Below are 72,089 nucleotides of genomic sequence, written 5' to 3'. Positions count from 1 at the left end.
ATTGATGTTGATTGGGAAGGTGATGTGGATGATAGAAAAAGCACAAGTGGTGGTGCTTTATTTCTTGGAGAAAGTCTAGTCTCATGGTTAAGCAAGAAGCAAGATTCCATTTCCTTATCTACAGCTGAAGAAAAATATATTGTAGCAGTTTCTTGTTGTACTCAACATTTTTGGATGAGGAAAACTTTACAAGATGTACAAGTGTTCTATGATCAACCTATTCCCATTATTTATGACAAGAAAAGTGCTATCATCCTATCAAAGAATCCAGTATTTCACTCCAAAATAAAACATATCCCCATCAAGTATCATTTCTTGAGAGAGAAAATTGCAACTCAAATTTTGATGCTAGAGTATGTTCCTACCAAAGAACAAGTTGTTGATATCTTCACCAAGCCACTTCCTAGAGAACAGTTTGATTATTTGAGGAAAAGATTGGGAGTTGAGCCTCTTTCCTCCCTCCATTAGCTCTTCCTATAAGAAGAAGAAAGGCAGTTGTGTATTTTTTTAGCATATATTCGTGAATTTTCTAGGTCCACAAGGATCAACATGACAAAGAAGGACTTTAGATAGGAGAAGAATAGTGACAGGGTGAGCATGATGGTGTCTTTTCCACTGATGTCAAAGGGGGAGAGATATCTAGTAATCAAACAAAAATACAAAGAAAGGGAGATCTAGAGTGATCAAACTAAGGATAAAAGGAGAAATAATGGTTGTCAAGAACAAAAAAATAACAAAAACAGTACTACAACAACAGAAATATCAGTGGGAGCAACACTCAAAGGAGACAATCTATGTTGACATGTTTCTACAAGAGAAAAAGGGTGTTTTGTTTGATTTTGGTGTTGCCATCAATGCCAAAGGGGGAGATTGTTGAAATATGTTGTCATTGATGGAAACAAGGTGATGGAAACAAAGTGTTAACTACAGTTAATTATTGGCACAAGTGCAAAGAAGGTCTCATGGAACATACTTAAGGAGCAACATGGCAGCAAAATGGTGTAGAGCATTTGGAGCCATTTTTTATGTAGTAGATCATCTTATATGTAGGTGAAACCCACTCAGGTGGAGAGAGCTTTGAAAAATATTTCCAATGGTATGCAGAAGTTCGAAAATGGCCTCTTGGTTTGAAAGATAGAGAAAGTCAAAGATATATGACCCCAAGTAAAGTTTGCAGAGTTAAAAATTGTATGGGTGAGCCTTTCACGCATAGCCAAAATTGGATTAATTCCAAACTCAGTGACAAGGATGGTAGAGCCTTTACGTGAAGCTTTGGGTAGACATGGCAATAGTGGGAACGTATTTTATTGGCCACAAGTGGATCCCACCCAATAGTGGTAGGCCACCTGATTCACCTCATCGCAACCCTTTTGGAGCATAAAGGGAAGATCTGAGAGATGGGCATAGGGACATAGCAACAATGAGCCAACCAATAGGAAAAGGGCAGATGACCCCACTCTGACAGCGCAGCCCGCTGAGGGATTTCCTGGAATATTATGTAGGGCGCAAATGGCTAAGTATTAGAACGAAATCGTCAGGCCACGTAGCAGCTTTCTGACAGCATAAATAGAGGTCTTGGTGATCAGGGGAAGCAGTTTCCCACACCACTGATCGCATAGACCAACAACGAAGAACCACCCTGGGGTCACTCCTCCTGAAACCAAAAACCACTCAAGAGTGGTGTCGAGGAAAAACAAAGGAAAAAGGCTTGAACCTAGTGGTTTTAGAAAGACAAATAACAAAAGAAATGGTCGCAAAACCAAGGCCTTGGGACCGTTTCTCTCTCCTTTAATAGAGAATATGTGGTAGTAGACGATTGGCCCAAACAGTAGAGAATGGTGACATCAACAAAATCCAATGGGAGTGTGACATGTGGCAGGTATATTTGGTGTTTTTAGGCACCCTAATGGCCCATTTTTTGGTGAAACGTGTCACCAAACATAGGTTGACACATGGAATAGGTGACATCATTATGATGTCATCCCATTGGACATAGACCAAAAGGTTCACTATGTTGCACATAGCAAGTTGGTCGGGAAACAAGTGTTGGGACACATCGACGATGACAGTTCACAATAGAAACCAATCAGAGAAGTGTCGGGTGATTCCCATGGGACATGTCAACCCAGAGGTATGACCCCGATGGGTGAGTAAAGGGGCACATAAATGAAAGTGTCAAGATGTTGGGGCTACAGGATAAGAACCTGCACTGGGACCTATTCCATAGGTAGGAATCGGGAGCATGGAGGATATAAGGAGTTGGAAAGGCTCTTGGAGTGGCTAAGTGCTAACTCCTTGGTCACTTTGCGTAGAAAAGTGACCAACGATTCATATCCATTTATACAATGAATTGGTCTGTGTGGGGCTCAAAAGCGCTTAGCACCCAAAATATTAAGTTGTGGTCACAAAGATAGATCTATGGAAGAAAAATACATAAGGGAACTGAGCGAAAGGGGCTTAAAGGAAAAAAGGTGAAACAACCAGTTTTTCCAACAATTTTGGGAGTTAAGCCAAATTTAAGGCACTCTGTTAAATCTTGTAAAAGCTCCAGATCAACTAAAATAAGAAAAAAACAACATATTGACTTGGAGATGAAGCCCAAAAAAACAAATGAACATGAAACATAGTCATAGGACTAATCTGAACATGACAAAGCAAAAAATAGTGATGCATGCAGAAATCCAAGAAGCCAAAATTAGCAAAAGAAAAACTATAAAAAAAAGTCTTGTAGATTCATGTTCCGGATTATCCACAGTTTCCAGTTCAGTCTGTCGACGTTTCAAACCCCAACGGGGGTCCATCATCAGGACAATTCTGAAAGAAAGAAATGAATGAAAGATGATGAGAGAAGGAGCTAGGCACCTGGATATAAATACACAACGGAACCCTAAAATGATAGCCGACACATGATTTTACATTTTTATTATTATTTCTTGTTATTTATTTATAATTGTTATTATTATAATTAATTATTAATTTTTATATTTAATTTTTAATTTATTTAATTATTTTTTAGCCCTAATTTATATTTATTTTTAATGTTAAATTGTTTTTAAAGTGTTCTAAATTAATTTTTTAATTTTTTTTTTTTTTTTTTTTTTTTTTTTAATTAATTATATTAATTAATTGATTTATTAATTAATTAATCTAAATGTTAATTTATGGTTGATTTATTAGGGCTAAAAATAATTAAATAAATTAAAAATTAAATATAAAAATTAGGGCTAAAAAATAATTAAATAAATTAGGGCTAAAAAAAAAAAAAATTTAAAAACATTAAAAATAAATATAAATTAGGGCTAAAAAATAATTAAATAAATTAAAAATTAAATATAAAAATTAATAATTAATTATAATAATAACAATTATAAATAAATAACAAGAAATAATAATAAAAATGTAAAATCATGTGTCGGCTATCATTTTAGGGTTCCGCTGTGTATTTATATCCAGGTGCCTAGCTCCTTCTCTCATCATCTTTCATTCATTTCTTTCTTTCAGAATTGTCCTGATGATGGACCCCCGTTGGGGTTTGAAACGTCGACAGACTGAACTGGAAACTGTGGATAATCCGGAACATGAATCTACAAAAAACTTCCACAGAGGCTTGAAAACCAACAAAAAAGTCTTGATCAAGCAGAATCAAGAGACAGTGTTTTTTGGAGACAAAGCTTCTAGGAGTATCATTTATGAAAGTTACTTGTTCTTGTGTGTCCTGAAGTATTTAATAATGTACACAAAGTAAAAGGAAGTTTTAATTTGGTAAAATTCCTACACTATTAATTCATCCCCACTCTCAGTAGTGTCTTGGTTTCCAACATATAGATTAAACGTTAAACAAAATTTTAATTGATCCAACCATTTGTTAACAAATGGTCTGCCAAATAAAAGTGCACGTTGATAGTTAGACTATCACCATGTGAAAATTGTCAGTCCGTCGATTAAGTTGGTAAATCACCATTCTATTTTTAATACACCGTTGTTAAAATAAATCGCCACTGCTTTGCCACCCACTTGTTGAACCTGTTACCAAACTTTGGTTGTTTAGCCTAATTTGGCCACCAAGTGCATGCCATGTGGCACCATTTGGTTGGGTCATGTGGCCCCATCTCTTTAGGCCACTTCATGCCTAGTCATTTCCGCCAACTTTAGCATTCGATGTTAGATTTGGCAGTGCCACTAGCTTTAGTGGTACTACTACTTTTATCTGGCAGTCCACTAATTTGAGCCAAAATCCAATAAATTTGGCCAGACTGCCAAAGTTTTCAAAGCTCCAAATTTAACTAGCATTCTGCTAAATTTATCCCTTTGGCCAAGTTTGAACAAAACTTTGACTGAGCATAACTCCCTCATACGAACTCAGAATAAGGCATTGTTTGTGTCGTTGGAGAGCCTGTGACAAGCTAATCGATATGATTGTAGATTTATTGTGATCCAAGGACTTTTATTTTTGGGCTATTAAAAATCCACCTAGATCATTTCTCACCACTTAAAGGCTTTTTGTCCTCTAAAAGTATAAACAATACTGCAATCTAGATCTGCACAAGAAATATCTCTAGAAGGCCATACTTTCTTCTCCTTCATGTATGTAGTTTGAAGCTAGAAGTGATGAAACCAGCACCTATATCCATTTGCAAATATGTAGTTACCAATATATGTACAACTTGCAATATTCCAAACAAGACCATACCTACAAAGAATTTATAACATACTCATGGTCAAGTTTTACAATAGAAACCATAGCCATGCTATCACACTAAATGCCAAAATATCACTACCTGGCATTGATAAATGATGTTATACACTTCATCGCTTTTACAAACATTTTTGCAACATGTGATTTACAATGGTGGTCATTCCAAACTGCTTAGAAAAGCTACCCCTTTCTTACCTAACCAAGCTAATGGGCTTTCTATATATAGTTGGATACCTTTTTGAACTGCTTCAAGGGATAGTTCCTTTGTAGGTGCTTTCATATGCTCCTTGTACTTCTTTGGGTGTAACTCTGGATGGAGCTTCCAACATGTGGCTCTCTGATGTCCACCCTTGTTGCAATGGTTGCAATGGTTTTTCTTCCTCCAAAATTTCTTAACCTTCTTCCCTGGATATTTTTATTTGGTGCATATTTGGTGAGGAGAGCTTTCCTTAGCTCTTCCTTTGGAATTCTCACTATCACTGGAAATTTGTGATGTTCTCCCATCATCCTACACTGTCTCAGACTTGCCACCTGAAGACTCTCCTATCTTTGTTGTCTTGGAGTGTCTTCCATCGATGATCTTGGAGAATGTCCCATATTCCTTTCCAACATAAACTAACCCTACATATCGAAGTAATTCCACCACTTGGATGGGATTCACAATGCCTTGGCCATTAAATCATAATCCATTTCCTTGATACTTTGTCTTTTTCATTAGATTCAAACCAATGCCTATAGTGTTATTTTAAAAATCACCAAAATCATCATCATAATGTGAATGTGAAACTGAATTATTACTGACACAGTTTACCTCATTTTCTGATTCTGAAGTGAGTGATGATGGTGTTGCACAAAAATTGTCACCATGACATTCTGCGATCTGTTTGAGTCCATTATCACTCATACTTTCCTCCTTTGCAAGTCTTAAGCCTCAGTTCTTCATATCAAGCCTTGAATATAAGAGCCCTCAAAAGTCTCTAAAACTCTAGTTCCGCACTTTCTACCTGCGGTCCCACACCTAATGGTCATGTCCCCTGCGTACCTGACCACTTTGTCTCTGTGTTATGGGTGCGGACTCCTGTAAAAGTCAAAAAGGCGCAAGTATATTCTTAAAAACTCACTTTGAGTCATTTCTAGAAGCTTCTGGAAGGAAGCTTTAGGTGGCAAGTTCACTCCTTTAAGGTTCATGCATCCCATACCTTAAGGAGCTAACCCGTTGATTTGAGGAGCTTATCCCTTTGAAGGAGGACTCTATCCCTTCATAGGTGGACCTGTAACCTCCTTCCTTTGCACTATAAAATGAAGCATTGGGCTGGTTACTGGAGAGGTTGAAAGCTGAATATTTTTGAGGTGAAATGCTGCTGGAACTTAGTCTTCCTAATTGAACTTTTGTGAGGAAAGATTACATAACTCTTTGATCTCATTTAGAAGAGTGTGAGGCTTGTCAAAGTAGAGGAGATTCCTGTTTCAGGCCCTGGGAAGAGCTTTTACAACATCAAGGCACCAAAGGTTGTAAAGTTCTTCTATTTCAAAGTTAATACAAATAAGTTTATTTTTCTCAATAAGCTATGTTTTATGGTTTATTTTATGGATTCCTTGATCACCATAATGAACATGGTTTATGATATTAGATATGCAAGTGTTATTTTATGTGTGCTTGTTTGTGATTGCACGTTCTCAAAAGGAAACTCTTTCGGACGGTTGAAGGATGGTTGCTGCAAACTAGCGTTGGACTTAAGGTAGGGTCTAAACACCTCTATAGTTTTTATTAATGAATCGCAATATGTTTAGAGAAAGGTAGATTTGCTTGTCCTGTTTGTTGGTAGATATATTTTGATACTAGGGAGATCAGCCTTGTCTGCATGATCGATTTATCTGGCCACCAAATTGGTGACTCCACTGGGGATCTGAATTTGGTTTTTGGTTTTCCTTTTTCTTTGACTTGAGAAACTTGTTCTTGTTTCTGGTTTTTGCTTGATGTGTGTGGGATTGGGTAGCTTTTAGGATCTGGATTGTTTTTTGTTTTTTCGAAGTTTTCAGAGGACCGCACTTTCTTTTTACAGACAGTGTGGGCATCTCTGCATTTTTCCTTTAGTACACAGAGTGGTACCGCATCTGGTTCTTCTGGAAGCTTTCAGACCCTGTCAAAATTTTTGAAAAGCTTAAAATGTTTTCTTCCAGTTAAGTTTAGGTTTTCTTTACAGCTTTTAGTGTCTACCTAGATCTGCATGTGTTCTGTCAAAAGTCTCTTGCAAGTAAGTTACATTGGTATTTTTGTTTTAGATGATTTTCTAGAAGTTTTGCATGCCTGGAATGGTTTTCACTTGGTCTATGTAGTGACTCAAAGATTAGAAGCCTAAGAAACCTTAGATTACCCTAGTGTCTTTTTGTCTTCTTGATGAATCTGACTAGTTTTTGAAATCTGTCCTTGGTGAGAAGTAGTTTTACTTTTCTCTTTGCAAATCTTTGAACGAACTTGCTTATAAGTTTTGAATTTCATTTTTATAAAAGAAAATACATTTGGATGTTTTTTGATTAATTTGTTTTTCTGAACGAATGAATCCTTAGTTTCCTGAATAACTAAGTAAAACGTCCTAAAAAATAATTGAAGCTTTTATACATTAGGTTTTTTCAAGCTTTTAGATCTCAAAATTAGTTTTTGTAGTTTTGAGTGTTTTCTAGAACTTGTAGAATCTCTTTTGAAGAAAATTGTTTTTTGTAGTTTCAAATTTTGAAAAAGAAAAGGGATTTTTTTTGTGAGCTTTAATTAGTAGTCCCATTTTGAGTTCTTATTGAAAAAGACAAAAGTATTTTCTTTTTATTTACATGTTGAAAGAAAGATTTGTTTTTCAAAGAATTGCATTCTCAAACTCTTTCTTTTAGCTAGAAATTCATTGAAAGAAAAACGAATTGTTTATCATTTTAGGTGCATTTTTAGTGTATTTGGAGTCAAGTTTTCACACCATCAAAGTTTCATTTCCATGCCTATTGACTTAAGAAACAACCCATAAAAGTAACGCTTAATTAAAATTGATCTAGCAATATTTTTTATTTCTAGGGCTCTCATCACCAATATAACTTAGGCTAGTATCTTGGAGTAGGGAGTAATTAACTCTCCAAGATAGTTAAAGCAAACAAGTAGATATATCTTGCGGTAGGAAATAAATCCAATTGTAATTGATATAATCTGGGAAGCTCCTCTTAAAGGAGTCAATCACGAGATCATGTATGAACCTTTGAGGCAATCAAATCTGTCTCATTGGGAAAGATAGAAGATTTGCGCATATTAAAAATGGTAAACCTCGGATTAACCATTGTCGAGGAGCCTGGGGTCACTTGTTGGTACACCTCGGATTGATCATGTCGAGGAGCCTTCAAGGGGATTGAGTTTGGTTACTCTGCCCTTGCGCGTAGATCGGATCGTAGACTGTTCCCCCAGTTGTATTTGTTGTTGTTGGTAACCTTAGTGTCCATATACTTAAGATTATTTCCTAAGGTGACAGTGAAGGATGGGTCTCACTGTACCTGGAGTAGACGTTGACTAGACTCACTTGGACTCTCTGGGGGGTTCTCTTCACTCGAGATGGTTATGTGAAGAAACTTGTGCCATTTTGTTTCATTAAGCAAGCTGTCGGGGTAACTGTTCCAACCGCCCTTTCTGTATTGAATTCTACGACGTTGGATTTCATCAACAACTAGTGTTTTTGGTACGGAAAGTTACTGTTTGTGTGTGGTTTGAACTCTTAGATTTTTTTTAGGCGTGTGATTTAGTTGTTTGTTTCTTTAGAGACTTTAGGTGCTTTTATTGAAATTTTCCTTGTTTACGTGTGATTATTTTCATCCTACACCTAGAGATTATTATTCTTGATCAATCATGTTGAGACAATCACCTATGTTTTCCCAATCACCGGAAACATTTTTATATGGCGATCCTACTATTCCTTTGGGGTACCAGTCACTTTCTGGTACTTTTTCAGGATCAACTCCTCGACCGACTGAACATCAGTTATCACTTGGTAATAATGGAACTAAAACGTTGAACATAGAATAGATCTTTATGATGTCTGGTAGTATTCCAAATCCTCAACCTCAAGGTAGTCAGTTACCGCTTGGGGGGCAACCTCAAGGTAGTCAGTTATCACCTAGGGGGCAACCCCAAGGTAGTCAGTTTCCGCTTGGAGGGCTACCTCAAGGTTTTCAACCTTCAGGATAGTACATACCCCAAGGTCAACCCCATATTCCTCAGGATGCTTTTCAATCCCAGATTCAGTATGTGCCTGAGGGTTATCAACCTCAAGGTCAGTACCCAACTCAAGGTTTCCAACCGCCTTCTGGTCAGTCATTTTTACAAGGAGCTGGAAATGTACCTCCTAATTATCAGCCCTACGTTCAACCAGGTTATGGTCCTCCATATGTACAACCTTTTATGGGTCCCGGAATGAATATGGTGTGGGATCCATCTCAAACTCAACAAACTTTGCAACCTAATGTGCAGTTATCTAATCAAGCTAGACAGCCTTTGGTTTCTGGTCCAACCCAGCAACTTGTCCAACCTACGATTCAAACCTTTGCACCTGGTTTAGTTCAGCAGCCTGAGCCTAGCTCACCTCAGACTCCGCCTCGAATTGCTGCTGCAACTACTGCATTTTCTATTCAATCTACCACACCTGTTTCTGGAGTATCTGTAGCTCCAGTTTCTACTATCCTTGCATCAATGCAAACTCCTCAAGTCTCTGTGCCCCAATCAGGACCTACGGTTCAGACTTCGGTCTAGATGCCTGTAGGAAAATTTGGTCCAAGTACAATTGCCATAAGTCAACCGTACCAAGGACAGTATCAATCTGGTCCTACTATACAAAATCCAGTTTATCAGAATCAACCGTACCCTGGCTATACTTATCAATAGCCTCAACAACCCCAGTTTGGTCCGGTTAATCCTGGTTTTCTAGGAGGTTATAACATTCCTAATGAAAATCCAATTCTAGGTTATCTTGGATATCCTCCTCCTGGAGTTGGTCTCATTACACAAGGTTTTCGCGAACCTAACCTTCAGTTACCATTTACTGCAACTTTGGATTTACCTGATTTGTCGTGCTTTACGAACGATCCCGTTTACTATCTTCTGTACTGGCCTCCAATGCCTAATAAGTTGCCCAATGATATCCCGAAATTCAAGGGTAAGTCAGGTGAGGATCCGTCAAATCATGTGATGACTTATCACCTTTGGTGTGCATCTAATTCCATTATTGATGATTCAATTCGCTTACATCTTTTTCAATGAACTATGATTGGTCTTGCTGCCAAATGGTACATTGAGTTACCACGAGGCTCTTTTTATAATTTCAATCAGTTAGACACTTCTTTCTTAACTCATTTTTAGTTTCCTGTCAGATACGACAATGGCACTGAATTGTTAACTTCACTAAAGCAATCCACATCCACATATATTTCTGATCATATTCATGAATGGCGATGTAGAAGGAATTTAGTGAAAGTTTTCATTCCAGATCAAATTTTAGCAGAATGGTTCGTTAAATCATTGTTACCTAAAATCACTGAAGATGCAGCTAAGGCAAGAGTTGTCACTGAAGAGCAAGTCATTGCTCAGGCTCTGTACCTTGACCTCGTCTATACGCAGTCAGGTACTTTACACGAAAAAATCTCTAATCCTCCGAAAACTACAGCTCCTTCAGGGTCTCATTCCGCTAATGGTATCATTGGTTCAGTTAGTATTAAAAGCAAGAAGAAATCTTCAAAGAATTCTTCTCCTACAATAACTTTACCTGATTCCCCGAAAGGAGATTCTTCCGCTGAAGTTTCTGCCGATGTCCATTTCGTAGATTCATCTACGACCAAATCCGGTAGTAAAGAGAAGGGGAAGAAAAAAAACAATCAAAATTCAAAAGATAAAACAAATAAAAATGAATCTATTGACAACAAACAAAAACCTCGCTATCCTTGTTTCATCTGCAACAAGGATAATTTTACTAAAGAATGCCCCTATCGAGCAGAGTTTTTGAAATTTGTTGAAGATTCTCAAATGCCTACTATCTTGAAGGACCCTTCTCCTACTCAAGATAGTAAAGTGGTTGCTTCTTCCTCAAACACCTCATAAGAACCCATTATGATGATTTCCCATGTCAAGATTGCAACGTGATTGCAAGATTATGGTAGTAAAAATCCTGTTGGTGGTAAGGAAGCAGAATATTCTAATTCAAACACATCAACAACACCTCCTCCTGGGTATGCTCCACTACAGATTGAGAAACCCAACCCAGAATTAGTAACCAAACCGCCTGCTAAAGGTATATTTCGCAAATTAGCTTTCAATTCATATGCGAAACCTGCTCAGAATTATAACATCGTTGAAGACTTAGCTATTGCCCCTTCAGCAATGTCGGCTTTGGAAGTGCTGCAATCATTCCCAACACAGCGTAAATTACTATTGTCTGCTATAGGAGCTATTGATATTGAGGATTCGAACCTAATAATATTTGATTTAGAGAATAGCACACCCCGCCTTCCTCATCAAATGGCTTTCCAAATTCCAGTGTTAGTCAAAAACAGACCTTGCTTTTGGATTGTGATTGATGAAGGAGCTTCTACGTGTATTATGTCGATCCAGTGTTGGAAATCTCTTGGTTCTCCTATACTCAATAAGTCTCCGACAATTCTAAAGGCTTTTGATGGCTGAGGGTTCCATCCTTTTGGTATTTTGGAAGATTTACCTATAGGGGTCGAAGGAAAAACTGTAAATCTAGATGTGGAAGTGGTTGATGCCCCTCTATATTACAACCTTCTCCTGGGTCGCAGTTGGTCTTATGTTATGACTACTATTGTTTCATCGGTCTTTCGGCTTATTAAGTTTCCTCATAATGGACAGATCATTACAATAGACCAGCTGAGTTATTTCTCATCCGACCCGGCCTCTACTGATAGTGTTCAACATGTCGGTAAAACAACTATCCCTTACAAGGATGTTGGAGTAGGTTTGATTAAAGATTCTGGTTTACTAGGCACTTTTTCCTTCCCTCCTCCTAATGTATCACCTTCTATTACCAATATTCATATGATTTCATCGAACACTATTGCTTTCGATGATCCTCGAATCATACCTTTCGATTCTGAGGTGGATTCATTTCATGGCATGATGCCTTTGAGTCCCTTTGAAATTGCATATCAGGCTGTACAGTTGTTTTCTGATTTCTGACCTATCGTGAGGATAGTTTGTTCCCGTCTCAACCTCGTTAGAAAATGAAACCGGATGTTGCGAGGATGGTTTGTTCCTGTCTCAACCTCGTTAAAAAATGAAACCGGATGTTGCACGGATAGTTTCTTCCTGTCTCAGCCTTGTTAAAAAATGAAACTGGATGTCTCGAGCATAGTTCATGGTCTTGTGTCAAGCTCGTTTAAAAAATGAAACAAGGAGTCATGAGCATAGTTCCTTGTCTTGTGTCAAGCTCGTTAAAAAATGAATCAAGGATTTTAGAGCATAGTTCCTTGTCTTGTGTCAATCTCGTTTAAAAAATGAAACAATGGTTCTGAGGATAGTTCTTTTCCCGTGTCAACCTCATTAAAAAATGAATCAACTCCTTTCCAAGTTGAGTCTTTCCAAGATCTCGAAAATGAACCTTCATTCCATCTACCTGGTTGAATGCAATGAAGCTTGGGGGGCATGTACCTCATTTTGAGTCATTATGCTGGGGGCATGCGAACTTATAACAAGCATAGTTTTTCGTTTCAATCTTGTGTAAACATGAAACCAAATCCAAGCAGAGTTCTTTATGGTTCAAGCTTGTGTAAAAATGAACCCATACCCGATTTACATCTCGTGATTGTTGTTTTTATCCACTAAATTCTATTAGATGAGCCTTGGTTGTTTTCATTCCATCACCACCATCTCTTTGGTCGATCATATGCTTTCACTTGGTTGTTTTACCCTTCCTGAGGGACCACATCTATGAGTGGTTTTATTAGCCAACCTCTTAACCATTACATGTTTTGAGTAGTTCCTCCATTGTCGGAACCAGTTGCTACCCTTCATACCACTCATTCCTCCAGGACGAGTCCTCTTTAAGCTCTTTTTTGACTTGTAAAATATGAAAAGATTGTCGAGTTTTTTCCTTTTTAATTCGTTAAACAGAATTAAAAGGTGGTCCACTTACAACTCTTTTCTGACCATATAAACATGAAAATATCGCAGGACTTTTGTCATTTCAAGTTCGATATTAGTTATAAAACGACGTGTCTTTGATCACTTTTTTACTTTTTCAGATCAGGGCCACTAATTATGAAAAGTACTCCTTGATCGTAATGGTCAAGCGGTTCTCTCAAGTATTATTTTATACTTTTTTTGGGCTTGGGAGACACAAATTTACGAAAAAGGACACCCATGGAGTTTCCTTAAATTTTTCTTCTGACTCCCTAAAACTGAAAAACATCGAGTTTTTCCTATACTGGACTCGTTAAAATTTAACAGTGAAGGACCTCTTCAATTTTAAATAGGAATGAACCACTCCTTCTTAGGGTTCGAATTTTAAACTAAGTTGGACTCATCTGAAGGATGAGCTTATAAACAAGCAAATGCTATCCTCCTCAAGCTTATCAAAAATAAAGAGGTGCTTGCCAGAAATGGTGGGGGAAAAGAGAGAAAAATGAACCTGTTTGTTATACTTTGTGTTTTAGAAAAACAGTTAACCACTCTTGAACACGACACTTTTTGTTTACCTGGGTTGGGAAATCCTTTGCCTAACAGTTAATCAAACCATATTGAAAGTCTTCAGCCAGTTTTTGGGTATTAGCTTTGGGTCAATTGTCACCAAACCATTTGCAGTGTCGTTATGTGTTCAAGAGGTTAGTTCAAATAAACCATTCATCTGCAAAATATTTGTCATCCATTTTGACCATCCCTAAGTTAGTCCTTGCCAAATATATTTATTCAAAACTTGATCTATGATTTCGTATTGTGGGCTTGCCTATGACAGATCACTTTCTATCGACTTCAGCTCATTATCTAGAAATATGATCTAGAAATCATCGGTACCTTGGAATCTGCATGCCCTAATGGTAGGTTTCTCGCCTTCGATGATAGGTTGCATCATTGACTTTCGATCAAAGGATTCTATGACATGTTCGACATCAGCTCATTTATTCACATTTCATGGATTGTATTGAGTACTTTGAGAGCCATTGACATTACTGGTGGTTTCTCTCACACTTTTTAACAATTCACATCATTGACTGGTAATCAAGTGGTTTCTACCGTGTTCGACTTCGACACATTCATTCGCATGGATAGAATTGTACTAGTTCGGGAAGTAGAAATCAAGATCTTGGATCTAGTTTCCACCATCCAGGCTGCAAGGAATTTTGTTATTCATTATAAGTGGACTATTCATAAATAGATGGCTGCACCCATACTGTGTCTACATATGTCTATACTCGTGATGTATTACAAAATCATTCCTATATCAGAGCAGTTTAGTTAGTTTTCTAGTCAGTTTTGATCTGAGTATGGAAATGCCTACCTCAGCGATGATATGTTCACATATATATATTTTTCATTGAATGTTTTTACAGGTTCCGATTGGGGTGTCCACAAGATTATCCTTGAAATGATAAAGCACTTCACTCTTCATACATGAAAGACTTCATCTTCATCTATTACAGACTTCGCACTTTAGGGGGTAATCTGTTGCACAAAAATTGTCACTATGACATTCTGCAATCTGTTTGAGTCCATTATCACTCATACTTTCCTCCTTTGCAAGTCTTAAGCCTCAGTTCTTCATATCAAGCCTTCAAAATAAGAGAAAGCCCTCAAAAGTCTCTAAAACTCTAGTTCCACCACTTGGATGGGATTCACAATGCCTTGGCCATTAAATCATAATCCCTTTCCTTGATACTTTGTCTTTTTCATTAGATTCAAACCAATGCCTATAGTGTTATTTTAAAAATCACCAAAATCATCATCATAATGTGAATGTGAAACTGAATAATTACTGACACAGTTTACCTCAGTTTTTGATTCTGAAGTGAGTGATGATGGTGTTGCACAAAAATTGTCACCATGACATTCTGCAATCTGTTTGAGTCCATTATCACTCATACTTTCCTCCTTTGCAAGTCTTAAGCCTCAGTTCTTCATATCAAGCCTTGAATATAAGAGCCCTCAAAAGTCTCTAAAACTCTAGTTCCGCACTTTCTACCTGCAGTCCCGCACCTAATGGTCATGTCCCCTGCGTACCTGTCCGCTCTGTCTCTGTGTTATGGGTGTGGACCCCTGTAAAAGTCAAAAAGGTGCAAGTATATTCTTAAAAACTCACTTTGAGTCATTTCTAGAAGCTTCTGGAAGGAATCTTGAGGTGGCAAGTTTTTTCCTTTAAGGTTCATGCATCCCATACCTTAAGGAGCTAACCCCTTGATGTGAGGAGCTTATCCCTTTGAAGGAGGACTCTATCCCTTCATAGGTGGACCTATAACCTCCTTCCTTTGCACTATAAAATGAAGCATTGGGCTGGTTACTGGAGAGGTTGAAAGCTGAATATTTTTGAGGTGAAATGCTGTTGGAACTTAGTCTTCCTAATTGAGCTTTTGCGAGGAAAGATTACATACCTCTTTGATCTCATTTGGAAGAGTGTGAGGCTTTTCAAAGTAGAGGAGATTCCTAATTCGGACCTTGGGAAGAGCTTGTACAACATCAAGGCACCAAAGGTTGTAAAGTTATTCTATTTCAAAGTTAATACAAATAAGTTTATTTTTCTCAATAAGCTGTGTTTTATGGTTTATTTTATGGATTCCTTGATCACCATAATGAACATGATTTATGATATTAGCTATGCAGGTGTTATTTGATGTGTGCTTGTTTGTGATTACAGGTTCTCAAAAGGAAACTCTTTCGGACGGTTGAAGGATGGCTGCTGCAGACTAGCGTTGGACTTAAGGTAGGGTCTAAACACCTCTATAGTTTTTATTAATGAATCGCAATATGTTTAGAGAAAGGTAGATTTGCTTGTCCTATTTGTTGGTAGATATATTTTGATACTAGGGAGATCGGCCTTGTCCGCAAGATCGATTTATCCGGCCAACAAATGGCTTCGCTAAGCCTTCTCTGTGCTTCTACTTTTCTAAGTCCTCCTCTGTAGCTTGTATCTGAAGCTGAAATCCATTCTTCTCCTCTTCTGCTTCTCATAGAAGTCTTCTCATTTCAACATTCTCTTATTGAATGCTTTGGTACATCTTCTCAAGTTCTTAGAGCCATGGAGTCTTTGGTGTTGTTCTCATATTTGGTACAACACTTGTTTCAATATTCATTTCATTGCATGAATCATAACCCAAGTTAATTGGTCCATCGCCTGCAATATAAGCAACTTTGATCTTCATCTCATCTCCTGAATTAGAACCTAGGTCAATTAGTCCAACACCCGCAAACCTAGCAGTTGTGACCTTCACCTCATCGTATGAATGAGAATCTAGGTCGTGTTGCACTATATAAATAGTTTTATACTTCCCTTTTCCACCATTCCTCTTTGGCTTCAATTCTAGATGCAGTTTCCATAAATTCTCCTCATCATGCGATTCTTTCTCACAATGGGTGCACGAGGTATTTGCTTCATTTTCCCTTGTTGTCATTTCCTTCTTTTCATGGTTGTATTTTTCATACTTCCCCCTACTTTCAAGGTGAATGGCTTTCACACTAGCCACATCAAGAGTAGTGGGTTCAAACAACAACAATGAATGTCGAAGGTAATTATGTAAAGAACCAATATATTTCATCAAAGTATCATGTGAATCTAAAGGAATGCCCAATGCCAAATATTGTTTCCTAAATTCTTTTGTGAAAATTTAAATATCTTGAATCTTTCCTTGATTCAAAATTTTCCATTCTATTATGGCTTTCTGCCAGTATCCCAATGGATAAAATTTTCCTTTTAAAGAAGAAAAAAATTTAGACCAAGAAGAAAGGAGTTTACCCATGCGTTTGCTACCTTTTTGAATTTTTATCGCCCACCATGTAAGAGTTGTGCCTCTTAATTGAATATGCTAACTAATATTTTCCCCATCCTCTTCAATCTGTTGTATTTTGCAATATACTTCAATCTTTCTGAACCAATTGTTTAACATTTATGCATTATATTCTCCATTAAACATAGGAAAATCAAACATTACATCCAACTTTAAAAAATGCTTTTTATAAACATTCCTATGTTGTCTATCAGAATTATGAGAATGGGATGATGAAGAAGAAGAACATTCACTTGAATATGGAGGTGGAGGTTTAGGAGGTTCTCCTCCATTTCCTTGATTTACCGAAGCATTATCCTCTGCTTTCTCTTCATTCTTCTTTTCTTTCTTTTCTAGTTTCTTCTCATAATTTACAAATAATTTATCTACCTTATTTTCCATGGTGTAGAAATATTTATGAAAAGCTTTTTCTTCCTCATCACAAACATCATTGTATGCCATTTTCCTTCTTCATTCTACACGTCCAATCTCTACGTCAAATGACTTAAGTTTTCTTTCACCCCTTTTGAGCTTGTCCCTGGTTATCATTCACACTAGCAATGAAAATCAACAAGAAAACCTCTCTGATACGAAACTTGATCTGGTATTCCTCTGATATCAACATTATCCAAGATATTGTCTTATATATATGTTAGCAGAATTACAAGAAAGAGCATGTAAGAACCACATGTTCATACACTTAAAGAATAAGCAATGTAAAGGAGACCATAAAGAAAATCCACACAAAAGTTTGATAACAGATTTGTCTAGTGTAGACTATGTCTCTAGGCCCTGCTTTAATAGCGGGGAGGTTGCTTCATTCATATCATAAAAAGGAAAGGAAATTACTTGGAAAATTACATCATTATACATCCATCCTGAGAGTGAATTGAAATTTTGAGTGCTCAAGACACAACAATCACAGCGCCAGCAAGTCTGTCTCATCCTCTTGAGACTTTTTACTATAAACATGACCTACTTCTAAAAGGCACATTGTTGTCTCTAACTTTTTTCCCAACAATTAATGGAAAATGTGGGATTCTTCCATGACCCCTGAGATCCACTACTCAAATGAAAAAATAGACTTCATCATCGTGATACTTGCTAAATTATAGTTAAAATGAGTATAAACTCGACCCCTTTCTAACATTGGAAATTCTGACTCGCAGAATCTTAAAGATTCCTCATGGCATTAAAAGAATATTCCTTTGGAACCATGTGCCCTCTTGGTTCCGATGCATAAGGTTCTATCTTATTGTTCTACCCTAGTTCTACTCTGAGTTCTAATCTGTTGGGTTCCGCTCAACCTTTGTTTCCCTCCCAGTCGAATGGGATAGGTGTGATTAATAATTTTCACGTTGACAGATATTCCAAAGGCTAACCCACTAGAATAATGGTTGGCAGACTGTATATAGGGTGTTTGTTGTGGAAGGGTCAGGAGTTCGAAACCCACCAAACCCATTTTGAGTTTACAAACAAATAACCCGATTATCGTTTATGGTTCCAAATTCTTATAACGTTATATAATCATATTTAGTTAAACTTTGACCACTGAATTTCATAACCCTTTACAAATAAATGTAGGTTGTAACCGTAACCATCGATAGTATGTCCGTTGGTTTTTTTTTCAACAATTCTTCCATCGTTGACCAATTTTGTTTAACATAATCGTTATATATATATATATATATATATATATATATATATATATATATATATATATATATATATATATATATCTATATAGATAACCATTGATTGGGTTTTGAGAATTGTCGTCGATAAATATGGTAATCGCCAATGTTTTTCATCTTCCCTCATTCACTTGTTTGACCTCTATTTAGATGTTTTATGTTATATATAACACATATAACACCGTATTAACAAACCACCCAAATATAGATTAACTATCAAACAAACTGCTAACTCGTTCTGCCATTTGTTGACAAATGTTCTGACGAAAACAAGTGCATGTTGATAGTTTGATTATCGCCATTTGAAAATTGTCGGTCCACCGGTTAAGTTGGGAAATCGTCGTTCTATTTTTAATACATCATTGTTAAAATAAATTATCATTGTTTTTCCTCCCACCTGAACCTGTTAACAAATTTTTTTCAAGCTAATTTGGCCGCTAACTAGGTGCCACATGGCACCATTTGGTTGGGCCACGTGGCCCCATCCCATTGAGCCACTTATTATAGACATATTTGGGCACTGCAACCCCAATCAAATATTTCCATAAACCAAGGGCTTCTAAACCCCTAAAAGTTTTGTTTCAAACCCTAAAGGATCAAGGTCAACTGATTACATCATTTCCCAGAAGTTCTCCCTAAAAAACTGCTCAAAACTGGACCATACAGACTGCTCCATGCTGAGGGTGCGATGCATCTCACCTGCGACACACAAAGGCTGAGATGCATACTGAAAATCCCTTCTGTAGGGTGTGATGAGCGAGAGCAGACAAATGGCAGAAGCAGTTTGCTAGGTGGAAACTCAAGGAATCTTCTAGAAACTGCTCATATGACACTTGCCTCTCTGAATTCGCCCAGGGATGAGTAAGAGATCATGAAATATCCAAGTGGAACCAAGAAATATCAATGAAATGACACTAATAAAAATCCCAGAAGCTGACTCACTCCCCTGCAAACATCTATATATGGATCCCTCATCCTAGAGATCCACAGGGTGGAATTTTGTAATTTGTAAGGAAGTGTTGTTGGTTTCTCTTTGAGACATTGTATTGTTGGGTGATCTTTCTTTTTATGAGGTGAAGAGGGCTTTCATGCTGGGAGGATGATGCTGGATCAGACAGCTTAGTTGTAATCCTCTCTTCTACTATTTCTATCAATAAAGCTATTTGAGTTTTCCTCCATATACTTGTATATCTCTGAACCTTGTATTTGTATATGCATTTGTATGGTTAATGTACATCTGATCCTATATTGTTTATGTTTATAGATCCCTATGCTTTGATGGTATTTTACTGTTTTGACTCTACATGTGTTCTTTGAAGTGGGACAAGTGAGAAAGGAGTGGTGAAAGCTCTATCAAAGGAGAGGAGAAACAAGCAAGGAGACTAGCAAAAGACTGAGGTTGGTACTCTCTGCTTCTCTCTCATCTATCTCCCATAAAGGAGAACACAAGTAACTTTGGTTTGTTTGTTTCTAAGATAGCTACCTGTCTTGGTGGGACTAGCAGCTCTGAGTGGACACTAGTTTTCCCTATAACACCACTTCAGGCCTAGTCACTGCCGCCAACTTTAGCGTTCACCGCCATATTTGGTGCTGTCACTAACTTTAGTAGTCCTACTAATTTTTTCTGGTGGTCTACTAATTTTAGTCAGAGTACGCCAAATTTATTTGGACTATCAAAGTTGTTGAAGCTCCAAATTTAACTAGCATCTTGCTAAATTTATCCCTTGGGCCAAGTTTGACTAAAACTTTGACTGGGAATAACTCCTTCATATGAACTCGGATTGAGGCATTGTTTGTGCCGTTGGAAAGCTTGCAAAGAGATCCTTGATCTGGTCCTAGTTTCACTGTGATCCAAGGAATTTGATTTTTGGACCATTAGAGATCCACCTAAATGATTTGGAGGGTTCATGGATCCCTGGAGAAACATGATTATTGGGTTGGAACCTTGTTAATGGAGGTATAGTTATTATTGACTTATTGTTTCTATGGAGTTACAATCCCAGCTTGAGGGTGACCCATGGTTGAAATCCATGAGACACATGATATATGGCAAGGAAGAATGTGGAGATCCAATTTCCAATCGGTATTTTATAAAAATAAGTGTTCATGTGCCATAGTGTGCTTAAATGTATGTAATTATTATATATTCCTTTGTGCCATATATTTGTGTGTTGATTTTTGGGTTCTTAGAACTTATGTATGTGTTTGTAAGTATGTTTACATATTTATGTATTCTACTAACAAAACTCTAAGTTGCATATATGTCACCAGTCAATTCCATTGTTCTTTGTAATTACAAATTGTCTTACAATTTTTTTTGTTAATAAATTCATTGCTAAGGTTTAATAATGGAAACCATAGGTTATGTGCTTCTACATAAATATTTGTGAATTTAATTGGTGAATTTTGGTTTTGAGTGTGTAGTGTTACCCAGATAGTGGCCAGGGACATTACAACGTGGTATCAGAGCCCAGTTACAATGCTAGGCCTAATTGGGCTAGGTTTAAAGGAATTTTTTTATAGGTTAGATGTTGTCCACCAACTATTTGACGAAAGTCATAGTGGTGAGAAGGATTAAAATTCACTAGAAAACAAGTTATAAGTTCCAGGAAAAGTCTCAGAAGGAATTAATTTGGGCCAATTATAGGGAAGAATTGAAGAAATATGGCCAATATTCACCTCAAATGACCAAAATTTTGCACAAGGGCAAGATTCTAGTAATGTTTGCCAACTATTAGACAAAATTTCTAGAAGGGAACATGGGGTATTGAGTTGGTGATACTTTTATGATAATGGAGGATTACACTTAAACTCAAGTTTTTAGCATCATTGCATATTATGGATATTTATTTCAGTATCGATGCATGGTAGTTAAATTGGTTTGTGAAGAGGGTATGAATTTGGTTGTAAGAAAATAAAAGTATCGATATATAGCTTGAAATTTTTCCCATATAAAGGTTTTCACAAATTGATGCTAAATATTGATAAAAATATTTTATGATTTGATGTTTCCATGTGCAAATATGAACAAGATGGTTCATTGAAACTCTCATTTTGATTTTGGGAAATTTTAGATGGGTCTATACATATATAATTATATATATAGGAAGGATTTCTAAGTGATCTTGGAATTTCAACTTTCCAAGTTAGATAACATGTTCTCTTTGGTTGTCATGATAAATGGTGGAAAAAACATTGTTTACGAGGGTTTGTTATATAAGATTTCTTTGCATTTCCTAGTGGAATATCCATTCAAGCATCCTCAAGTGAAATTTGAGACAAATTTCTTCCATCCTGATGCTGGCCATCATGGAAACAACTGCTTAGCCAATTCTTTGGGATAAATGGTCATTTTGATATGATGAGATTCGAATTGTTCTACTTTATATTTAGAGTCTTTTGGGAGAACCAAATAATGAATCTCCTCTTAATAAGCCATGCAAAAGCAATATGGAAAAATCAAGAAGGGTTTAGAAAGGTGGTATTGTATCAAACATCTTTGGAAAGATTTGTATTGGCAAAGTGATTAAATAAAAGATGCAAAACTTTGTAAAACTAGTACTCAAATTGATGCTTAGAGGGGATGGACTTGACTAATTTATGTTTTGGTATGTAAGAAAAAAATGGTTCAAATATGTTAAGTGTGAAGCCAAATTCATGAATCACATGCAGGATTTTGGATTCTTCTACACCGCCATTAGTTTCTAGATAATTCCAGATCTCCATCTGAATCACATACATGATTCTAGATCCTTCTTCAACCTTTATAAATTTGTAATTTCTCTGGCCAAGGAATGAAAGCCAAGGCCCAAGCCTGTTATGTAATGCAAAGTGATTTCTGTTCTCCAATGATTGTTCTATTCCGCTGTTTCTGACTGAGTAATCTTATTGTTTCTCCATTTGTCTATCTATGTGAATTATTCTCTGCTATTGCTATCTAAGTCTCTGAGTATAAATCTATTGTGTGTTATGAATTCTCTGAACTAACAACTGGTATCAGAGCCAGGTTCGAATATCCACTATGCAAGCTGCTTAGTGCCATCGCCTTGCTCTAACAGCGTTTGTTAAAATGTTGGTTGTTACCTCTGGAGCTGTTGAAGGATCTGTCCAGAAAATCAGAAATCCCTGCAAAGAAGAGAGTCGAGGAAATAGCTGAGGAACACTAGAAATAAAAGACAGTTGCTACAAGAAAAATAAGGTCATGGATCTATGTTGAAACATGTTGCTGGAGTTTGCAAAGTGGAGATCCGTGGAGATTGGAGTTGAAACGTGGTGTTTGTAAGTTTTTTTTTTACATCAATCTTGCACGTATACGTCAAATTTTTTCTCAAACCAACATATGTATGTGTGAAATGTGAAAAGGTTAAAACATTATATATGTTTTTTATATTTATTATGAAAATATATAATTATATGTTGGAATTTTGAAAAGTATATTTTAAAAGGAGCAGGAATTTTGAAAAGGGTATTTTAAAAGGAGGAAGGTCATTATTACTAAATTTTAAAGAGTAATAATTAAAGTTTTATTTTTAAGTGGAGTTTTTGTGTTTTGGGGCGTGAATTTGATTGAAAATGGAGACAATAGTTATAGATATTGAGAAGTTGAGCGGGACTAATTTTTCCCTATGGAAATCACAGATGGAGGATATACTGATTTTAAAGGATCAGTATTTTCCGATTGAGGGCACAATAAAGAAACCCTCATTGATGACAAATGAAGAATGGAATAAGCTAGATAGAAAGGCGATTGCAACAATCCGCCAATATTTAGCAAAGAATGTTTATTTCAATGTGTCTGGAGAAATGATGGCAGAAGGATTATGGAAGAAGCTCCATGACCTATATGAGAAGAACACGGCATCAAACAAAGTGTTATTGATGAAGAAGCTTTATAATCTCAAAATGAAGGAGGGTTCTTCAGTTGCTGAGCACTTGAATGCATTTAATATTATTACTAATTAACTTGCCTCTGCTAAAATCATTTTAGATGATGAAATTAGAGCCATATTGCTGATGTGTTATATGCCAGACAGTTGGGAAAATTTAATTGTAGCTATGAGCACTTCAGCAACCATAGAGACCTTGAAGTTTGATGATGTTAGCAGCAGTTTAATGAATGAGGAGTTGTGACACAAGTAACTTGCGGAAAACGAGGGAGGAGAGGATCTAGCTCTAGCTGATCGTGGTAGGAGAATGGATCGAGGCCGGCAAGGGCAATCAAGATCAAGAGGCCGATCAAAATCAAAGAGAGGCAGAATCATCTTCTTTCATTGTGGCAAACCAGGCACATGAAGAAAGAATGTCGATTCTGGAAGAAAGGACAAAAGGATCAGAGATCGTCTAGTACAAATCACGAGTCATCCAACACAAATGAAGGTGAGACTACTGCTGTAGCCACATATGGTGATGTGTTTTTTACTGTTTCGGTAGAGGATGCATGTGTATATACATCTAGTAGTAGCTTTGATTGGATCCTTGACTCTAGGGCATCTCACCATGTAACCCCATGCAAAGATAGTTTTGTTTCATATAATCCTGGTGATTATGGTAGAGTGCATTTGGGGAATAATCATTTTTGCAGTATTGTTGGAGTGGGAGATGTCCCGATCAAGATGAAATATGGACAAGATATATTCTTGAAATAGGTCAGGCGTGTACCAGAAATGTGCATGAGTTTAATCTCTATGGAACCATTGGATGATGAAGGCTATTCGACAAGCTTTGGAAAAGGAGGCTAGAAAATTAGCAAAGGTGCATTAGTCGTGGCCAAAGGACCCAAGACAGGAACATTGTACACATTGAAGACACTGATAGGAAAATCAGATTTGGCTGTTTTCACAAAAGAAGGAAATTCAGCAGATCTGTGGCATAAGCGTTTGGGTCACATGAGCGAGAAGGGCTTAAAAATCCTTGTTGGTAAAAATTTATTGCTAGGTTTGAAATCCTACAATATTGATCTTTGTGCGCATTGTATATATGGTAGAAAAAGAAGGGTTTCATTCCTTAGAGGTGGCCATGACAGAAATAAAAATGTGTTAGAATTGGTACACTCAGATGTGTTTGGGCCTGTTAACATCAAATCATTAGGAGGATCATCATATTTTGTAACATTTATAGATGATGCATCCAGGAAGGTTTGGGCATATACTATGAAAAGTAAAAGTGAAGTGTTTGGAATATTTCAAAAATTTCATGTTGCTGTTGAAAGAGAGACTATCAAATTTCTGAAGTGTTTAAAAACAGATAATGGTGGGGAATATTGCTCAAATGCATTTAAGGAATATTGTAATAGGTTTGGCATAAAGCATGAGAAGACTGTGTCTAGTACTCCTCAACAGAATGGTGTCACAAAAAGGATGAATCACACCATAATGGAAAAGATGTGAAGTATGTTGTCCAATTCTAGTTTGGAGAAGAATTTTTGGGCTGAAGCAGTCAGGACCGCTTGCTACCTCATAAATAGATCTCCAACTACAGCCTTGGATGGTGGTATCCCTGAAGAAGTTTGGACAGGTAAGAATTCGAATTATTCTCACTTGAAAATCTTTGGATGTGAAGCATTTGTACATATTCCCAAAGAAAATAGAACTAAGCTAGATGATAAATCTATGAAATGCATTTTTTTGGGATATGCGGATGAAGATTTTGGTTATCATCTATGGGATCCAGTCAAACATAAAATTATTAGAAGTAGGGATGTTATATTTAATGAGTCAGAAATATTCAAGAGGACTGTAGGTGAGTTGGAGGTCAAGAAGGTTATTGACAGGTTTGAAGAGCAGTAGGAAAACATACCACCAATACAAGAAAATGAAAAGAAAATTCAGGAGCATGAAGAACAACAAGTGGAAAATGATGAACAACAAGAAGAAGGAATCTTGCAGGAACCTTTACAGGAGATTCAACCTGATAATGCACCACCACAGTTGGTTCCCAGATCTTCTAGACCTCATAAGCCTTCACAAAGGTATCCTCCTTCAAACGATATTTTGTTGACTGATGAAGGTGAGCCTAATTGTTTTCAAGAAGCTTGTAAAGTCAAACACAATAAAGAATGGAAGAAAGCAATGGAAGAAGAAATGAACTCTTTGTAGGAAAATAAAACTTGGGAGTTGGTAAACCTCCCAAAAGGTAGAAAGGCTCTACAAAACAAATAGGTGTACATGATTAAGCATGAAGGTGACGAAAACAAGGAGAGGTATAAAGCAAGGCTGGTGGTGAAAGGTTTTTCCCACAAAGAAGGTATTGAATTCATTGAAATTTTCTCGCCTGTTGTTAAAATGTCATCCATTAGAGTCATTCTTGGTATAGTTGCTGCTTTAGACCTAGAATGTGAACAGTTAGATGTAAAAACTCCATTCCTTCATGGTGAATTGGAGGAAGAAATTTATATGGAGCAGCCAGAAGACTTCATAGAAAAAGGCAAAGAAGGCCTTGTTTGTAGGTTGAAGAAGAGTCTCTATGCGTTGAAACAGGCACCCCGACAATGGTACAAGAAATTTGATTCATTCATGTTGGAACATGGTTTTCAGAGGTTGGAAGCTGACCATTGTGTCTATATCAAGAGGTATGATCAAGGAAAGTATATCATATTATTGTTATATATGGATGACATGTTGATTGTTGGGCATGATAAGAATAAGATCAATAGATTGAAGAAATATTTGGGTAGCAAATTTGCAATGAAGGATTTGGGACCAGCACAACAGATATTGGGCATGCGGATTATGCGTGACAGGAAAAACAAAAGGTTGTGGTTGTCACAAGAAAAATATATCAAGAAGGTGCTTGAAAAGTTTAATATGAAGGATGCCAAGCCAGTTGGTACACCCCTTGCAGCCCAATTCAAGCTGAGTATTAAATTATCTCCTAGTGATGACAAGGAGAAAGAAAAGATGAGAAAGATTCCTTATGCTTCAGAAATTTGTAGTTTGATGTATGCCATGGTATGCACACAACTAGACATTGCATATTCAGTGGGAGTAGTGAGTAGGTTCCTTGCCAATCTAGGCAAACAACATTGGCAAGCAGTAAAATGGATTTTGAGGTATCTCAAGGGTACTAGTCATTATTGTTTATGTTTTGGTCATGATGAGACTATGCTTGAAGGATTTACAGATGCGGATATGGCTGGAGATATGGACACTAGAAATTCCACTACAGGTTATTTGTATACATTTGCAGGTGCAGCAGTATCTTGGGTGTCAAGGCTACAAAGAATAGTAGCCCTCTCTACAACAAAAGCAGAGTACATAGTTGCAACAGAAGCTTGTAAAGAGATGTTGCGGATGCAGTGATTCCTATGAGAGATAGGAATAAAGCAGGACAAGTATGTGTTATATTGTGATAGTCAAAGTGCCATTCACTTGGTGAAAAACCCAACATTTCATTCAAAAACCAAGCATATTGACTTAAGGTACCTTTGGATTCAGCATGTGTTGGAGGAAGAACAATTATCCTTAGAAAAGATCCATACAGATAGGAACCCTGCTGATATGCTCACTAAGATTCTAACATGAAATAAACATGATTTATGTAGAGGCATGGTAGGACTCGGTGTGACTTGATGACTCTTATTTGGCTTCAAGTGGGAGAATGTTAAGTGTGAAGCCAAATTCATGAATCACATGCAGGATTCTGGATTCTTCTACACTGCCAAAAGTTTCTAGATCTCCAGGATTCTAGATCTTTCTACACCGCCATTAGTTTCTAGATCATTCGAGATCTCCATCTGAATCACATATAGGATTCTAGATCCTTCTTCAGCCTTTATAAATTTGTAAAGCTTGTTATGTAATGCAAAGTGATTTCTGTTCTCTAGTGATTGTTCTATTCCATTGTTTCTAACTGAGTAATCTTGTTGTTTCTCCATTTGTCTGTCTCTGTGAATTATTCTCTGCTATTGTCATCTAAGTCTCTGAGTATAAATCTGTTGTGCGTTATGAATGCTCTGAACTAACAAAATAATGGGGAGATTCACTAAGAAAATTAGATTGTCATAGTGTTGGTATAATTTCATATGATGTTATGAAATAGGCTTGTTGAAATATGGTACAAGGAGATGGATCCAATGCTACATAGCCCAAATTGGGTGAACCATGTATATATGTTTCTCTTTTGTTTTATGCTTTTATGTGTTTGTTTCTTCACAATATTTTATATGTTCAATTGTTCTATTAATTAATTTCTAACAATTGGTATCAAAGCCAAAGGTTTATTTGCTTGAAAAAATTGCAATAACGAAGAGTTCCTCATTCGAGTGCGAGTAATGACTAAAGCTGGTAGGTTTAGGGTTGATAAATTCAATGTCCAAAACAACCAGCTATGGAAGATACAAATGGAGGACTATTCGTATCAAAAATATACCTACCATTGAGTGGAAAAGTAAAGAAGTTGACAAGTATGATGAACGAAGAATGGGATAATTTTGACAAAAAGACACTAGGAACAATATCAATTATTTGGAGCACCCCCTCGCCCTTGAAGTGACAATTAGATGAAAAATTACCTTGTAAAATATTTTAATTCTGTAGTAAATCTGGGTCATTCATTAGACGAAAGATCTGATAGTAGAAGTTATGTTAATTTAGGTTTTTTTTTCCCTAGAAGACAACCCTCGATTTATATGAGGGAATTGTATTGAGGCCATGTAATATTATTTGTGTGAAGAAAAGAGGAGAGTCTTTGTGAGAACAAATATGAAATTACAACAGAATTATTGTAGGTTGTATCTCTTCATTTTGTTGAATAATATAAAAGGAAGGACTGGTTGTTTCTCCATGGACATAACCCAAATTGGGTGAACTATATATATATGTTTCTCTTTTGTTTTATGCTTTTATATGTTCCATTATCCTATTAATTAATTTCTAACAATCGGTATTAGAGCCAAAAGGTTTATTTAGTTGATAAAATTGTAGGAAATAAAGGCTCCTCATTCGAGTGGGGGATGGGGGGGCTACAATTATTTCGAGCCATCCCTCCCCTGCCCCTGAAGCGACAATTAGATGAAAAATTATCTTGTAAAATATTGTAATTCTGTAGTCAATTTGGGTTGTTCATTAGATGAAATATCTGACAATAGAAGTTATGTTAATTTAGTTTTATTTGCCCTAGAAGACAACCCTCAATTTATATGAAGGAATTGTATTGAGGCTATGTATTATTATTTGTGTGAAGTGTTATCACTTAGAACTATAAACATATGTATATAATCCTTTGTCCAAGTTTAATGTCAAAAAGTTGGTGTCAAATGTTTTTTGTCCTATGTTTCTTACTTAGGGTTGAGATTTTAAATGTGTTTGATGTAAATCATTCTCTAATCCCATCGGTCATCCTCCATCATGATTGTTCAAGCCATGTCTTGTCTTACCTATGTCACCGATCCTTTCCGTAATTCTGCAGCGCAGTCTCATTGGTTAGTTCTGCAGCGTAATCATTGATTAGCCATTTCGTAGCACGTCAGCATCAAGCCGTTTCGCAGCGCATTTTTCCAATTCATAACTAATTGCGCTACGAAATCGCAGATTCGTGCATTTTGCAGCATATATTCCTCAAAGGGTCAAGTCTGTTGATGAGTCATCACTTCTGTCCATTCATGTCAGTGGGCGTACCTCCCAAACACTCATTAACCATCACTCCACCAATAGGTTTGCAGGCATGCACATAAATATTATTCAAATGGTTTTACCGTGCAAAGATTTTTTATGATGATCGTAGATGATGCATAAATGACCAGCCTGTGTGATGAGATATTTGATTTTGCAAGCGAGCCCGAGTTTTTCAAGTGAGCCTGTTTTCAAGCGAGCCCGTGTTAAAAAAAGTTGAATTACCATTTGAGTTGAAGCTGTTGGCCATTCTCTGTGTGAAAATTTCAAAAGCGAAATGGAGAAGAAAGAGCATAGGTCGGGAAAATGTCAGAGAACAGAGCCTGAAGGTTTGGACCTTGCATTAAGAGATGAGGGCGTGAAGAAAGCCTTCAAGGATGCTGGCTGTTGGAATTTCTGTGAGAAGCTGCAGGGTGGCCATGCTCAGGTAACAAAGGATTTTGCTTTAAATTTCACCGGTTTGAATTCTAAAATTGCTATGTTAGAGGTTCAAGTGTCCCCAGAGGCAATTGCTGCTGTAACTGAGATTCCAAGGGGGGGGGCAAGAGTGGTTTAAGAACTTTAAATTTGATATGAACCCCTGCAAAGAATTTCTAAAGGAGGCATATGTGAATGAGGATCTAACAAAGGCAGTGCCTAGAAACTACGTTAAGGAGCACTATGCTCTTCTTCTCACATGTATTCAGAAGTACTTAACCTATGAGGGAAGATATAACAAGGTCTACTCCTATCACTTTAAGTTGTTGTTGCATTTTACTGGTAAGGCATTCATAGATATTCCATTTTACTTGTTTTGTAGTCTCAGCAAAATGTGTGACAAAGTGCAATTAAGAAAGGATGACTGTGAAACATCATTATTTCACCATGGTTTGGTTAAATTGCTAGTGCTGGATGGTCTTCAGAAAATTGGTAGAGACTGGAACTCTTTCATCTTCATGGCTGGTTTCCAAAGTAAAACAGGTCTTACCCCACAGCCAGTTAAGGAAAAAGAAAAATCAGTTGATGAAGAGCCCACAATAGCCCAGCTTTGAAAGGAGGCAAAAGATAAAAAGAAGGCCAAGTCACAGTTGAAAAAATCAGTGAAACCATTGACCATTAAAGAGCAACCTCAGCCATCATCAAAAGGGTGGAAGACTTAAAGGCTCAGCTAGATCAATTAGCTGATAAATAAAGTTGCTGCTCAAAGAGAGGTATTGTTCTAAGTTTTGTAAAAATTTTGGCTTAGTTTCATTATTTTGAAGGCATCCAGACCCCTGTCATTTAAAAAGGAGTTTTAGCAATTGGAGGTATAAGCAGTAAATACCTCAGAGAAAAGATAAACTGTTTAAACAGTTTCGCAGTTTCGTAGCGCGCTACGAAACTGCGAAACTACTGTAGGTGCTGTTTTTAATACAGGCAAACAGTTCGATGGAATAATCAGAAATTTTCAAAGGAAACATCTGAGGGACATTTAGGAGACCGAATGAAGATAGCATAGCCATTCAAATGATGACAGGTGTACCTTTGTAAAAGTGTAATGTTTTGGTTCAAGTTCAAGTTTTGCTTGTAAAGGCACTTTATTATGGGTCATTAGGGTTTGGAAGGAGCTGCATACGGGGAGTTTTGGTTGGCACACCTGTTCATCAACGAAGCTTCCAGCACATCTGGAAATATGGTGATGCTCATCATTTTTGGGATATTAAAGAGCTGGAGACATGCTGCTACATTTTCGAAGAGGTAGTGGAAGACTGGAACCGGAAAAACAGGGGTTTTATCCTAATATTATTGAACCATCAACGCATCCAGCATCCAAAGCTAGCCTAGAACATTGAATCTTCTTCTCAGCTATCTCGGCCAAACTGAAAGGAGACAGGTGTCAAGGAGCAAGAAAGAATCATTCTACGAGGAGGATAGAATTAGAGTTTTAGTTTAATTAGGACTCTTTAAAATTCCAGTTTAGCACTTATTGTATTTAATGAGTCAGTTAAATAGAAGATAGGGGTAATTAGTAGCAGTCATCGAGCTCCCCTCATGCTGGAGGAGGAAGCTCAAAGTAGTTAAAGATATGTTTCTATATATAGATGAAACTTTGATGTAATGAGAGTTGGATATTTGAGAAAACAGAGTTTATTTTGGCTTGTGTAAAAACTTATTTTTAGTAATACAAATGACTTCTTTTCTTCTCAGGATTCACACAGTGTTTCAAATGCTCAAGATATATGTGGTTTTGTTTTATCCTTTATGTTTTACAACTGTATAGATACACAATCACTCAGAATTCACTTTGCTGCTCTGATTTCCTGTGTGTATCTGTAAGTTGAGGTTTCTATGAGAGGTATTTTGAGTGTTTAAACATTACATGCCCTGACTTCTATGAATGAGTAGTTTTATAGTTTGCTGAAATGATGATTAACTCCATGAGCCCAATGGAAGTCTTTGTAATGTCTGTCCAGCCAACATATGTGTTAAATTTACTTTGCAAGAGTTAGCCATCTCATCAATATTTAAAATCAATAACCCTTTGAGAGAGCCTTCTCAGGCTAAGGAGGCTAAGCCTTAGTCAAAAGTCTGGTTTGAAATAGTTACACAGAGTCTAACTAATCAGCAGCCTTTCAGTGCTTGATTTTGTGATAACATGAAGAAAAGAGGAGAGTCTGTGTGAGAGCAAAGGTGAAATTACAACGGAATTATTGTAGGTTGTATCTCTTCATTTTGTTTAATAATATAAAAGGAAGGACCGGTTGTTTCTCCATGGACATAGCCCAAATTGGATGAACCATGTATATATGTTTCTCTTTTGTTTTATGCTTTTATGTGTTTTTTTTCACAATATTTTATATGCTCCATTATTCTATTAATTAATTTCTAACAATTGGTATCAGAGCCAAAGGTTTATTTGGTTGATAAAATTGCAGGAAAGAAGGGTTCCTTGTTCGAGTGGGGGATGAGGGTGCTGAAATTATTTGGAGCCCCCCCCGCCCCTAAAGAGACAATTAGATGAAAAATTACCTTGTAAAATATTGTAATTTTGTAGTCAATCTGGGTCGTTCATTAAACGAAAGATCTGACAGTAGAAGTTATGTTAATTTAGGTTTTTTTGCCCTAGAAGACTGTTAAGCCCCTATACTACTAGTGTAACCCCTTATTGTTATTAGTACAACCCCCTTATTATATTATTGTACCCATGTAGTCCCCATAGAAGCCCACTATTGTTATTATTGTGCCCTTACATTATTATTGTTATGTCAGCTCTGATTATATTATGACCCCTTAGACTCCTATATATAGAAAGGAGGTCTTGTCATTTGTATCATCCAAGAATTTTTCATTTGTGTAATGTAAAGGAGGTTGTCCCCTCGAAGAGGCTGAATTATAAGGCGTTGATCTATCTTTTCTATCTTTTTGTGAGCTCGTTTCATAACATTTGGTATCAGAGCTTTGGATTCTAGGGTTTCGCTGCTCCAAACAGGTCATCATGGAATTTTCACTATAACTTTTTTTCTGCGACGTTTCAGATGCTAAAAAAAAATCCATTTGGGCGGAAATCGTTATGAATCTTGGGTCTGAATTTCAAATATTTTCACAGTATATTGGAGGAGATATGATCTGAGGAAGTTAGCCTTTTTTCAAACTCCCGAATTACATTCCAAACAGTTGACCTGGGGAAAATCGTCATAACTTCTGTTTCGAGCATCAAGAAATGAATCTGACCATATCTTGTAAAGCATTGGAATAAATTACCACTCCCCAAACACTCAAGATAGAAGGACATATCAAGAAGAAGAAGGTTCAAACAGTGAAATATCAGGAAGAACAGTATCAAGAAACATCAAAAGAAAAGGATACTCACCAGGAACCTACCCCAGAGAAAGAAGGAATGAATCCAAACATATCTTGTAAAGCATTGGCAAGAATTACCACTCCTCAAACTCTCAAGATAGAAGGACATATCAAGAAGAAAAAGGTTCAAGCAGTGAAAGATCACATCGAGCATCAACCACAAGTTCTCCAAATTTTAAATGATAATGCTACTCTAGTGCAAAATCGAATGAAACAACAGGTAGACCAACATCGTAGTGAAAAATGTTTTGATGTCGGTGATTGGGTAATTTTACTGCTACATTTCAAGCAAGCTACTTATGAGAAGGAAATGTTGGCAATACTACATGCACTTAAAAATGGCAACCTTGACGAATGGGAAGACACATCAAGGTAAAAATGGATCATGATAGTCTTAAATACTTTCTAGAACAACTATTATCTTTAGAAGTGTTATCACTCAGGTTGTTCCCTTTGACTCCCAAGGGAATACGGCCGAGGTAACCACAAACCAATCTTTGGATTACAGGTCCTAGCCTACCTGCAATCAGAGAGGGCTCTCTCTTTAGGATTTAGCTTTGTTTTGATAAGGTTTTAGGCTAGCTATGATGTACTGAATTTTGTTTAAAGTTTTGGTTGAATGATGTCTTCTAGTAGCTGAGATGTGATCTTCAGGAGGTTCAGTCCATTGGGCAATGGAGTCTGTGATTATGTGTTGTTTGAGGAATTGAGTGAGAGTGATGAAACTGCAGGGCCATATGGCTACTCATGAAACAAACTTCAAATTGTGGAATATGGACTATTTCCAGCCAGTGAGAGGCAACTAAGAATCTGTCACTAAGCTGGTGATGTGAAAGAATGAAATATTAATCAGGAGCAGATTAGAATTCCTGAAAAGTATTTACTATGAAAGATTTAGTATGAAAGTGAGCAATTAAGAATTACACATTCACAACTAATTCTGAAGAAAACATTTATAATAGCACAGATTGAGTTTAGGGTGTTCAGTGAACAAATCCTGAACTATTCTTTTTCTGTACTGCTAAACATATGAAACATACAATATAAGTGGATTATGAAAGGATGGAATACATAAAAAAACACGGTTCAGAAAACTTATTGTGACATGAAATAACGTAGGAATCCTGTAGCAGCAAGCAAGCACACCACAACACTTCAAACAACTCAGAACTTCAGAAATTCCATTAGCTTCCTGTATTGAAAGTCTGAAATTACAGCATAGCTTCTCCAGAAGAAAAATCAACAACCTTAATAAGTTTATGCGTGGGGATATATATACAATCGTTTCTACAAAATATCTTATCGATGAGTCATTTGCTCAATAACTGTCTTTACCAACTTTCAAAAATAGCAGATACAATATTTATTGCTGCTTTAAATTGACAATGAATGACTTTTCAGCTATGTAAGAAATTCTTTGACTTTTGGAGGTAACTGGGTCGGTTAGGTGCTTCGTATTGATTCTGAGTAATATGCCCTTTTCTACTTTGTCGTGGTGCGGCTATCTCAGCCCCGTCACCTGCATCTGCTGGCATCTGCTTTGGTAGTCAAACTTGATTGCTGAGTTGGCCCTTTCAATTGCTTTCACGGTCAGAGCGAATATATCAATTTTTTGAAAACGCTGACTTGCAACAGAAGTACAAAAATATGGTGAACAACCTGTCTCTTCACAGCAGTGTTTGTATCATGCCCGTCCACCATTCCTGAGTAGGCAATTGGTGTCTTAAGATTATGCCTAAGGTTTCATCTGCCTCAGTATATTTGTAGTAGTTTGGAGGCACTTCAAATAGATGTCTAGTCTCATTCACAATAAAAAACAAATTCTCAAGTTTGTCATAGAGACTTTGCCCAGATGGAGGCCCTGTTTCCTCTGGGGCACTTGCTGCTGCAGTGATATGATTTGTAGCATATGTATTTACCCTCTTGGCATAGCTTTCATGAGATAGTAACCTTCCTGCACTGGTTACTAAGCTGGGAAGGCCTCTGTTATGTAATGTTGTAATTTTTTCAATGAATTTGTTCACCTCTGTTTTCATTTCTTGACACCTTCTATCCAATGTTTGTACATGATTTCTCAAAGTGAGCACCCTCTTCACCAGTAAAATGGTATCAATTCTGTTAGTGATACCCATTGCTGCCAGCTAAGGGCCAGTGCGATTGTTAAGGACATTGATCATCCTATTGGCTATTTCAGGCATATTGCCTAGAGATGCCCTTGCTCTTTGACTTTCCTTTTGGGCCCTGCCTATGAGATCCATATGCTCATGGATGGTTTCAATATATTGCCACTGATCTGTTATAGATTGACCAATATTGGCCCATAGGATCTTCTTAATTTCAACTACAACTTTATCAAGAGAGAGCTCTTTCTCCAGTTCTTTTATTTTCTTCTCAAGAGCCCTTAACTCTCTTGTTTTCTCAGCTACACTTTGCTTTGATTTATCATACTTTTCTTCAATGGCAGCCAGTTTATCCTTGGTCTCCTGTAGTTCAGCCATCTGTGCTTCTAAGGCTTCCAACTCCTTCATCATGTTCTGCATGCTTAGGCTGGGCCCCTGATCTGGTGCTGTTGCTGGCGCTGATGCTCCTGTAGTTGGTGCTGATGTTGAAGGGCCTGCCTCTGATGTTTGTCCTGTGGGAGGACCTGCTGTAGTAGTAGAAAGTGGCACACCTTCAGTGGATGCAGATGTCTGTGCTGGCTGCATTGGTGCCTCACCTTGTCTTGACTTTAGTGCCACCTCTAGTGCACTCTCTGTTTCCATCAATCTTTTGTATAAACTCAGGAGTAAAGCAACTACATCTTGATCCTTCTTTTGCTCTGCCACCTCTCCAGTTTGGGGGTGAAGGGTAGCTGGCAGCTTGATATGCTTTCTCATAGCTGCTACATCTTCATCTCTTTTATTTAACAGTGCCTACACACCCTTTGGGTCCTTTGGATCTGTTAGTGTCAGCCTTTCCAGCCTTCCTCCAGTGATCAAATGTGCTCTTACAAAGTGATTTTGAAGTGTCAAGGTCAAATTTTGTCATTTCAGTGAGTCTTCAAGCAAAATTTGGTCACTAGGCATTAGGTCTAGGCTTTGCCCAAAAGTCAGTCCATGTCATCATTCAGCTGAGTCTATCATCATTCAGAGGGTTTTCATTGTCATGTTAGTGTCTAATGAGTCATTTCACACCTTGTTCATGCTTCAGTTGCCACCCAGGCAAGCTCATTTCCCTCTCCTAGGGTTTTGAAGGCAATTTCTCTTGGGCGGTTAAATAACCGGCAAAACTTGTTTCCAGATGTTCATACACCTTCCCCTATCCTTAAAGTACCTTATCAAACACTTCCCATCCCTTAGATCCGCCAAATTCCTCATTTTTGCACAAACCCTAGTTTCTAGCTACAACCTGGCAATTTTCTAGGTTGGGCCTGTGTTTCGTCCTTTTCGACCCCTTCCCCTCACTCAATCTCTGAGATTCCACTTTCCCCTGCTTCCTAACATCCCTCTCCACTCCCAAAAATTTCCCCAAGAATTTAGAAGCTCTCTATCCCCTTCATTTCGCTCCATTTCGACAAAATCCCTTGTTTCACACATCGGGACAAGTTTCACTCAAATGATGTTTCAGAGCAATAAAAGATGAATTTTGCAAAACTGAGAGAGGTTTTTGTCCACAACATGCCAAGGAAGAAAAACCTCTTTCACTTTTTACACGGGTGTCATGGTTTGAGAGAAATGTCAAAAATACCGGCGAGAACGAAGGTGCTCCAAGGACGGTTGGCCAAAGCACAAAAACGAAGGAAAACGCCCGATCCACTCCAAATTTTGGCCAAAGCCTCTTTGACTGAGCATGGTACTTGATTGGGGACTCCCAGCCCAAATTTCAAGAAATTTGGAGAAAATTTTGTCATTTGTGAATTTTTTGTGCAATTTACAGGTTTTGCCCACGGTTTGGTCTCACCCCGGGTGAGACCATTTTGGAGGACTGCTCGGAATTTTGAAAACTTGGCATTTTTGGAAAGGGAATGCAAAAAGAAAAATTACCAATGCTTGGGAGAAGCCTGATTTTGAGTTTTGAGCCTCCAAAAGCTCAAAATACATCAAAAAAATGACTTTCTGCCCACTTTTTGAGTTGCAGAAAGTGACCTTGGGAGAATTGATTTTTGAGGGGTCAAATCAACACCAAATTCAGAAATTCCACTTGGGATGGAAAGTAGACAGGCCAAGCTTTCCAATGAGCCATTTTGCACCTGATTTGGACCAGTGGAACCCACTCAAAAACAGATGTGAAGGGGCGCGACCAGAACTTCCAGGGGCGCGACCAGAACTTCCAGATTTGCCAGAATTGCCATTTTCGGTCAAAAAACACTGTTTTGACTATGGTTGACCATTTTTACTTGTAGATGATGGATGAATGTAATATTTTCATGGCACTTTGATAGGTTTTATCTTTCTTTACTCTTCTAGAAGCTTCTTTGATGTAAATAGTGAATAATTAATGCATGGATGAGTTAGCTAAGTAATAGAGGCAAGTTGTTGGGCTGCCTATTTTCTAGTTCTTAGTTTAGAATTAGTTCAAACTGCTCCTAGGAAGCTGAGCTCGACCCCTAGAGGTGGGGAAAGGAGTTAGATGGTCTAGGAGGTCTATATTATGCTCTCTCCTTCTCATTTTCATGGTTGGACTCTTGTGGGAGAAAGCATTATTGTGTATTGTACATCTATCTCTGCAATTTAAGGAAAGGAAGGCCAGGGTTTTGCAGACTTCATTGTGGATTCTTGTGGATCATTGTGTTGATGGTGTGTCTTCTAATTGTTACTGTAAGTTTGTTTATGTGTTACATCTCTCTTTCTTTGCTGCTAATTGAACAAGATGAAGTGATAAAGTTTGAATTCATGCATGCCATGCTCAGCTTTTAATTCTGTTCAATATCTATGTTTTCCACTGTTTAAAGAGGATTCAAAGTCCTTGTTTGCCCTCTTTAACCTCCTCTCTTTCTTCCCTGATCACTCATCCAAGCCAAAGGCATCAGCACAAGTTCCTACCTTGCCCCAAAGATCCCCCTGCAAAAACTGTGCTCAATCCCCGCACCTTGAATTGCACTTCCACCAATTGCCACCAAAACCCCCAAAAATCATCAAATCAAACCCCCTATCAATTTACTAGCCTAAAATCTTTATTTCTATTTGGTCAGCCTAATTATATTATAAGATCTATCAAATCTGACCCGAGAGAGCCTTCTCATACCTCGTAGGGCTAGCTACGAGGTGAAATGGTTTGATGTAGCCTTGAGAGTTTGTCTATCTCAGCCTAGGTGAATTCCAAGCGCTAACAGGATCATGACCTAATTCTATAATGATCTCTTCCAAGGACTTGATTCTGTTGTCCTTGGCTTGGGATGATGCTTTCTCCAATTCCAGCTGAGCAGCAGTGTTGTGTAGAGAATTCTGTAATTGGTGTGCCAGTAGGGTCTTATCAGCTAATGTGGAATATATCATCACCCCGGTTTGCCTGTGTAGCTCAATCTGATCCAAGGGGTGGATGTCTCTGGCAAAGATTTCTAGATTATTTCTGATATAATCGGCAGCTGTTTGAGGTTGCTGCATAGTAGGACTGAAATGACTAAGAGTCATTTTTTGTTCCTGAATGTCATAAGCAGACATTAATCTCTGTTGATTAGTTGGCACCATTTTCAAGAGATGGTTGTAGATTTGGTGTTTGAGGGGCTCATTCCTTTTCTTGATATCTATGAACTGTTGCTTGATGCTAGAGTCCGCCTTAGATTTCTGCCTTGAAGAGCTCACCTCTGCCCCATGTGGGATGTCCTGTCCTTGCTGTAAGGAACTGGCCAATGTTTCAATGCTAGGAGGGGGCATATTATCAATTGGTCTCTCTGGTACTTCCTCCTCTGAAAAAGGGTTCAACCTCTGTCTTTTTTCTCCTTGCTGGTCCGTAGAGGTAGTAAGAGGAGTGTCCTCTTGCCTATCCCTTTTCCTTGTTCTTTCCTCATTGGCAGGTGTTTGCAAAACTGAGGATTCAACTGTTACCTCTTGCCTTGGAGGGATTGACTCATGTGTCTGTTGTTCTGTGGAGGCAGGTTGCTTGGCTGTACTTTCCTGCTGCTCTTCTTGCTGCTCCACATTTGGAGGTGACACTTCTTGCTGCACTGTTTTGCCTTTAGCCATGTCTGCTGGTGGATCAGTTGTTTTGGCAGGCTGTTTGGGAACGGTAGATGAAGAAGCAGCTTCTCCAAGATGCCGAGAGCCTGAAGACCAAACATGTCCAAAATATTCCAAGTCAACTGCCTTTTCTAAAGTTTTAATGGCTTTCTCTGCTATTTCTTCTTTAGTATAATCTTGCACTAATGTGCCTTCTTTCCACTCTAATTGATTAGCATATTTTTCAACTTCTGGAATGTTAATGTGGTCATATGTAGCAAGCCTATGCTTGATTCTTCTGAGGCTTATGAAATGTTTAGGGTCATAGGGTGCCCAATAGAAGCTTGTCTTGAGCTGGAGGGCTTTTAGCATTTGGTATGCCTCATCCCAAGCTTCTTCCCTCTTGTTAAAGATGAATGGACCCAATTGATGCTTTATTTTCAGCTGTGACTTCTTGTTTTTGCTATGGAAGTGAATCATATCTGCATTGCCGAACTGCCTGAAGTATTCTAGTGCAAAGATTCTCATAGGAACATACTTTGGTAGCCTGTATGGTGCTAACTCACAGCCATATATCCTGATCACTGTGTGGTCTTGGTAAAAGTACCAATCCCCAATGCTATAGTTCTTGGAAAGCTGGAGGATTTTCTGCATATCATCAGTGAGTCTAGGAGGAGGGGAACTCTGCAGCAATGACAAGGCTGGATGAATGAATAGGTCAATAAACTCACAGTAGTTGTATGGTGAATAATGAATGTGATGACATACTGATGTCCAGAATATTACTGATCGTCGGTTTGCCTTTGCATCTAACTTCTTGAGGGAGACAGGAAAGCTGTCAGGCTGATTGTATAATAGCAGATGATATATGTAGGAGGTGTACTTGAATACCCTCTCTCTCTCCAAGTTCATGAACTGTTCATGAATTTTGTTGGCTATAAATGTAGCATAGTCATACTGGACAGCAGGGGGCTATCCTGGGGTAAAAATGGATAGCACCACCAGTGTGGTCTCATCCACAAACTCAGTGGTCTTGAACCCTAGGATGGAAGATATGATGTCTACCAGCAGTCTCCCTATGTCATTGAACCAGTCATGCAGATAAGGGGGAGGCTGTCGGGGCTGGTACTCTGGGCGCATAAATAATTGGCCAATTCTTGTAATTTGTGAGTTGGAGAGTTTGGCACCCTGCTCTAGTAAAAGTTGCATGGAAAGAGGAACCAGTGGCCTTGTAGGTTGGAACTGCAGCATTTGGTTGATGGCCTCAGGAGTAATATGGAACAAAACAGAGCCTGAAGGACTCAGAACAGCTCTTTCAATGGGGTCATAGTTTGTGCAGCATTGGTGAATCAAGTCAGGGAATTCATTGACCTGAGGGAGATAATAAATTGGCAAATTGGATTTCCAAATTCCCAGGAGGTCTGTACCATCTCTGTGCTTCTTTCTCAACTCACAAACTATCTCTATGTGGTATGCGATTCCCCTCTCTACAGTTTCTCTCATCTGATAATCTCTGTCAGCTAGGGCTAACCATTCTAGGTTCTTGTGTGGGGCATTTAATGGGGCAATGTTTAATGCCACAGGGGTCTCCATGGTTAACTGATACTTGGAATGATATTTGAAATTGTTTCTTGGGCATAGCAATATAGAGAAGTGAATTTCCAATGAAGGGGGCAATTTGTAGAGAGGACAAGGTAAATAGGGGAGAAACTGAGTTGAAATGCTCTTGGGAGAGATTCAATGAGCAAATGCTGGGATTTGAGAGTCACTTTCTCGGTGGATTTGTCTGGCAGAGGTTTAGATTTGCGAATGCGCAAACAAACTGTGAATTTTGTGGTGACTTGGGACAATGTGGAACCTCTGTAAGTGAATTCGGGCTTATGGTGTGGAAAAGGAATGCTGGTCAGTAAGGATTCCTGGAAATTACTGTGTTTTCTCTCTTTTTCTTGCTTGTTTTAGGGAATTACGCAAAACCAAGGTAGGAAGAGGGAAACCGATAAATACCTGGGTTCAATGCGTCAATGGCGTCGATATACCGGTGAATTGACGATGACAGCAGCAAGGAAGTAGTCTTGAGAGTTGGTGGGCAAGCAACGTCGTCCCTCATGCAGGAGAACAGTTAGTATTTTTGTAAATAACGCGAAAAAATGACTTTTTCGGGCAAAATAGGGAAATTCGGCCTTTGGCGCCTTTTGTTGGATGACGTCAGCATGACGTCATAGGTGGGGTCAGGTACGGGGTGATGACGTGGCGGCCAGTGAGTGGCTCCACGTGGACAGGTGACATGGCGGACAACTCGGAGCAAGGGCGGATGGGGCGGCAATGTAATGCTGAGGTGGCAGTGACGCGAGGGTGACGTGGGGGTGACGTATAGTGGAGATATGAGGGCGGTAAGCAGTAATTTCGGACCACTCATAGTACGGGTGTGGTTTTGGAAGGGGGCCGCCCGACACAACCCAGGAGCGACACGCGTCCGAGCCCTGACGTCACCCTCTGACAGATTTCGGGCGCTAATGTACAGACATCGGGAGCGGTCCGATATTGTTGTGGGCCGTCGGATGGGAGGGCCCGGATCCGACGGTCGACGGGCTACGGAGGTGATGGGTGGATACGGCGGGTCCCGGCGGGGATTAAAATATATATATATATATATATATATATATATATATATATATATATATATATATATATATATATATATATATATATATATATATATATATATATATATGTTTGTTTTTTGTGGTGAGCGCGCCGAAACATAAACTTTGGCAGAGCAGTAAAAAGTGGGTTTTTAACAAGGTTTTATACAAATGGCGTGGGTAATTGTGATGGGTTTGTAAAGGGGATAAGGGTAGGATTAGGTTATTAAACTAACCAAACGTTAGTTTAATCCCTGACTTTAAACGAACCATATACAACAAAACTTTTGATTCTGCATGATTCTCCAAGTATTGAAGATATGGCTATAATGCCAAAAAGGGGGGGTATTTACATATTTTGTGGGCTTTTTTCACAATAGTGATATAGTAGTAGGGGAAAGAAGGGGAACATAGGGAGTTAAATAATAGGGTTAGAAGTCAATGTGAATTGGGGATATGAGAGATTGGAAGTCAGGAATAGAGGACTAAGTTTAGTGATTTAAACTTAGATTTTTAGGAGTTGATGGGGAATGATTTTACACAAGAAATGTGGCTTCTTTTCGGAGAAGAAAGTGAAAACTTATCATGAAATTTCCAAGAAGAAATACAAGGAGGATTGTTTGGGAAAATCCTGAAGTCCTCCATGGGATGTTAGAAAGGGAGTCTTTGGGGGAAATCAGGGGAGTTAGACATGCTTCTATATTTGCCTTCAAAATGCTGCATAGATACCTTTGCAACTGCCAACACATGCCTTCTTGATCGAGGCCAAAACTGAATAGGATCAAGATTCTGCAACTTCTGGCTACCTACCCAACTTAGAACCTAGCATTTTTTGTTACTTCAGGGAGGGTGCATTTAGACTTGCAGACCCTCATATGCTCTTTTCTTTTTGCTGCCCTCCTATCTAAATCTACCCTTATATCTTCCAAGGGCCCAGATTAAGCTAGTGGGCTCCTTTCTTTCTCTATCCAGCTAGTCATCTGTCAAGCTTGAACTGTTTGAACAGGTACTCATTACCTACTCTAAAACAAGAAATTTAAAACATGGCATGGCCCAGCTTGAACTGTTGAGCCATCCATCAAGATAGCAGTGGCATTTTGATTGGCCACTTTCCTGGTCTTTCTTTGGGGTTCATTTCAATTCTTTTTTCTTTTGACCATTTCATTTTCTTGCCTTTTGACTATTTTTTTAAGGCATACCCTCTTTACATTTTTTAACCTTTTTCTTTGTTCACAAAAATGGAACCTTTGTATCATCAAAGATGATAATTTTTAGCATTTCCACTGTCAAACATGAAATATGAAACCCTATTGGTATAGGAGGCTAACAGTGGCTCCACTTGGGGATGACTTTTCCAGATGAAAAGTCAAGATCAGCAGGTCAGATTACCTTCTCTTTTCACCCTTCTGCAGTTTAACCTTTCCTTTTGTTGAAGACTGAACATCTGAATCCATGAAACTTACTTGCAATTCTCCTTAAGCTGATCTGCTGTGAAATTACAACCCTGTTTTTGCCTTGCTTCTCTGATTGTTTCTCATCTCCCAGATAGTTTCCAAGTACCTTCTCTTATTTTCCCATGCCAAGGTGAATAATATTCATCAAAATAGTGCAGCACCTTAGTTTTTCTCAAAATCTGCTTCATTTGGAGCTCTATCTATCCGCTGAAAATAAACATACTGAAATTACAAATTTATGTACAATATACATCTGAGCAGTGCTTGATCAGAGGGGATCAAAGTAATGCTTAAGCATCCTCCCATTGACTGGGCCTTCCTCAGTGTTTGGGCCATCCAATCTCTTTAGAAAATAAGTGTTATTACCTTGTACAGCATAAATTACATAAGGTCCCTTCCATAAGAAGTCAAATTTCCCATGTTTTCCTTTGTCCTCCCTCCTGGAATCCCATCTCAGCACCTTGTTTCCTATAGAGAAGTCTTCAGCTTTGGTTCTTTTGTCAAATATTCTTTTGAGCTTTTCTTGCAGCACTTGGGTTCTTTCATAAACTTCCTCCCTTGTTTGCTGTAGGTGAATTGTTTGATTGATTCTTCTCTGAATGTCATTTGGCTCAGCTTGTATTTCTTGCAGCAACTTGATTACAGGAACACCTAGAGATGAAGGAAACCTTGCTTCCATTCCATAAACTAGTTCATATGGACTTGTACCAATGGATCTTTTGGTAGTTAGTCTATCTGCCCATAGAGCATTCACTAACTTTTTATGCCAATTCTTTTTGTTTTCCTCCAAAACTTTTTTGATGATGTTGATTAGGCTTTTATTGGAAGACTCAGCTAGGCCATTGCCTTGAGGATAATAAGCTGTGGAATGACCTAAGGTCATATGATATTTGTGACAAAAGTTGATCATTTTTTTGGACTTGAAAGCGGCAGCATTGTCTGTGATAATTTTGTCTGGACAGCCAAACCTGGACAAGATGTTGGTCTCTAGAAATTGTATGATAATGGAGTCATTGGCCTGCCTACAAGGGACAGCTTCTATCCATTTGGTGAAATAATCTGTAGTAGTCAGAATCCACCTATGTTGGCCAGAGGATGGGGGGTGAATTTCACCAATAAAGTCTAAACCCCATTGTTGGAATGGTCTTTCAGTTGAAACAGGTTTGAGTGGTAAAGGCAACAACTTTCTTTTCCCTTCAAAGATTTGACATTTGTGACAAGACATTACAAATTTTCTTACATCAGTAAACAAGGAGCGCCAATAAAAACCAGCTCTTAGGACTTTATCAACTGTGGATTTCCAGTATAAGTGTCCTCCACAGTCACCTGCATGAAATTCTTTGAGGACGTTGTCAGTTTCATCCAATGTTAAGCAATTAAGTAGGATTCCTTCATGATTTCTCCAAAACAAAACACTATCAATAATACAAAATTTTGATGCTTTCATTTTCAAGAACCTTTTCTTAGTTGTGGACAACCCTGGAGGAGCTTGCAGGTTTAACAATACAAAACATATATCAGTATACCAGGGGGATTGCATAAAGGCTTGGTTGATCTGTGGAGTTGCCATCTCCTGTTCATTGTCCAGTTCATTAATGTCAAGGGCTTGGAAATTAGTTTCAGCCATCAACTTGGCTAGACCCTATCCTTTTATTAGTTTGGTAGACTTGATTTCCATGTCATATTCTAAGATTTTGGCAATCCATTTGCCCCTCCTCCCTTCAGTTCCTTCTTGGGTCAAAATGTCCTTCACCACTGCATTTGGGACATAAGAAATGATGTGGGAGTACAGGATATAGATTCTAAAGTCCTTGATTGATTTTACCAGTGCATAGGCTTGTTTTTCCATAATCTGATATTTCAAGGGGGCATCCCTAAGAGCTCTGCTAAAGAATGCAATAGGTTTCTCACAGCCTTGGTCATCTTTTTGTAACAGAACAACAGCAATTGTATGCTCAGAAGCAAAAGAAAAAATGATGAAATCTCTATCAAATCTAGGGCTTGTTAGGACTGGTGTGTTTGTCAATGCTCTTTTAATGTCCTCAAAGGCTTGTCTAGCTTCCATGGTCCATTTGACCTTGGAGTCCTTTTTCAGCATGTTGTTTAACAGTCTTGTGAGCTCAGCCAAATTAGGAATGAACCTTCTCAAGAAGTTGATTTTTCCCAGAAAGCTTTGTAGTTCCTTGATGTTTCTTGGATGTGGTACTTGTAGGATGGCTTGAATTCTGTCTGGATCGATCCTAATACCATCTTTTGAGATTATATGTCCCAAGAGTTTACCTTCCTCTAGCCCAAACAGTGATTTCTTTGGGTTTAAAGATATGCCATATTTTCTACAAATTGTGAAAACTTGCCTCAAGTGTTCTAAGTGTTCTTGGTCTGATTTTGAGAAGGCAGTTAGATCATCCAGGTAGACCACTAGAAAGTCATGAATTTCTTTGGCAAAGGCTATATCCATTGCTCTTTGGAAGGTTTCCCCTGCATTCTTAAGCCCAAAAGGCATTTTGACATATTTAAAAGTTCCCCAAGGAGTTGTGAAGGCAGTTTTGTCTTGGTCATCTGGGTGTACTAGAATCTGATTGAATCCTGAGAAACCATCTAATAATGAGATCCTAGAGGCTCCTACTACCCTTTGCAGGATATGATCCATTTTTGGTAAGGGGTAATGGTCTTTGAGAGAGACTTTGTTTAAATTTCTTAGGTCAACACACAGTCTGATTTCTCCTGTCTTTTTCCTAGTAGGCACTAGGTTTGAAATCCATTCTGAGAATCTGATTGGAGCAATGATTCCTGCTTGATACATAAATTTCACTTCCTTTTCAATGAGGGGAAGGAGCACAGGGTTCACTCTTCTAAGTTTTTGTTTAAAAGGCTTTTGGTTTTCTTTTAAAGGTATAGTGTGCTGGATGATTGAGGTATAATATGATTTGAGGTCCTCATAGCTCCAGGCAAAAACATCTTGGAACTCTTTAAATAACTCAATGTATTTCAGTTTCTGCTCAAGTGGTAATGCTTTGGATAACTTTATCATTTTGGGATTTTCTGTAGTCCCAATGTTACAATCTTCAATTTCGACACTCAGAGGTTGCATTTTTGGTTTTCTTGAGATATCATTTGAATCAAACAAGTCCTCTAAAGGGGTTAAACCTGTGGGCAGGAAATTATCTTTTAGCTCAATTACCTCTGCTTCTGTTTCAGCCAGTTCATCTTCATCTATTGGCCTCAACTTTTGTATACTTTCGTTGTTAAAGGTGGTAGGGTGCAAAACCAAATTAACTGTTTCAGCTGATATTTTCTGTGTATTTGTGTGTGCTTGTTGTTGATCATCTCCAGTAATTGAGTCAATATTAATGCTAGAGAATTCTTCTTTTAGAGTGAGGAAATTATTTATCTGAGTGTCACTCTCAAAGACTTGCCAATTTTTGATGTTGTCTGGAACTGCAGGTCTGTGTTTGATTTCAGCAGTAAAAGTATGATTGGGTTTGAAGGGCAGCTTACAAGTGCTGGCAAAGGTTGCCAAGCTGTGAGCATGTAGATTGAGTTCTCTGGAAATTTTAGTCAACTGTGATTGTGAGAAGGTATCAAGTACCTGAATAGCTGCTGCCTTATATGCTCTCAACCTTAGATCATTTGTGGTAAAGTTTCCTTTGATTTGTTGTATGATTAGATCTGAATCCCCTAAGATTGAAACTTTGGTTGCACCCAAATTTTTAATGAGTTTGAGACCTAACAAAAGGGCCTCATACTCAGCCATGTTGTTTGTACACCGGAAGTTTAACCTGTATGCATGTCCCTCAGCTTGGTCATTGTGCATATTATGGATCCAGACTCCTGCCCCAGCTCCTAACTTGTTTACAGAGCCATCAAACTCTAAGTACCATAAGGTTTCATGATCAAGACTTGGATTGAGATTTTTAGTAAGTTGGATCATGGGCAGATTTGTTTCCTGCAAATTGGTTGATACATTGTGTTCTGTTGTTACCTCAGTTATGCCTACAGTCCTTTGGTCTTGGGGGGCACATTGTTCATTTAATTTCTCTGCCTCTGCTGCTATTAATAGTTCAGAATAAGCCTTGCTGCAGATGTCAGCATTGTAGAGAATAAATGAATCCATGTCAGAGTGTATTGAATAGATTGGGAAGTTTTGGGGCTTCTCTTGACTGCTTACCACATATTTCATCAATGTTTCACGGTATAATCTCTTTGGCTGCCCAAAGACTGAAATGGTTGCATAGGACATATCTAATTGCAAAGATCCTTGGAGTTTGGCCCCCCAGGATCTGGACAAGAGCATACCATACTTAGGAGGTATGTCAGCTACCACTACATCCATCAAGATTGTTTTGGTTGGGTATTGGACCAGGGAGACACATAAATCTTTAATCAATCCTAAGCACCTGACTTGGCTTGAATCAAATGAGAATAGATCTTTATAAGGTCTTGTGATGTCTAAGTCGAGCTTTTCCATTACGGATTTGGGCATTAAGTTGTGTGAGGCCCCGGAATCAAACATTGCATTGTGTAGAACCTTATCATGAATGTTTAAACTGACATAAAAGGGTGGAACCCCTCCATTTTCTGTTTTTCCATTAACCTCAGGGCCAAACAGCAACTCTGGTTGGTCATCTAGGACATTCACAGCATCTTTATTGTCTGATACTTGGAGTGACTTGTTAATCTGCTATCTGTATATTTCATGTTTGGCTAATTCCGAAAGAGGAACTGATATCTTCAGCTTACTTATTTCTGTTTCCAAGTTAAAGGGCTTTTCAATTTGCATCTTGGCATTAAGTGCAGCAGGTTTCTCTTTTTCAGCTGGGTTATCAATGATCCTTTGTTCATGGTTGGTATGGTTTTGAGTAAAATTGGTACCATGTTTACTTCTAGGGGTATTATCTGAGTTTATTTTTGTTGGATGGAGTGGGGCTGGCTGATTTTCAGAGGTCTGTTGTTCTGAAATATCCTCCATAGTGATTTCTGAGGTGTGTGGGTTTGAATTGCCAGCTGATTGTGGGAAAGAAGTTTTATCATTGGTCTTTTTTGGTTGCTTATTGTCCTTTGGTTTAAGAGGTTCAGGTACATCTATCGTTCTGGTTCTTAGTTTATACTGTTTGTGTACCTCATAAACAGCTGCATCATAACCTTCTCTGAAATCAAATGATTCTCCTGATTTAGTTTGAAATTGTTTGTCATTATAAACCTCTTGATCTTATTGTGTTAAGAAGACTTGATGTTCACTATCCAAACCCATTAGGTTGATGTGAGGGTCCTCATTAGGTTCACTAGATGTTGAAGCCTCAGCATAATTTTCTTGGAAAGGAGGTCTGACATGCTGGTCAGGATCAGTCCTTCCAACATTAGGATTTTGATTCTTTCTAAAGTTTGGGTTTCTAGTATTACTTGTTTGACCTTCCCATGATGATTTTCTTTCTATGGTTTCCACCCTGTCGCCTAGTCTATCCATACCTTTGATGATTGCATCTAGCTTTTGCTCAAATGATGAGGGTTCTTCCTTAAAAGTGGTTCTTCTTTCAGTTCTTGCCTGGTTTCTTTTAGCAATCAGATTTGCCTCTACGCTGACAGCTATGTTTTGCATGTCTGTCAAAGCTGTAGGGGCTCTTTCTCTTAGTTGATATGCCATATCAGCATCAAACCCATCCATAAATTTGATTAAGGCAAGATCAGGTGGAGGTCTAAGATTTTGAGGAATGGCATTATAGATAGTATTGAATCTAGTGCAGTAGTCCAAGACAGTTTCTTGTGGGCCTCTCCTTATGGTGTCATATTCAGATAAAATGTGTAGAGGATCCTTTTTCTTTTCCCATCTATTCAAGAAGGACTGATAAAGAGTGCCTGAATCAGGTATAGAATTTGCAGCAAGTGCTCTAAACCAAGTTCTTACCTCACCTGTTAAACTTTGTACACAAATTTTCATTCTCACATCATCATCATCTATCTCATAGTTTTCAAAGTAATCTTGCATTTTCTTGGTATGCTGTAAGGCATTGTATGTACTGGTTCCATCAAAATAAGTGATTTTACTTTGGTAGTCTTGAGGCATAGCCCCCTGATTACCAGGTAACTGAAGGGGAGCATAACGATTAGCCATATTTGGAGGGATAAGTGGGACAACAGGTAGAAGGGGAACGACTGGAACAATAGCAACAGCAACAGCAGTTTGTGTATTGGGTGGTGGGGTGGACAACATGTTTTGGGAAGTGGATGAGGAAGAGGGGAAAGAATGGGTTATATGAAGGTGAACTGATGGTTTAGCAGGGGTTGGGATGTAACTTTGCTGAACTGCCTCAGGGCTGGACTCAGCCGATTCTTCTGGTTCCTTTTGGTTCCTAAGAGTCTTGGGAATCAAATTAGGGTTATCAAAAACAGGTGGAGGATTTTGGTCAGGATTTGACCTAGTATGCCTAGTTCTCTTTTTAGGAGCCAGCTTCTGAGCTTGTTTTTGGTACTTTTGAGAATATTTTTAGAATGGTCAGGGGACTGCTTAAATTTTGGAACCAATATCTAGAGAAGATAGCAGTTGAATCATTAGTTTGTCCCCAGCGGAGTCGCCAGTAATTTTATCACTCAAGTTGTTCCCTTTGACTCCCAAGGGAATACGGCCGAGGTAACCACAAACCAATCTTTGGATTACAGGTCCTAGCCTACCTGCAATCAGAGAGGGCTCTCTCTTTAGGATTTAGATTTGTTTTGATAAGGTTTTAGGCTAGCTATGATGTACTGAATTTTGCTTAAAGTTTTGGTTGAATGATGTCTTCTAGTAGCTGAGATGTGATCTTCAGGAGGTTCAGTCCATTGGGCAATGGAGTCTGTGATTATGTGTTGTTTGAGGAATTGAGTGAGAGTGACGAAACTGTAGGGCCATATGGCTAGATCATGAAACAAACTTCAAATTGTGGAATATGGACTATTTCCAGCCAGGGAGAGGCAACTAAGAATCTGTCACTAAGCTAGTGATGTGAAAGAATGAAATATTAATCAGGAACAGATTAGAATTCCTGAAAAGTATCTACTATGAAAGATTTAGAATGAAAGTGAGCAATTAAGAATTACACATTCACAACTAATTCTGAAGAAAACATTCATAACAGCACAGATTGAGTTTAGGGTGTTCAGTGAACAAATCCTGAACTATTCTTTTTCTGTACTGCTAAACATATGAAACATTCAATATAAGTGGATTATGAAAGGATGGAATACATAAAAAAACACGGTTCAGAAAACTTATTGTGACATGAAATAGTGTAGGAATCCTGTAGCAGCAAGCAAGCACACCACAACACTTCAAACAACTCAGAACTTCAGAAATTCCATTAGCTTCCTGTATTGAAAGTCTGAAATAATAGCATAGCTTCTCCAGAAGAAAAATCAACAACTTGAATAAGTTTATGCGTGGGGATATATATACAATCGTTTCTACAAAATATCTTATCGATGAGTCATTTGCTCAATAACTATCTTTACCAACTTTCAAAAATAGCAGATACAATATTTATTGCTGCTTTAAATTGACAATGAATGACTTTTCAGCTCTGTCAGAAATTCTTTGACTTTTCGAGGCAACTGGGTCGGTTAGGTGCTTCGTATTGATTCTGAGTAATATGCCCTTTACTGCTTTGTCTTGGTGCGGCTATCTCAGCCCCGTCACCTGCATCTGTTGGCATCTGCTTTGGTAGTCAAACTTGATTGCTGAGTTGGCCCTTTCAATTGCTTTCCCGGTCAGAACGAATATATCAATTTTTTGAAAATGCTGACTTGCAACAGAAGTACAAAAATATGGTGAACAACCTGTCTCTTCACAGCAGTGTTTGTATCATGCCCGTCCACCATTCCTGAGTAGGCAATTGGTGTCTTAAGATTATGCCTAAGGTTTCATCTGCCTCAGTATATTTGTAGTAGTTTGGAGGCACTTCAAACAGATGTCTAATCTCATTCACAATAAAAAACAAATTCTCAAGTTTGTCATAGAGACTTTGCCCAGATGGAGGCCCTGTTTCCTCTGGGGCACTTGCTGCTGCAGTGATCTGATTTGTAGCATATGTATTTACCCTCTTGGCATAGTTTTCATGAGATAGTAACCTTCCTGCACTGGTTACTAAGCTGGGAAGGCCTCTGTTATGTAATGCTGTAATTTTTTCAATGAATTTGTTCACCTCTGTTTGCATTTCTTGACACCTTCTATCCAATGTTTGTACATGATTTCTCAAAGTGAGCACCCTCTTCACCAGTAAAATGGTATCAGTTCTGTTATAGATACCCATTGCTGCTAGCTGAGGGCCAGTGCAATTGTTAAGGACATTGATCATCCTATTGGCTATTTCAGGCATATTGCCTAGAGATGCCCTTGCTCTTTGACTTTCCTTTTGGGCCCTGCCTATGAGATCCATATTCTCATGGATGGTTTCAATATATTGCCACTGATCTGTTATAGATTGACCAATATTGGCCCATAGGATCTTCTTAATTTCAACTACAACTTTATCAAGAGAGAGCTCTTTCTCCAGTTCTTTTATTTTCTTCTCAAGAGCCCTTACCTCTCTTGTTTTCTCAGCTACACTTTGCTTTGATTTATCATACTTTTCTTCAATGGCAGCTAGTTTATCCTTGGTCTCCTGCAGTTCAGCCTTCTGTACTTCTAAGGCTTCCAACTCCTTCATCATGTTCTGCATGCTTAGGCTGGGCCCCTGATCTGGTGTTGTTGCTGGCGCTAATGCTCCTGTAGTTGGTGCTGATGTTGAAGGGCCTGCCTCTGATGTTTGTCCTGTGGGAGGACCTACTGTAGTAGTAGAAAGTGGCACACCTTCAGTGGATGCAAATTTATGTGCTGGCTGCATTGGTGCCTCATCTTGTCTTGACTTTTGTTATCACTTAGAACCATAGTTCATGTATGTAATGTTGTCCACAAGGTTCATATAAAGGTTTTCAGTTTTGTGAATAGGTTTATATGTGTGTGTCACTTTGAAATGTGAATTTCAAAAGGTATTGATGTAAGTTCGTGTAAGAAAAAATCTTTAGATACCCTCCATCATTGTCAGTTAAGGCATGTCATGTCATTAGTACTTTGCGCAGTTTCGCAGCGCATGTTTGTTTGGTCAATTTAGCTGCGCAATGATGATTCTGTCTTTTCGCAGCGTACTGTTTATCAGCCATTTCGTAGCGCGTTTTGTTAAATTTGAACTGTCCGCGCTACGAAATCGGGGTTTCAGGGTTTTTGTAGCGCTTGTTCTTGGAATGTCAAATCCGGGAGGGGTGAGTCATAGGTCCGTTCATGTTTGTCAGTTGATGTCATCTCCCGGTCATGATAAATCATCATTCCGCCATAAGGTACAGAGTCATGCATATGAATGTCAGCTTAAGGGATTTTACGAGGTATGGTTATGTCATAATGTGTTTTCATAATGTGTAAACATGTTTGCTGTATGAGAAGCCCAAGTTCTCATTTAAAGAGATTATTGCAAGCGAGCCTGCACTCCAAAGTCGAGATTGTTTTCGCGCTGTAGCTGCCATTAGTTTCCTGTGCGAAAATATCCGAAGCAAGATGGAAAAGAGGGAACATTGATCCGGTAAGTGTTTGAGGATAGAGCCGGAGGGGTTAGATGTTACTCTCAGGAATGAAGGTGTAGCAAGAGCCTTTCGAAATGCTGGTTGCTGGAGGTTCTGCGAGAAATTGAAGGGAGGACATGCAGAGGTAACGAAGGCTTTCGCATTGAATTTTACTGGACTGAATTCAAAGGTGTCAATGTTAGAGTTTCCTGTGTCTCCTGAAGCTATTTCCACTGTCACTGAAATTCCGAGGGGTGGTCAAGAATGGTTCAAAAACTTTAAGTTCGACATGAGTCCCTGTAAAGAGTTTTTGAAGGAACCTTATGTAAATAAGGACCTCACCAAATCAGTGTCAAGGAGTTACATAAAAGAACATTATGCTATGCTCCTCACATGCATCCAGAAATACCTGACATGCGAGGGAAGGTACAATAAAGTTTACTCCTACCACTTCAAACTTTTGTTGCATTTCACAGGTAAGGTTTCAATAGACATATCTTTCTCTTTGTTCAGAAGCATTAGTAAAATGTGTGATAAAATCCAGTTAAAGAAACACGGTTGTGAAACATCCCTGTTTCATCATGGTTTAGTAAAGTTGCTGGTGTTGGATGCTTTACAAAAGATTGGCAAAGATTGGGATTCATTTGTGTTTATGGCCGGCTTCCCAAGCAAAACAGGCCTCACTCCATTGCCTGTGAGGGAAAGGGAAGAAAGGAGTGAAGAACCCACTCTGGCTGAGCTTAGAAAAGAGGTGACTGACCAAAAGAAGCCTAAAACCAAGTTAAGGAAATCAGAGAAGTCTGTGGCAGCAAAAGAGACACCTAAATCATCAGCGAAGGAAACTCCTAAGCCATCATCTAAGGAGACACCTCAGTCATCAAAGCAGAAGATCCAGAAAAAGAAGGATGAAGCTAAATCAAGTGAAGTTGAAAAGATTTCAAGGGTGAAAACCAGAGGTCAACTAAACAAGGAGAAAGGTAAGTCAATTACTGTGGAAGAAAGCCCTATTTCAAAAGGCAGTTTAAATGACTTACTTGAAGCTATTGAACTTGAGTAAGATCAGCCAATACAGATTGAACCAATAGAGTTTGAGCAAGATCACCCAGTGCAGCCAATGCATATTGACCTCACTCAATCTTCACCCGAAAGTTCTAAAAAACCAAGAGCTTCAAAAAGGTTGAAATTTGAGGAGCCTAGTAAAGAATATGCTTTCAAGCCACGTAGGCCAGTTACAAGAAGACAAATGAAAGAAATGGAGAAAGCGCAGAAAGAGAAGGCACCTTTAGAAGTGCCTAGTACAGATGTACTTGAGGTTTTGACCAGAACAGTTCATGCAGCCAGAAGCAAAGACAAGGGTAGTAGGGTCATCATCAGCCAAGGTGGAAATGTCATTGCTATCAAGCAACAAGCAGGAACAACACAAGAAGAAGTGCCTCAGATTAAAAATGTTTCTAAGGAAAGGGCAGTGAGATATGCAAATTATAAAAGGGCTGTGATAAAAGGAAGAACAAGTCTAATGAGCCAAACTGACTCAGTGTCTGATGCATATGTGTGGACGGTGCCAGCTCTGAAGCAGGAAAAAATCATGAAACAGATGAATACAAGCTTAAGAGCAGAAAACAAGGTTTTGAAGGAAGAAATTAGCATTTTGAAGAAGAAGCTAGGTAAACTAGCTGATTAATCCAAGGGGAAATTTGCTTTTCAAGTTTTGATAAATTTTGGCTGTCATCATTTCGAAACTTTTTGGAGCCCTTACACCTGTACAAAATAGCTGAAGAAATCACGGAGTTAAGTCATCAGTGCTTTAAAGGTCATATGCTTTGTTTTGATTACCTACAGCAGTTTCGTAGCGCGCTACGAAACTGCTGTAGATGACTGTTTATGTGAAAAAAATGAAATTGATGCTGAGGTCAGCAAATCTTAAAAGGGATGACTCGAGGCCAGCATGGAGATTATACAAGGCTATCTAAGCATTCAAAAGGTGACAGGTGTGAGTATGTAAGGAAAAGGTGAAATTTTTGTCTTTGGTTAAAGTCTTCCTAAAGTTACTTTATAGCCGAAATATTAGGGTTCTGGTAGGGTTACCGAAATTTTGAGTGGTACACCTGTTCAGTTCACAAAGTGTCCAGATCATAAGGCATATTGAATTATGCGTGGTTATTAGAAGAATTAAATAGCTTGGAGCATAGTCTTTTAATGCATGAAGACTAATGGGAGGCAGAGACCGTGAACATAGGACACAGATCCTCATCAGTTGATGAGTCATCCACATATCAAGTATTCGAAGCTGCTCATTCAGTGAATGTTCCTCCAGCATGTCTTGGCTATTACTAAAGTGATACAGGTGTCAAATTTCAAGAAAGCATCAATGCACACGAGGAGATAGACTTAGAGTTTCAATGGGAATGGGACTCTATGTTTTCACAGCGCAATACCTTTGTAATTAATTAGTTTGTTTAGATATGGATAAGGCAATTAATGATAGGATTTCGAGCTCCCTTCATGCTTGTTGAGGAGTCTCAAGTAGTTGTATTTTTGGTTTTCCTATATATAGAAATGACTCTAATGTAAAAAAGGTTGGACATTTTATACAAAAACAGAGTTATTTGGGCCAATGTAAAGACTTGTTACAGTAATAGTAAAACAGTGGTTATTTCTTCTCAAGATTCTCAATGGATTATTTTGTTCAAATATGATGGTGGTGTTTTCTCTTATATGTTCTTTTACAGCCTTGTTATAACATAATCACTCAGAATTCATTTCTAATGCTCTGACTTCCTGTATGTTTGGCAAGCTGTGGTTTGTGTGAGATATGTTTGAACATCTAATGCAAAGAGCCTTGACTTCCATGAAATGACTGTGCTTTTGTTTATTAAATGTGTAAGACTCCATAGCCCAATGAAGACCAATTTGATATGTGTTCAACCAGCTTTGTTTTCATGAATGTGTGAAGAGTTAGCCATCTGTTGTTGTAATTGATTTCTATCAAAAGTCTGTGAGAGAGCCCTCTCTGACTAGGAAGGCTAATTCCTAGTCTAAAGTCTGGTTGAAAGAGTTACATAAAATCTTACTTGGTTGCAGCCCTTAGTACTGATTTTGTGATAACAACTTTAGTGCCACCTCTAGTGCACTCTCTGTTTCCATCAATCTTTTGTATAAACTCAGGAGTAAAGCAACTACATCCTGATCCTTCTTTTGCTCTGCCACCTCTCCAGTTTGGGGGTGAAGGGTAGCTGGCAGCTTGATATGCTTTCTCATAGCTGCTACATCTTCATCTCTTTTCTTTAACAGTGCCTGCACACCCTTGGGGTCCTTTGGATCATGACCCAATTCTATAATGATCTCTTCCAAGGACTTGATTCTGTTGTCCTTGGCTTGGGATGATGCTTTCTCCAATTCCAGCCGAGCAGCAGTGTTGTGTAGAGAATTCTGTAATTGGTGTGCCAGTAGGGTCTTATCAGCTAATGTGGAATATATCATCTCCCCGGTTTGCCTGTGTAGCTCAATCTGATCCAAGGGGTGGATGTCTTTGGCAAATATTTCCAAATTAGTTCTGATATAATCGACAACTGTTTGAGGTTGCTGCATAGTAGGCCTGAAATGAATAAGAGTCATTTTTTGTTCCTGAATGTCATAAGCAGACATTAATCTCTGCTGATTAGTTGGCGCCATTTTCAAGAGATGGTTGTAGATTTGGTGTTTGAGGGGCTCATTCCTTTTCTTGATATCTATGAACTGTTGCTTGATGCTAGAGTCCGCCTTAGATTTCTACCTTGAAGAGCTCACCTCTGCCCCATGTGGGATGTCCTGTCCTTGTTGTAAGGAACTGGTCGATGTTTCAATGCTAGGAGCGGGCATATTATCAATTGGTCTCTCTGGTACTTCCTCCTCTGAAAAAGGGTTCAACCTCTGTCTTTTTTCTCCTTGCTGGACCGTAGAGGTAGTAAGAGGAGTGTCCTCTTACCTAACCCTTTTCCTTGTTCTTTCCTCATTGGCAGGTGTTTACAAAACTGAGGATTCAACTGTTACCTCTTGCCTTGGAGGGATTGACTCATGTGTTTGCTGTTCTGTGGAGGCAGGTTCCTTGGCTGTACTTTCTTGCTGCTCTTCTTGCTGCTCCACATTTGGAGGTGACACTTCTTGCTGCACTGATTTGCCTTTAGTCATGTCTGCTGGTGGATCAGTTGTTTTGGCAGGCTGTTGGGGAACGGTAGATGAAGAAGCAGCTTCTCCAAGATGCCGAGAGCCTGAAGACCAAACCTGTCCAAAATATTCCAAGTCAACTGCCTTTTCTAAAGTTTTAATGGCTTTCTCTGCTATTTCTTCTTCAGTATAATCTTGCACTAATGTGCCTTCTTTCCACTCTAATTGATTAGCATATTTTTCAACTTCTAGAATGCTAATGTGGTCATATGTAGCAAGCCTATGCTTGATTCTTCTGAGGCTTATGAAATGGTTAGGGTCATAGGGTTCCCAATAGAAGCTTGTCTTGAGCTGGAGGGCTTTTAGCATTTGGTCTGCCTCATCCCAAGCTTCTTCCCTCTTGTTAAAGATGAATGGACCCAATTGATGCTTTATTTTCAACTGTGCCTTCTTTTTTTTGCTATGGAAGTGAATCATATCTGCATTGCTGAACTGCCTGAAGTATTCTAGTGCAAAGAGTCTCATAGGAACATACTTTGGTAGCCTGTATGGTGCTAACTCACAGCCATATATCCTGATCACTGTGTGGTCTTGGTAAAAGTACCAATCCCCAATGCTATAGTTCTTGGACAGCTGGAGGATTTTCTGCATATCATCAGTGAGTCTAGGAGGAGGGGAACTCTGCAGCAATGACAAGGCTGGATGAATGAATAGGTCAATAAACTCACAGTAGTTGTATGGTGAATAATGAATGTGATGACAGACTGATGTCCAGAATATTACTGATCTTCGGTTTCCCTTTGCATCTAACTTCTTGAGGGAGACAGGAAAGCTGTCAGGCTGATTGTATAATAGCAGATGATATATGTAGGAGGTGTACTTGAATACCCTCTCTCTCTCCAAGTTCATGAACTGTTCATGAATTTTTTTGGCTATAAATGTAGCATAGTCATACTGGACAACAGGGGGCTGTCCTGGGGTAAAAATGGATAGCACCACCAGTGTGGTCTCATCCACAAACTCACTAGTCTTGAACCCTAGGATGGAAGATATGATGTCTACCAGTAGTCTCCCTATGTCATTGAACCAGTCATGCAGATAAGGGGGAGGCTGTCGGGGCTGGTACTCTGGGCGCATAAATAATTGGCCAATTCTTGTAATTTGTGAGTTGGAGAGCTTGGCACCCTGCTCTAGTAAAATCTGCATGGAAAGAGGAGCCAGTGGCCTTGTAGGTTGGAACTGCAGCATTTGGTTGATGGCCTCAGGAGTAATATGGAACAAAACAGAGCCTGAAGGACTTAGAACAGCTCTTTCATTGGGGTCATAGTTTGTGCAGCATTGGTGAATCAAGTTAGGGAATTCATTGACCTGAGGGAGATAATAAATTGGCAAATTGGATTTCCAGATTCCCAGGAGGTCTGTACCATCTCTGTGCTTCTTTCTCAACTCACAAACTATCTCTATGTGGTATGTGATTCCCCTCTCTACAGTTTCTCTCATCTGATAATCTCTGTCAGCCAGGGCTAACCATTCCAGGTTCTTGTGTGGGGCATTTAATGGGGCAATGTTTAATGCCACAGGGGTCTCCATGGTTAACTGATACTTGGAATGATATTTGAAATTGTTTCTTGGGCACAGCAATATAGAGCAGTGAATTTCCAATGAAGGGGGCAATTTGCAGAGAGGACAAGGTAAATAGGGGAGAAACTGAGTTGAAATGCTCCTGGGAGAGATTCAATGAGCAAATGCTGGGATTTGAGAGTCACTTTCTCGGTGGATTTGTCTGGCAGAGGTTTAGATTTGCGAATGCGCAAACAAACTGTGAATTTTGTGGTGACTTGGGACAATGTGGAACCTCTGTAAGTGAATTCGGGCTTATGGTGTGGAAAAGGAATGCTGGTCAGTAAAGATTCCTGGCAATTACTGTGTTTTCTCTCTTTTTCTTGCTTGTTTTTAGGGAATTACGCGAAACCAAGGTAGGCAGAGGGAAACAGATAAATACCTGGGTTCAATGCGTCAATGGCATTGATATACCGATGAATTGACGACGACAACAGCAAGGAAGTAGTCTTGAGAGTTGTTGGGCAAGCAACGTCGTCGCTCATGCAGGAGAACAGTTAGTATTTTGGAAAATAACGTGAAAAAATGACTTTTTCGAGCAAAATAGGGAAATTCTGCCTTTGGCGCCTTTTGCTGGATGACGTCACCATGACGTCATAGGTGGGGTCGGGTACGGGGTGATGACGTGGCAGCCAGTGAGTGTCTATACGCGGACAGGTGACATGGCGGACAGCTCGGAGCAAGGGCGGATGGGGCGGCAATGTAATGCTAAGGTGGCAGTGACGCGAGGGTGACGTATGGCGGAGATATGAGGGCGGTAAGCGATAATTTCAGACCGCTCATAGTACGGGTGTGGTTTTGGCAGGGGGCCACCCGACACAACCCAAGAGAAACACGCGTCCGAGCCCTTACGTCACCCTCTGACAGATTTTGGGCGCTAATGTACAGGCATCGGGAGTGATCCGATATTGCTGTGGGCCGTCGGATGGGAGGGCCCGGATCCGACGGTCGACGGGCTGTGGAGGTGATGGGTGTATACGGCGGATCCCGGCGGGGATTAAAAAATATATATTTTTTTTTTGTTTTTTTGTGGTGAGCGCGCCGAAACATAAACTTTGGCAGAGCAGTAAAAAGTGGGTTTTTAACAAGGTTTTATACAAATGGCGCGGGTAATTGTGATGGGTTTGTAAAGGGGATAAGGGTAGGATTAGGTTATTAAACTAACCAAACGTTAGTTTAATCCCCGACTTTAAACGAACCATATACAACAAAACTTTTGATTCTGCATGATTCTCCAAGTATTGAACATATGGCTATAATGCCAAAAAGGGGGGGTATTTATATATTTTGTGGGCTTTTTTCACAATAGTGATATAGTAGTAGGGGAGAAGGGGAACATAGGGAGTTAAATAATAGGGTTAGAAGTCAGTGTGAATTGGGGATATGAGAGATTGGAAGTCAGGAATAGAGGACTAAGTTTAGTGATTTAAACTTAGATTTTTAGGAGTTGATGGGGAATGATTTTACACAAGAAATGTGGCTTCTTTTCGGAGAAGAAAGTGAAAACTTATTATGAAATTTCCAAGAAAAAATACAAGGAGGATTGTTTGGGAAAATCCTGAAGTCCTCCATGGGATGTTAGAAAGGGAGTCTTTGGGGGAAATCAGGGGAGTTAGACATGCTTCTATATTTGCCTTCAAAATGCTGCAAAGACACCTTTGCAACTGCCAACACATGCCTTCTTGATCGAGGCCAAAACTGAATAGGATCAAGATTCTACAACTTCTGGCTACCTACCCAACTTAGGACCTAGCATTTTTTGTTACTTCAGGGAGGGTGCATTTAGACTTGCAGACCCTCATATGCTCTTTTCTTTTTGCTGCCCTCCTATCTAAATCTACCCTTATATCTTCCAAGGGCCCAGATTAAGCTAGTGGGCTCCTTTCTTTCTCTATCCAGCTAGTCATCTGTCAAGCTTGAACTGTTTGAACAGGTACTCATTACCTACTCTAAAACAAGCAATTTAAAACATGGCATGGCCCAGCTTGAACTGTTGAGCCATCCATCAAGATAGCAGTGGCATTTTGATTGGCCACTTTCCTGGTCTTTCTTTGGGGTTCATTTCAATTCTTTTCTCTTTTGACCATTTCATTTTCTTGCCTTTTGATTATTCTTTTAAGGCATACCCTCTTTACATTTTTTAACCTTTTGCTTTGTTCACAAAAATGGAACCTTTGTATCATCAAAGATGATCATTTTTAGCATTTCCACTGTCAATCATGAAATATGAAACCCTATTGGTATAGGAGGCTAACAAGAAGAACAGAAAAAATGGGTCACAAATATGTTGGGTTATGACTTTGACATCATCTATAGAAAAGGGAAGCAAAATTTTGTTGCAGGTGCACTCTCAAGAAAGGATGAGGATGTGGAAGCATTGTTTTGTGCTATTTCTATTATCCAACCAGATTGGATAAACGAAGCAAGGGATGAATGGAGGAAGGACAAAGAAGTATGGCCACTCATTCAAAAGTTGCAGAAGATCCCAATTCAAACAATATTGCAAGAACTTGAAGAGGAAGGAAAAATCATATTGGAACCTGGAGCAGTCACAGAAACAAGAACCCGATAGCTACGAAATCGATTAATTTCAAAGTATCTCATTAAGTGGAAGAATTTACCCACTAAATATTCCATATGGGAGGACAATAATTTTATACAAAAGCATCAAGAACTACTCAAGCATTGAGGACAACACTTTTTGAAGGAGAGGGGCATGTTAGGCCCCTATACTACTAGTGTAACCCCTTATTGTTATTAGTACAACCCCCTTATTATATTGTTGTACCTATGTAGTCCCCATAGAAGCCCAATATTGTTATTATTGTGCCCTTACATTATTATTTTTATGTCAGCTTTGATTATATTATGACCCCTTAGACTCCTATATATAGAAAGGAGGCCTTGTCATTTGTATCATCTAAGAATTGTTCATTTGTGTAATGTAAAGGAGGTTGCCCCCTCGAAGAGACTGAGTTATAAGGCATTGATCTATCTTTTCTATCTTTTTGTGAGCTGGTTTCATAACAAAGACAACCCTCGATTTATATGAGGGAATTGTATTGAGGCTCTGTATTATTATTTGTGTGAAGAAAAGAGGAGAGACTGTGTGAGAGCGAAGGTGAAATTACAACGGAATTATTGTAGGTTGTATCTCTTCATTTTGTTGAATAATATAAAAGGAAGGATTGGTTGTTTCTCCATGGACGTAGCCCAAATTGGGTGAACCATGTATATATGTTTCTCTTTTGTTTTATGCTTTTATGTGTTTGTTTTTTCACAATATTTTATATGTTCCATTGTTCTATTAATTAATTTCTAACAAATGGTATCAGAGCCAAAGGTTTATTTGGTTGACAAAATTGCAAGAAAGAAGGTTTCCTCGTTCGAGTGGGAGTAATGGCTAAAACTGGTAGGTTTAGGGTTGATAAATTCAATGTCCAAAACTACCAGCTATGGAAGATACAAATGGAGGATTATTTGTATCAAAAATATATTTACCTAGCATTGAGCGGAAAAGTAAAGAAGTTGACAAATATGATGAATGAAGAATGGGAGAATTTTAACAAAAAGACACTAGGAACAATATGGTTGTGTTTGGAAACTCGGTGACTTTCAATGTTTAAAAGGAAACAACAACAAAGGGTCTAATGACGGAATTGGCCAAACTGTATGAAAAATCCTCTGCGTCAAACAAGGTATTTCTTATAAAGCATTTATTTAATATGAAGATGCCAGAAGGTGGATTAGTTGTTGATCATTAAATGAATTTAACACGATTACCAGTCAGTTAAATTATGTAGGCATATCTCTTGATGATGAAGTTAGGGCTTTATTATTTCTATGCTCATTGTGAGAAAGTTGGAATGGATTAGTGATGACCATCACTAATTCTATCTCTGGATCTAGTATTTTAAAGTTTGATGATGTTGTTGGTGTTATCCTTAGAAAGGAAATGCAACGGAAAATCTTAGGTGAGACAATAGGTAATGATTTCACTGTAGAGAATAAGGGAAGAAAGTTAGAGAGAATAAAGAACCTGGGACATCACAATTAGTCAAGGAAAGGAAGATCCAAATTCAGATTGGAGATAGTGTTCTAGAAATATGGGAAGAAAGGACACCTGAATAAATATTATAAATCTTGGAAGGGAAAAGAAGGAGATGGATAGTAAGAGAACAATCATGAAGTGAATGTAACAGGTGATTTGTTGCAAGATCCTTTGATTCTTTCATTATAAAAAATTATTGATGTTTGGGTGGTTTATTTAGGGCCTTCATTCCATGCCACATAGGATAGGAAACATTTTCATGACTATATTCAAGGAGATTTTGGACAAGTTCATCTGGGTGAAGATAAACCATATAAAATTATTGGAATGGATAAGGTTTTTATAAAGCAACAAAACGGATACCATTTTTTGTTAAAGGAGGTAAGGCATGTTCCATATCTAAAGAAAAATCTAATTTCAATAGGGTTGTAACTCCCTCCTCCCACACTTACCAAGTTTAATTGTCCATCAGGGTAAATATGTGACGAAGAGTTACTATGACATGACTCAAGCTCTGAGATCACCTTAAGGAAGTGGAATCGACAAAAAAAAACCTTACTGACTTCCCTCAGGTGCTATAGGACCCCCAAGGGCTAAACCACCCTTCCAGGTGCTCAAACCCTAAGTTAAGTCTGTTTTCAAGGTTCTAGACTCCCAAACACTGGCACAATATAGTAGAAATTTGACTATAACCCTCGAGTCACATGCATAAGCCTACAAGGGAGAAAATCCAATCTTTTTCACCCAATTCTATGATTGCGGCCATGAGATCCGAGGCACTTTTTCAGGGCTAGTCTCTAGAACACTGCCCAGAACTTAATGAGACTTTCCAAAATAGTGAATGACAAAAAGACAAATCCTTCCATACAAAACTTAAGTAAGAACTTAACTTAACTAGACTTGACCATGACAAACATTTCATCAAACACATTGAGAACATGTAATCTATAGGTCATAATTACAGATCTGAGCATAGGGATCTTATACTTCATTGAGAATCATCAAGAAGGTATCGTTCCTTCTCACAATAGCTGCACTAACATCTATTAGGCCATACATTCATTCATATTTCATTTACTAACCAAAATATGATGAGAGCCATAACCCAAGTTTGTCATAAAACCATGCTTATAACCAAAATAATAACAATGATAGAACAACCATTAAATCCACATAATAACATGTATAAATACTCATGAAATACAAAAGGAAAAAAAAAAATTATTAACATATGCAAAAGCCAACCAACTCAGGGACTTCCATGTACCACCTGACCATAGATTGGGATGAACCACATATTTCTTTCAGCCAATCACCCCTGTGTCATATTCTAATCATGAATGTGGGACTCACAACAAAACCAACTAGGGCTTACTCTGGATTTACCACGTATCCCGCCATTACTGGTCAATGGATTTCCAGGCCTGAAACCCTCATCTATACAACCAGGATTTACCGTGTATCCCACCATTACTGGCCAAGGGATTCTTAGGTGAACAATAAACATACACTACCAAGGTTTGCCACAATCCTGCCAAAATCGGTCAAGGGATCACTAGGCCTTAACAAGCATGGATGCCTCTGGATTTCTTCAACAATACCTTGGGGAATTTTCTTGTCTCCACCCTCAAGCTTTACCATGTATCCTTCCGTTACCAGTCAAGGGATTCCCAGGCCCTTGGGAATTTTTGTGAGACCACTTCACCCGATTTCGAAACCATCCAGAAATCCAATTTAAACAAATGAAAGAACCCCATCACACCATGACTATCCAGAAATGGAAAGGTAAGGTTGAATCATTGTCACGCCTAAAAAAACCCATGCCAATGAAATCAAGAGAACCAAATGCACACATGCATATACCATGCATGTCAAAACTAGTAAGGAAATCATACATGCAACTCAATACATGCAATTAATCTTGTTGTAACCGCTTGATCCAACTCTTCCTTGCTTTATCCTTGCTTCCCTTTTCTTTCTTGTCCTTCCTTTGCCTTCCTTTCTCCAATGCTAGAGTACTCCAAGAATGCTCTAAGTATGCAAGAGTATGAGAGAGAGAGAATAGAGAGAGAGAGCTCTAAGCTAAAGCTGACAAAAGGTTGTGAACTGATCCTCAAAAGCCTTTTTATCAATGAGGCATCTATTTTATTCATTTTCCTTCAATTTCCTCCTCACATGCAACCTGTGACCTTTCACCTTCCTTTTTCCTATTTTCCATTATTTTCATAAATAAAATTTCAATTAATGTCGCTTCGCCTTTCCAAAGTCTTTTCTAATGTCTTTGCCAATTTTCCTTTAGCCATAATAACCAAATGAACACCCACTAGGATGTTTTCCCAACATTCAGCTTGGAATACGTGTCCCATAACCTTGGTCTTATTTTTATTTTATTAACTTTATTACATGTATTTTTAACTAGGGTTGTTACAAAACCCTCCCCCTGAGGAGAACACTACCCTCGGTGTTCAATGACACCTATGACCATAAAGACTACAGAAAACCAAAACATACTTCCCATGGAGCTTTATAACTTAGCTCGATGCAACATTTACAATGAACAACCTACTGAAGGGCAAAACCAACATAACCAAAATGGCAACATGACAACCATATTGCTTATTGGAGCTTTATAACATAACTCGATGCAATATTTACATCATACATATGAATATATAAACATATCCAAAACACAACACCAAAACATATACCAAAGGCATCCACTCAACTAGCGACTAGAGAAGGATACATAGACCACATTTGATCAGCCATCTCCCATGTAGCTTCATCGGGCCCAAAGTGTTTCCACTACACTTTAACTTGCTCAATTCCGAAGCATGAGCATCTTTCACTACAAAATGCACTGAGGTTTTGGTTGGAATTCTCGTTCTAGCTCCACCTGCAATACAAACCAATCAATAACATGATTAACATATTTTACATATATCTTAAGAAATGACACATGGAAATCATCATGGACTTTCACTGTCAGAGGCAATGAAATTCGGTAAGTTATTGGTCCAATCCTCTCAAGAATCTTGAAATGCCCACAATATTAAGGTTCCATCTTTGTACATGACCCAATCCTCAAGTAGCTCTTCTTGGGGTTGATGTGAAAGTACACATGCTCTCCGACCTAAAACTCATTAAATGCCCTCTGTTGGTCTGCATAACCCTTTTTCTATCCTATGTTGCCTTTAGATTCTGCTTGATAACCTGCATTTCCTATTCCATCACTATGAACATGTTCGGTCCTATAGGTACCTCGTTCATTGGGTCACTCCAACTGATAGGAGTATTACAGCTCCACACATAAAGTGCCTCAAATAGACTCATCCTCAGTGACTCCTGATACTTTTTGTTGTAAGAAAACTCAACCAGTGGAAGATACTCTTCCCTCTTTCATTTTTCATGCATAACACACATTCTCAACAGTCCTCCAAAATTTTGTTGACCCTCTCTATCTTTTCATCTATCTACAAATGATAAGTTGCGTTGAAGGTATAATATGTACCCAAGCGTGAAAATAATTCCTTACAAAACCTAAAAGTGAATTTAACATCTTTGTTAGATACAATACTCTTCAAAGTACCATGCAACCTCACTATCTCCCTAATGAATACATTTGCTACATCACTGGTTGAATAAGTAGACTTTACTAGAATGAAGTGAGCTACCTTGGTTACTTTTCAATCACAACCTTGATGGAATCATGCTGCTTCGATTTCCTCATAAAACTTGTAATGAAGTTCATATAAATTACCTCCCATTTCCACTCTAGAATCAGAATCAGTTGTGGTAGACCACCTGGATGTTTGCACTCTGCCTTTACCTATTGACAATCCAAACATCTAGCCACAAACTCTGTCTTTTGATATCCTAGGTAACATGAATACGACTTAACATAAAATTCCCACAAGATAAGCTTCTTTAGCTCACTATTATCTGACACATAGATCTTGTCCCTAAATCTAACTAAACCATTCATTGTGAGACAATAGTCCACATCTTGATCACTTGTGTGCCTAAGCTCCCTATACCTGTCATCTTGTTGTCCTACCCATAAGATCTGATCATGTAAATCTATCCCATATGAACTCATAGTTTCTATATGATTTACCTGCACTCTTATGCTAAGTGCATTTGCAACCCTATTCTCTTTAACCTTAATGTACCTGATCTCAAAGTCAAACTCACTGATTGTGGCCAACCATCTAGCTTGCCTAACATTTAAATTTGGTTGGTCAAATAAGTATCTCAATCCACTGTGATCACTCATCAAGACGAATTTCCCTCCAAGAATATATTGCCTCCACATCTTAAAAGCACAAATGATCGCTACCAACTAAATATTATGTGTCACATAATTCTTCTCGTGCTCATTTAGTTTCCTTGACTCATCGCAACTACCTGTCCATCCTGCATTAGAACTCCACCAAGTCCTCTTTTGCAAGTGTTTGTACACACTACGAACTCTTTACCCAGATTTGCAATATTTTGAACTAGATCATTTGTCAACGACTGTTTCAACTACTCGAAAATTGTTGCACATTCCTCTATCCATTCAAATTTCTTTCCTTTCCTCTGCAGTGATGTAATAGGATATGCAATCTGGGATATGTTCTTGATGAAACTTTTGTAATAACCTGTTAAATCCATCAATGATATGACCTCATCCACATTCTTAGGAGCTTCCCATTCTGTGATAGTTCTTATCCTTTTCAAATCCACTGTTATGCCTTCCTAGGAAACAACATGCCCCAAGTAAGGTACCTTTTTCTAAAAGAAGATGCATTTTCTAATCTTGGCATACAATTGATGCTCTCTTATCAATCTCAATACTACTATTAAGTGTTCAATATGCTCTTCCTCATTCTTAGAATATATCATCAATGAATACAATAACAAACTTGTCTAGATAAGGACACAATACACTATTCATCAAGCACATAAAAGTACTTGGAGCATTAGTCAAACTGAAAGGAACTACAACAAACTAATAATGCCCATACCTAGTCCGGAAAGAAGTCTTGTAGATATCCTCTTCTTTGATGCATACCTGATGATATCCATATCTCAAATCAATATTCGAGAACACCACCACCCCCTTCAACTGGTCAAACAAGTCATCTATCCTCAACAATGGATACCTTCTCTTGATGGTTACCTTGTTCAACTTCCTATAATCAATAAAAAAATCAAAGAGTACCATCCTTCTTCTTCACAAACAATACTAGTGCAACCCAAGGCAATACACTTGGCTTAATTTAACCCTTATCAATCATTTCCTTCAACTAAAACTTCAATTCCAATACTCTAGTATGATCATCCTGTACGGTGCCTTTGATTCTAGTGCTGACCCTGGTACCAACTCAATAGAAAATCTCACTTCCTTGTGAGGTGGAAACTCTGAAATTTCTGTTGGGAATGCATCCTGAAACTACTATAGAACTAGGTACCTATTTAAGACTTTTGAATCCTCAACATCCTTACCTGTATCATTGGAAATATGCACTGTGAATAACAAACACTCTTTCCTGCAACTGTGCTTTTCCTGCATAGTTGTGACCATTCTAACTGATGTTTCCTTCTTCTTACCCTGCAAGATTCTATATTATCCATTGTCATCTAAGCACTAATGGCCTTTCATAAAAATCTACCTTAGTCCTGTGAATATACAACCAATCCATACCCAAAATCATATTGTATTATCCCAATGAAAGTACATTTAGATGCACCAATGTAGGCATACCATTCAACTCAAATTCACAAGCTCTTACCCAATGATGAACTCTCTTCATAGTACTTGTATCCAACTGCACTAACTTGTAACCTATAACTACACCTGTAACATGTAAACAACCAAACCTGAAAACACGCAGACAACTTGTAAACTACCAAACCTGCAAACTTGTAAACAACCTATAAACAAACAAACCTGAAAAAATGCAAACCTGAGTTCTTGCTCACTTCAGTGGCCATTTACCTTTATTCTTGTCATTCCTTTCCAGCCTTGCTTAGATTTGATCTTACGCTTTGATTGCGCATAAAAATGTTTCAACTTCTGAATGGCTTCTTCCAGTGACTGAGGCTCATCATACTCAATCTAATCCTTAAATTCTAATGGTAAACCACTGAAAAATATATAAACTTTGGATTTATCATCCTTAAGATACAAAACATACCTCAACAACTCCAGGAACTTAGTCATGTACTCCTCATCTATCATCGATCCCATCTTCAAATAATATAACTCATTATCTATATTTTCATAGTACCTCTCCGACAAGTACTTCTTCCTAAAGAGTCTCTTGAATTCATGCCAACTTAACTCCTATGTTCTGATGTCTCTAAACTACTTCACATCTTCCCACCAAATGTCTTATTTCCCTTTAAGACTCAAAATAATTATTCTAGCCTTCATGTTTTCAGTGTAGTCATGCAACTCAAAGAATTTCTTCATTCCAAGCAACCATTTTTCTACATCCTCTGACTTCTTCAACTCTCCATCAATGTAGGTGGCTTGTATTTCTTAAAATCATCCCAAAAATATCCCCTATTACTCCTCTGGTAAGGATGATAGCAATGATGACCGTGGTAACTGTTTGAGACAAAACTAAAATAAATCCCATGTCCATTGCCTCTCCTATCAGGTGTATCCAAGAACCTTCCATCTTTGACGGTGTCATATTTATCCGACCTGTGCCCATCGTGAGATATTCTACCATAGGATCAATTATTCATGTTCTCCTGTCCATGATTGATCCTAAGCGATCCCTGTCTCTGCAAGTCTAACAAACTCTAAAGGATAACTACATTAACCTCAACTTATTTCCCCTATGCCCTGGAAAATCTCTCTTGTGACTGAATAATTCTGTCATTATATAATTTGAAAATCCTTATTTCTTCCTTCAAACTTCTCAAAGTGTCTGATATGTGAGGGGGGTATTCATAACCATGTTTCTCATCTAATCTGTAGGGACAGTCACGTGAACTATAGTCTTCCATATTGCTAGTCATCTTTGATCTTATTCCTACAAACATACTATGTCATATAACCAAACATAAATATAGCCAACATACCTCAGTATAGTTTAGGGGAGGATATCTTGTCTACAAGTTCAACCAAATTAGCACAATACATGTATAAACATAATCATAACATTATATGAACATCATGAATGACAATACCAATTTCATACCATGACCTCATGCATGACAACCATGCTGATAAAAATGAATGCATAACAACATATAGACATTAACATGCATTACAAATGCATATACAAGTGACATTAATTCATGACAAACACATCCCAACAACAGCATCAATACTTCTACATGTCAACATAACTATAACAATGACCACCACCATGCATACATGACAATTACATGTACGACAAATATGCATGCATAACAATCACATTCTGACCATCCAATCCAAGTATTGAACCATGCTTTGATACCACTCTATAACACCCTCCCCCCACACTTACTTAAGCTTACCGGTCCACCGAGGTAAATATGTGGCGAAGAGTTATTATGACATGACTCAACCTCCTAAATCACCTTAAGGAAGTGGAATCGACAAAATATAAAACCTTATTGACTTCCCTCAAGCGCTACAGGACCCCCAAGGGCTAAACCACTCTTCTAGGTGCCCAAACCTTGAGTTAAGCCTATTTTTCAAGGTCCTGGACTCCCAGACGCTGACACAACATTGCATAAATTCAACTGTAACCCTCTAGTTGCATGCATAATCCTGTAAGGGAACAGTTGCAATCTTTATCACCCAGTTCTATGCTTACGATTATGAGATCTTAGGCACTTTTTCAGGGCTAGTCTCTAGATCACTGCCCAGAACTTAATGACAATTTCCAAAACAATGAATAACACAAAGAAAAATCCTTCCATACAAAAAACAAGCAAGAAGTTGACCTAACCAGGCCTAACCATGAGAGGCATGTCGTCAAACACATTGGGGACATGTAATCTATAGGCCATAATTACAGGTATGAGCATAGGGATCTCATACTTATCTGAGAATCGTCAAGAAGGTCTAGTGCCTTCTCACAATAGTTGCATTAACATCTATTAGGTCATACATTCATTAAAGTTTCATTTACTAACCAAATATGATGATATCCATAACTCAAGTATGTCATAAAACCATGCTTATAACCAACATATAACCAGAATAATAACAATGATAGAACAACCATTAAAGCCACATAATAACAAGTATAAATACAAAAGCAAAAGAACTCTTATTAACATATGCAAAAGAAAACCAAGTCAGGGACTTCCATGTACCACCTGACCATAGATTGGGCTAAACTAAATATCTCTTTCATCCAATCATCCCCATGCCATATTCCAAGCATGAATGTGTGACTCACAACAAAACCAACCAGGGCTTCCTCAGGATTTACCATGTATCCCACCATTACAGGTCAAGGGATTTTTAGGCCTGAAACCCTCATATATACAACCAGGATTTACCATGTATCTCACTGTTATCGATCAAGAAATTCCTAGGCCAATAATAAACATACACTACCAGACTTTACTACAATCCCCTAAAAATCGATCAAGGGATCACTAGGCCCTAACTGATCTGATATTCACCCTATGAGTGACATCAGTTAAAGATTTATTAAACAAAGGTATTACAGACTCATGTGCTGGTGTGTGTTCTGTGTTATTTAAGCAACATATCGATCAGATTGCTAATACATAGACATTTAAATGGAAAGACAGCAGAGAAATACAGTAAGCAAACACAAAAACGCAAGAAATTTAATAAGGAGTTCACCCTATTCTCTAGGGCTACATCTCCGGTCCAGGTTTCAGTGGTGGCCTTGTTTTATTGTGTCTTGAAGTAGAGAATTACAATGCAGGGGCTCAAAGTGAGTTCTCCTGAAGCAGGTTTTGCTTGGCAGGGTGGTACTTGGATTCCCCAAGCCACTGGAGTGCACAAACTCTTCTTCTTCTACCAGCTCTGTGACCTTCTGGTCTACAATGGCAAGAGCCGAATGTGGTGCTCAGTCTAGACAAATCCTCTATGGGATGGCCTGAGTCTTCAAGCTCTCTGGTGCTCGATGTTTCCGTTGGTCAGCTTGGCCCTCTGTCTCTTCTACTTTTCTTTATTGTTCTTCGTGTTCAGTCCTCCTCTCGGGGTTCACTGTTCCACTTCTTCATCTCTTGACTTCGATTAGCTGTCTAACTTCCTTTTTATTCGACTGTCTCTATTCATGGCTTTTAGCCATTCATCCCCTATGCCTATTCCGTTCCTCTTCCGCCTCTACCAATTCACCTTTTGCAGCTGCGCTTGGAGTTCCCTGTTCGGCGTCATCATCAACACTCAGGGAGGTGGCCATGTGTCCTCCTCTAAATGGCGCCAGCCTGCTTCGTCGGTTCATTTCTTCAATTACGTCATGGATGCATTCTTCCTCCACCGTGGTAGTCAAACAGAGTCAAAATCCTTCTAAAATTTGGCGTAATCCTTCATCGATTCCGCTTCCTCCATTGGGCACAACCTCAGCCATCCGATCTGAGCCCTCCAGATCTGGCGCCATACGCACATTTCGCATGGTTGACTTCCTCTACCGATAACGCGGGATCAATGGTGGTTTTCTCTCACCTCCACTTGCCACGCGTCGATCGAT

The sequence above is a fragment of the Pinus tabuliformis genome, chromosome 6 (assembly GCF_031772625.1).
Source record: "Pinus tabuliformis cultivar Carrire ecotype Pingquan chromosome 6, CPIR1, whole genome shotgun sequence".
NCBI lineage: Eukaryota > Viridiplantae > Streptophyta > Pinopsida > Pinales > Pinaceae > Pinus > Pinus tabuliformis.
Note: the sequence above shows the minus strand (reverse complement) of the source record.